General features: G+C 35.8%; 3 protein-coding genes across 7 annotated transcripts; 2 read left to right on the top strand and 1 right to left on the bottom strand.

The window, feature by feature from the left end:
• The first annotated feature begins 2,043 nt into the window (after positions 1-2,043).
• LOC112052889 (gamete and mating-type specific protein A) lies at positions 2,044-3,025 on the top strand. The gene is made up of 2 exons (XM_024092128.2): positions 2,044-2,207; positions 2,593-3,025. The coding sequence occupies exons 1-2, from the start codon at positions 2,159-2,161 to the stop codon at positions 3,006-3,008; spliced, it is 465 nt and encodes a 154-aa protein (XP_023947896.1). The 5' UTR covers positions 2,044-2,158; the 3' UTR covers positions 3,009-3,025.
• A 13,080-nt stretch (positions 3,026-16,105) lies between these two features.
• LOC112051071 (cuticlin-4) lies at positions 16,106-54,066 on the top strand. 3 transcript variants are annotated; one of them, XM_024089547.2, is made up of 4 exons: positions 16,106-16,324; positions 28,053-28,103; positions 41,037-41,109; positions 51,771-54,066. In XM_024089547.2, exons 3-4 carry the CDS (start codon positions 41,062-41,064, stop codon positions 53,469-53,471), a joined length of 1,749 nt encoding a protein of 582 aa, XP_023945315.1. In that variant the 5' UTR covers positions 16,106-16,324; positions 28,053-28,103; positions 41,037-41,061; the 3' UTR covers positions 53,472-54,066. The 3 variants fall into 3 exon arrangements, with proteins under 3 accessions (XP_023945315.1, XP_052737497.1, XP_023945314.1); XM_052881537.1 differs by lacking the exon at positions 16,106-16,324 and adding an exon at positions 16,416-16,438; XM_024089546.2 differs by lacking the exons at positions 16,106-16,324; positions 28,053-28,103 and having other exon boundaries at positions 40,908-41,109.
• Positions 54,067-62,357: 8,291 nt separating this feature from the next.
• LOC112051062 (E3 ubiquitin-protein ligase MSL2) lies at positions 62,358-69,321 on the bottom strand. 3 transcript variants are annotated; one of them, XM_024089523.2, is made up of 5 exons: positions 68,646-69,321; positions 68,461-68,558; positions 68,179-68,388; positions 66,270-66,444; positions 62,358-66,150 (listed from the first exon to the last, which is right to left on the bottom strand). In XM_024089523.2, exons 1-5 carry the CDS (start codon positions 69,190-69,192, stop codon positions 65,768-65,770), a joined length of 1,413 nt encoding a protein of 470 aa, XP_023945291.2. In that variant the 5' UTR covers positions 69,193-69,321; the 3' UTR covers positions 62,358-65,767. The 3 variants fall into 3 exon arrangements, with proteins under 3 accessions (XP_023945291.2, XP_023945292.2, XP_023945290.2); XM_024089524.2 differs by having other exon boundaries at positions 68,730-69,320; XM_024089522.2 differs by having other exon boundaries at positions 68,461-69,320.
• Between the last annotated feature and the right edge of the window lie 2,308 nt (positions 69,322-71,629).

Below are 71,629 nucleotides of genomic sequence, written 5' to 3'. Positions count from 1 at the left end.
ATTTGTTAATTTTATGTTAAAGTTGTCCTGACAAATATTATGAATCCTTTGTTCGTCATTGGTTTTCTTATTTTTTAAATCCACTTTTGAAGCTTCTCCTAAAAATACATATAAATAAAAGTGAAGTGTATGTCTGAGTAATAATAATAAATAACTGTATTTTTTATAACTATACACATATATAACACGATACTAGAACATAGATAAATGTAACAAAAAATTAAAATTTAAAAATTTTGTCTGTCGGTCTGTCTTTCTGTTTGTTCGGACTAATCTCTGGAACCGGTTAACCGATTTAAACTTTCACTGGAAGATAGAGCCTAGAGGAGGTAATGGAACAATATATATTTAACCCGAAAAAATACAATGGTTGCCGAGGGATTTGTGAAAAACAGAAACACACGCGTACGAAGTCTCGGGCGTCTGCTAGTATATTAATAAACGAACAATGTTACTCGTTCGGTAGCAACAACTTTACTATTCTTTTCTTCTCTATATCCGCCTTCGCAACTAAAAGCTGACATGATAAATATGCGCTGTGTTTAGTTAATTTTTTGAAATTCAATTATCTTCTCTACAATCTACATTGTAATATGTACATCAGTATTCAAGCTATTACACTGATATATATGGATCTAAATATTTTCCTTGTTCTAATAGATATAGTTAAAATAAATAGTGTTTATGTAACAATATAACTCGTTTTATCTATGCATTCTAAGAGCTGAGAGATCAAATGGCCGGGTCATAATGTTCCAATTTGTTATCATTTGTTTGCACATGAGGATGCAACGATTTACCTAAATACGTCTTTATATCCCACATGTGAAAATGGACGTAGGTATGTCCGTTGTATACAATATTCTCAAACCTGCCTGTTTTATCCTCATCATCATATCAGACGACAGACGTCCACTGCAGGTCATAGGCCTTTTGTAGGGACTTCCAAACATCACGATACTGAGCCACCTGCATCCAGTGAATCCCTGCGAGTCGCTTGATGTCGTCAGTCCACCTGGTGCCAGTGCGGGGTCGCCATTCCAGCACTTTGGGGCCCCAACGTCCATCGGCTCTTCGAACTATGTGCCCCGTCCATTGCCACTTCAGTTTCGCAACTCGTTGAGCTATGTCGGTGACTTTGGTTCTTCTGCGGATCTCCTCATTTCTGATTCGATCACGCAGAGATACTCCTAACATAGCTCGTTCCATCACGGGCACGGGCATGTCACGGGCCTGTTTTATATGTTTACTTTTTATATAAGGAACTTAAATGTACGTTGGCTGGTGAGATCATACATGTAGTTGGGTATGTAAGTGGAATAAGTAATTATGTATTTAGTATGTACCTACCTATTTATAAGAATCATTCGGCAGTGTAGTTACTAGTTAGGTTCGGTAGGATGAATCATTGAAATACTTAGTAATTGTTTATGGCTTATTTTGTTTTGTTTCTTTTGTTCTTTTTAGGACATTTTTAGGCTAGGTACACACTGATACGTTCACGGTTTACAATCGTGTATAAAAATCATACTTCGTATTCAAAAGTACATAGGTACCTATGTAATCTCGATAAATTATTACCTTACTTGGCCGGACAAAACCCAACGTATCATTTGAAGCTGCTAGCTGGCTGATACATCATCATCATCATTAACAACCGATATTCGGCTCACAGATGAGCACGAGTCTCCTTTAGCAGACATCACATACGTAAAAAAATTCAGGTATGCAGGTTTCCTTTACCGTTTGAGACACGTGATATTTAATTTCTTAAAGTGCACGAAACTGAAAAACTGGAGGTGTATACCCCGGACTGATTTCGAACCTATGCCCTCCGGATCCACTGGGCTATCACGTCTCTCATAAAGCTGATACATTAACGTCATATAATTCATCATTTTATGATCATCATATTTAAAAACGTTAAATAAAAATATCAACAGTTAAACTAAAACGTACCTACCTAAGATTAATCTTAATATACCGAGAAGCTTGCTATCTAGAGGTCAGCTTGGTAAAGGTCAAGTTGGATTGGCATTTCCATCTACGCGCAGTGTTTCGACAACACCGACACGACCTCCAGCAAGTCTCCGGTACCACGGAATATTTAAAAAAATAATTGATAGTAACTAGTAAACAGTGGAATTAGTGGGAAACCATGAAGATCTGTGCGTTTGTTTTGCTCTTTGTCTTTTGTTACGTACAATGTGAGTATTCTTTTGAAATTTAACTTTCATGTTCAGATACCATCTAAAATATGCGCAAATTAATAGTCTGTTTAGAAAATTTCACATCTCACTTCGAGCTTCGTATTGCTAAATAACTTTACTCTGTATTTGAATTTATTTACGAGTGTATAATTTTAAGAAATACTTACAATGAGTTAGACAATTAAATACTTAATTTTTTCTATTAATGTTAAAATGAACTTATGAACTAATACTGTCAACTTAAAATATAAAATAACAGACATAAATGGAAACAGATATAAAGCGATTCACGGCCTTAAGTAATAAATTTGTTTAAAAGAAATAGTGTAAAATTTCTTGTGCCAGTATATTAGATTATACGTTTGATTTCGTCGCCTTACAGGTCGCAAAAGCTATGCGCCGATCGACAAGAATGCTAACGTTGCCTTTATAAATATGGAAGGCGGCGGCATACGACCGGCCCCGCGCAATATCGGCCCCAACCCAGCACCGAAGCTTCCAGAAACACCGAAGCTTCCAGAGACTCCGAAGCTTCCAGAGACACCGAAGCTTCCAGAGACACCGAAACTTCCAGCTCAACCACCAACGCCTGTTAAGCCAGCACCATTGCCAGCACCTATTGCACCGAAAACGCCAAACCAAATAACTCCGAAACCAGTGTATCCAACACCTGCAGTGAAACCAATTTCTACCCCTGGGCCAAGAACCGTTCAACAACTAATAACCTATTACGATAGCCAGGGCAAAGCTAGCGTCATTCGCCCATATTCTTACAGCCAGGCAGTTAAGCAGGGCTAGATCCATATAAATAAAAACCTTTTTTTTTATCATTTAATAGCATAAAAAAAAAAATTATAACTTTAATTTCTCCTGTTCATATGCAACAATGACAACAGAAACAGTACTTCATGAATATTCATACAATAGAGAGATTTAAACAAAAGCGTAGGTATTTTACTTCCAATTAGTAATCCACTCTTTATTTAATTAATTTAATTGAATGTACTCGTAGGTAGGCACTTTCATAAGGTAATTTATACGGTGCGCTATGGAAAAGTCATTGACCGCCCCATCGACCGGATACATCTCTTAACATAAAAGGCATAATATATAGGTAACCGTAAACAATACCTGCAGCCTGCAAACCTGCATTGGATCAGTGAAAGTGACGACGAGCGAATAATGCCAGGATGTACCTAGTACAACCTACCTATATTGTGCATTACTCAGTAGCGAATGACGTATATCTTTTCATTTTAGCCGATCTTTCCCTGATTTTCTACGTTGTTCAAATTCTATAACTCTCTTGGGTGTATGTTTAGTTAGACACATATATAATTTACAACATATAATACTTTGATCTATCTACTATATAACATAATATAACTTAATATTTTATAGAGGAAAGATTTGATTGTTTGATTGTTTATACTATCCCCGAGTGATATTAGCTATAATATTTTATCCCCATATTCCTACGGGAACAGGAACCACGCGACTGAATCCGGCGTCTGGTAGTACACATAATAAATACATAGACATCGAAATCTAAAACGTTTGAAGATATTGCCAAATTTTTTAATTAGCAGATTGTTTTTCCTAAAATATAAATAATGTGATAGGAAGAATTTCCTTTCATATTTTCACAAAACTTTTCCTATGCGTTTGTAAAATTCTCCTTACTTGTAGTTACTAAACCATACAATATATGTAACAACCTCATCTGTCATATCAATCTATACCTAATTTTACTGATCAAACTTTTTAAACGGTAAACTTAAATGTATAATGTTACGTAATCCAGAGAAAGTATCAATGTTATTTTTGGAAAATACATGTAACAGTTTTACTTTCGAAATTCCTCGTACCTACATGTATTTGGTCTAATTTTCGGACGAAAGTGAAATTAATAGTAAACTGTTAGCCCGCTTAACTCTAACACTTGGGTAAGTTACCAATCAGAGAACTATTAATTACATTAATGTAGTAAATTAATGTACGCTTAATTCGAGATTCAAACTAATTTGCCCACAAGTATTAGGGAATATTTTGGCCTTTGCGTTACGAATAGAACCAATTTTTAACCGATTTCAAAAAGGAGGAGGTTTTCAAGTTGATCGGTAATTTTTTTTTATGAATATATAATGCGACTATTATTACTTTAGCCTCCGCAGTGGTATGCGGCTGGGCCGATAGAAGTTTTGGTTCAGGTCTAGCTGGTGGAGTGGCTTCGGCCGTGGCTAGTTAGCACCCTACCGGCAAAGACGTACCGTCAAGCGATTTTGCGTTCCGGTACGATGTCTAGTGAATTTTAATAAGTAGAGAATGAAAAAAACTATCTTCCTGGACCTTTTCCAGCTATAGGTCGCAATGCTGGTTGACGATCGTAATATTTTTGTGCTATTAGTAGAGGTTTACCGCCTACCATTGATGGTTAATATAACATCGTTTTATCAACTTACTCGTATCATCTGCTGTACCTTATCCCACTTAAGTGGGATCGGCAAAAATGTCAATCTCCTACATTATCTGTCAACTCATTATATACTCTTTACTCTTTATATATAATCTTTACTCTTTATCTATACTCTTTATATACATGTCCTCTTTCACACACTCAACCATCTCTTCTTAGGACTTCCTCTCCTCTTGTGTCCTTCCACTTGTAATTTCAATATTCTTCTAGTACTTTCATCCCTCCGCATTACATGTCAATGCCAAGCTAACCTTTTACTCCTCAATTTTTCTTTTTTTTTTTGGCGCCACTTTCAGGCTTCCTCTTATATACTCATTCCGTATTTTATCTTTTCTTGTCACACCACACATCCACCTCAACATACGCATTTCATTCGCATGCATTCTACTATCATCTGCAATTCAAAATATTTTGACGGCCTCCGTGGAGCAGTGGTATGCGCGGTGGATTTACAAGACGGAGGTCCTGGGTTCGATCCCCGGCTGGGCAGATTGAGATTTTCTTAATTTTTCCAGGTCTGGCTGGTGGGAGGCTTCGGCCGTGGCTAGTTACCACCCTACCGGCAAAGACGTACCGCCAAGCGATTTAGCAAAACCGAAAGGAGTGTGGATTTTCATCCTCCTCCTAACAAGTTGGCCCGCTTCCATCTTAGACTGCCTCATCACTTACCATCAGGTGAGATTGTAGTCAAGGGCTAACTTGTAAAGAATAAAAAAAAAAAAAAAATATGTCGAACTACTTACTCGTGTCTACTCTATTATTTACTAGCGGGGACCTATCGATAGCAAATGGCATTCCCATACATTTTTCTAATTTTCGAAGCGTTTGCGATCGTAGAAAGAGAATCGATGTGCCATTTGGCTACAGGACAGTGTTGCCAACTCCAAAATTTCGGAGTCCCTAGAATCTTAATCAAAAGTCGCTAGAAAATCGCTAACTAACTCCACCAGGAGCGGATCCACGATTTTGTGGAAAAAAATACCAATAATTTTATCGGAGACGGAAGGCGGTGTGAAATATTATAATAGGTGAAAAAATGGTACATAATTAGATTATAAAAGTTGTTGTTTTAATTACAATTTGCCAAAATACCTTTAAAAAACATTCTTGATTAATATATTTTTTGAAATATCTAAAGGTAGGTCTGTTTAAATTTGTAAAAACAATTTTTGTCGTCAAAACTTTATTTTAGTCGCTAAGGCATAAGCAAAAGTCGTCAGTTCTAGCGACTAGGTCGCTAAATTGGCAACACAGCTACAGGGGTTGTTTATATTATTAGTATACATACTCGTATAATAAGATGGTTAGAACAGAAATAGGGTTTAGGCGAATGCACTTTCACTGTTTGCCTGAGTCACTCTCGTTACGTCTACAGGACCTTCTACGCTCAATGCACTCCATTTGTATTGTGCAACGTGTTCGCATTTGGACCAAATCAAATAATAAACAATGATTCATTCACAACTTATAGACTAAGAGCCGGTGAACCACAGACCTTCGTCATTTTATAAAAGCTGAGAGTGTTTTTTTTTTTAATCTACAAGATAGCCGTTGACTACAATCTCACCTGATGGTAAGTGATGGTGCAATCTAAGATGGAAGCGGGCTAACTTGTTAAGAGTAGGATGAAATCAACACTCCTTTCGGTTTCTACACGACATCGTACCAGAACGCTAAATCGCGTGGCGGTATGTCTTTGTCGGTAGGATGATAACTAGCCACGGCCAAAGCCCCCCACCAGCCAGTACTGGATCAATTAAGAAATCAATCAGCCCAGCCGGGGATCGAACTCAGGACCTCCGTCTTGTAAATCCACTGCACATACCACTGCGCCTCGGAGGGCGTCAAAAGTGTGTCAGCTTATTGCTTTTAACAAGTTTGGACCGTGGTGGCTTTGGGAGGTAACAGGTTTTAAGGATTCAGACCCTTACCCGTCTAAGTAAAAGATTTTTTTTTAATATTTTTATCGGTATAATATGAGAAATGCTATCCCCTTTTGCCAGACACTTATCTTTATGGCAACCCTTCAAAAACACTATTTATTTTGGAACTTTAAGGGTCTCCCTGCTACCAAAACTCGGCTCCCAAAGTCACCACGGTCCAAACTTCATAATTGGCTACCGTATTTACTCATAGTAGGAGTATGAGCTGACAAACTTTCAGCTTTTATAAAATGGCGAAGGTCTGGGGTTCACAGGCTCTCCGTCTATTATTTTATTACATAACCCGGGTCTTTATGATGATGGACGTAACAGTTCGGTTTTTTGTGGTACTTAAAGAGTCACTTGTTATTTTCTTCTGCCACTTTTTTGTGTGGAACAAATAATAGGTTTCCTTAATTTGAAATGTAATTAGAGAGAACACAGATGGGCGGTATTTTGTCTCAATTCTTTTTTTTCTCAAGTCGTGTGAGATGATAAATAATATTCCAGTGAAAATCAATTGAACTAATAAGTAAACTCGTTATGTATTGTTTGTTGGAAATAGTTTGTTAAAAAGTGTTCTATAGTTACAGTTGTCTTATAACTTTCCACTGACAATTATAGAAATGAATTGGTTCTGTCGGGTAATTAGTAGATTATTATTAGTTAACCTTTAGCAATGATATCGTCGTCATCAACCCATATTCGGCTCACTGCTGAGCTCGAGTCTCCTCTCAGAATGAGAGGGGTTAGGCCAATAGTCCACCACGCTGGCCCAATGCGGATTGGCAGACTTCAGACACGCAGAGAATTAAGATAATTCTCTGGTATGCAGGTTTCCTCACGATGTTTTCCTTCACCGATTGAGACACGTGATATTTAATTTTTTAAAATGCACACAACTGAAAAGTTGGAGGTTTTTGAGACCGGATCCGAACCCACACCCTCCGGAATCGGAGGCAGAGGTCATATCCACTGGGCTATCACGGCTTTATCCACTGGGCTATCACGGCTATAGCAATGATATAAGGATGGCATTTGGTGTAGACAATTGTGCGGTTATCAATGTAGAGCGAGGCAGGATAGTGAGCTCTGAGAATATAGTTATTTCAGAAACTGTCATTCTCAGATCACTCCGTGAAGGCGAGACCTATAAATACCTTGGAATGACATAAGCACTTGGTATTGAGGCTGGGAATATAAAACAGATAGTGAAGAAACGCTTCTATGGCCGCCTGAAAAAGGTCCTAAAAAGTCTTTTATCAGGCGGTAACAAGGTGAGTGCCTTCAATAGCTGGGTACCCTTACTTACTTTTACAAATACACTTTTGGCATTCTAAAGTGGACCCAAACAGAACTGGATTTCCTGGACTGTAAAGTTCGCAAACTGCTGACGTCATACCGGATGCATCACTCCCGTTCATCTGTAATGAGGTTTTACCTCCCTCGCAAGTGTGGAGGACGTGGCTTCTTGAATGCCAAGAACCTATATAATCGTGAGGTGTGCAATCTCAGAGATCATTTTCTCAAGATGAATATGAGTATGTATCAGAATGTCGTAAGTTATTTATTATTTATATATTTTTTTTAATAATTCCCAATATTCTCATTTCTTCCGTTTGAAGTGGAAGAAGAAGTACACACGGATACAAAAATATTTTTCAATATTTTATTTAATGACTTTGTTCACATTTTTAATGCATATACTCATGCTAATTTACAGCTTTCTAGTTGTAATAGTCTCTACGCTAAACCGCGGACGGATGGACATGGCGATACTATAAAGGTTCCTTGTGGACTACGGAACCCTGAAAAGTAGCTTAAGTGCTTTGTTCTTTAGGTGCGACAATATTACAACGGACGGGAATCGATCCGATAACCTTTTGGCACAGAATATTTTTACTGTGCTTTTGGGGTTGAATCCGGCCCCTTAACCCCGGTGCTATTGTGGCCGTTTGTGAAAAATATAGTTAACCTACTATATTTTTTATTAACGATGTTCTTACACCTGTATAAGACTATACTTTGCTTCCTCTAATTTCCAGTTACTGACTACTATAACTTGAAATTAGAGGAAGTAAACATCATGTGGAATTAAATTTGTTTTATAATATGTATATTAAGTGATTTTTATTTGAACTTTCTTTTTCTTTAATGTGCTACATTAAGTAATTATGTAGGTTTGCGATCATTAAAAATATTATATCGTGAAAATATGTGTCCATCAACACCTTTAATTAACATACCGAATTATCTATTTTTAATAAAATATTCTTTTGGAAAATGTAATTAATAAGTAGGTACGTTTTAAAACAATGAATTATCATTTTCTGTATTCTGAGGAAATATCATGAATTCTTAAATATAATGTCGATATTTTAAGAAGAAGATTGGTAGGCGTAGAGATCCGAATCGTACGTATCGGCCGAATCGCATCAAATGAATTTTAGTATTCTTTTAACAGCTTTTAACATATGTTTACTGTGGTATAGCTTAGCTAACATCATAGGTACAAGTTCGTCCACTGAGCCGCATCGTATGGATCGCATCGAACGGATTTTATGTACCGTAATATTAAAAATCCGTGTGATGCCTACGTTTACAAGTCATTTGTATGTCAATGTGTCATATTGAAATATTGTACTCGTATATTTAACATCTATTGAGTATTGAAACTTGACCTCTGCACTCTGCACCACTGAATGTTTTAGACTAACGATTTATCATTCGAACAAGCAAATCCATCGCCGTTTCATATACGAGCTTAGACAATGCGTTAATCCTATAGCACAAGTACATGCTAACTAATCTACACACAATAACGAGATATCATTTTGTGGCTACATGCATTCTTGGGTTGGCGAAAGTGCTTTTACATTCGTAGTTATGTGAGTCTAAGAAATTATTCTCAAGTTTCAATTGCGTTTATTAATAGATACGAAACAAAGCCCGAACGTTTTTGTAAAGAGTATTGTACGATTGTTTTTAAACTCATGTAATAGCATGTATTCCATTCAATATGTACATCATTAACTAATTAATTAATTTCATCAATTTTCTCAAGTTCGTGACTAGATTTATGTAAAAAAATAACAAATTTATTAATACGAGGGTCTCGCCATGACAAACCCTTAATTCTAGACGATTTAAAAAAACGAAGATGGTTATTTCTAACATGAAAAATATTACAACCTGAGAGTCGATTTTGCACAACAGATAAAAAATTAGAAGGAATATTTGTAATCGGATGCACCAAAGTCTGGAAGATGACTTGGAAAGTAATGCCGCACCACCATGGTTCACCACGTTCATTATTTTGTCCGATTTACCATGAAAACCACATACACAAAGTTTGAGTAGCATGGTCATGATTATGTACAAATATTTTCGAAGTATGAGGCCTTCTGGCACAGGCACCATCATGCCCAAAACAAGGTCTCGTCAATGCTATTTATAAAACCTTGTATATTTAAACAACAATTTGTAGATTTCTATATTAAGCCTAAGGACCATAATTTAAAACCAAACTTTAGAAGTGTTTATATTTTAGATGAAAACTAATTATGCATTCTTTGCGACATCAAACAGGTACCATATTTTTAGCAGGTGTATTTATAATACCAAAAACAATGCCAGTACGTAATCGTACATTATAAGTTTCTATTATTAACTCAGTACTTAGTCATGAAATCTTATCTGAAGTTTACGACAAGAACATAAATCTATTCAATCCGTAAACATTAGAATTTCCAACATCCGCTTGGGACTCTCACTTTCCTTTAAGCTCCGGGCACGGGCGTGTTACAAAATACGCAAGATCCGCCCCCATTCTGCATCCGCGTCACCGCACTCGTATTGAATAACATACGCCGTTTGTTTCATTTTAATGGCCCTTTGGCGTACACGTATGAAACAATAATTTTGGTGCGAGGGTCAATGGCATGTTATTACGCTCACGTATTACGTTACTTTAAGGCTTGTCTACGTATGACCGAACTTTATGCATACTATGAAACACATAAAACTTTGCTTTAGTTGTGAAATATTAGAGTTATTCAAAAACTATTATACATAAAATCTTCTTCTTGTCCGCGGGCAAAGTCGCGGGTTTTGCATGAAATGGATTTCCAAAGAAGATTTATCTCGCTCCTATGGTAAGTATAATAATCTTACTAGAAGCAAAAAAAAATCTTTCATTCAGTTTTTCACAAATTCCGTGGAAACCATTTCTTCAAAAAAAAAAAAAAGTTTTTTGAGAGTATAGCTACGACTTATGAGTATGTTTATATGTAAGTTATATACGAGTACGTTTGTATGTTTGTATTTTTTTCTCTGGTTTATTTATTTGTCCTTTTTATTTAAAACAATTGTAATAAAATCACACTAATATTATAAAGGCGAAAGTTTGTGTCTGTGTAAGTGTGAAAATGTGTAAGTGTGTTCCTCTTTTACGCTGCGGCTACTAAAGCGATTTGGCTGAAATTTAGAATGGATTTTACTCTGGATTAACACATAGGTTACTTTTCATTCCGGAAAAATCCATGGTTCCCGCGGGATTTGTGAAAAACTGAATTCCACGCAGACTAAATCGCGGGCATCCGCTAGTACAATATAAAAAAAACTATGAAAAATTATTTTACTGGAAAGAAAATTATGAAATAATTGATAAAACTTTTTCTACATGACTTTGCAGCAGAATAAAATTGCTGTCGCATAATAAAAAGCCACAAAATATATACCAATCTGTTTAACAATGACGTTGATTGTTGCATTGTTTCTTGTAATATTAGGACGGTACTTATGATTATTATAGTAATGCGCAATAAATATATTATGTAAATCGGCACACTTAGTCTGGTGGGTCGGACACGGTGACGAATATAACCCAATTTCGTATGTATTCAATTCCGTTGTGACACACAATCATTGTTATGCAAAGCGGATCTTTGGAAGAACTTAGTTGGTACAACAACTTAAGTGAAAACATATTGTTTATGTTTGTACAAATGTCTTAAAATAACAATCTCTTTAGGAAATATTGTATTTTTTTTCAAAGGCGGCTATTATAATAATATAATACTAATATCATATTTTTTTGAGATTGTTTGTATCATACTAATACAGTGATTAGCGCTGTACCAACCTTGAAGAAATTTCAAGTAGTTCAAGAAGAAGAAGAAGAAATATACCTTATTGTACATTAAAACAAAAATAAACAATAACTTATAATAACACTTAGAAACTAATGTACAAATGGCGGTATTATCGCTAAAAAGCGATCTCTTCCAGACAACCATTGTGGAAGAGAAAAAAACGTTAGCACCGATTCGGGTATACGAAGAACTAAATTGAGTTGCCGAAACTTTGTACTCAGTGACAACAAAGTTTCAAAAACACTGACTTTTTATTTAAATGGCAAAATGAAATAAAAAAAAATGCTTTTATAACAAATGAAAATAAAAAAATATTGCGCCAAGAGCGAGCTGACCTAGCTCGGACACGGCGACGGAAGAGCGTTTTTCTGAGGTCTTGAACCACCACCAGTTCAGTTCACCAGAGTGTGACCACCGAGAAGAGATTAGCATGTACTGTGTACTAGCTGTAGGTGAATAAAATAAAATTAATATTCGCCAATAGGGATGATGACAGTTTTTTAAATTGTATATAAATTAAGAGTACGCTAATAGTAAAGCAATTTTGTAAAAGGAACAGGAACATTACTTTCGGAGCTACAGGGATTTAAAGGGTCAGATTTGCGGCGCTGCCGCGGATCCCTGAAAAACGCTCCATACAAAATGGCACGAACTAATAACGTCGTAGGCAATGTAATGATCGTTAGATTTGTATGTGTGTACAAACAAAATCACTAATATCTTTGTTATTTGTGCGTTTATGTTTATAGTTCATATATTTAAAAATGTCACATTTAATGTAAGCAGCTAAAACTGTATGAATTTTCATCTAATTACGATAAAAGTTTATTAATAGATTTTGTTTTGTAATCTCACTTATTTTGCAAAATATCCAGACAATCTTTGCTTTTTATATATAAATTAGTTAACAATGACCCTATTTACCCGAATGTATCATAAAAATCAATATATTCAAACCTAGTCATCATCCCCATTATCTTCAGATTTGGTTAGTTTTGAAATTCGTAAGCAGGTTGTGCAGACGGCATGTGCCAACCGTAACGCTGGCGCCTGCACAGAAATATGAAATTGTCGGAAAGAGTGAAATCGAATAAATTGCCCATTGTAAGGTGCACGAATTTTGTAAGCATTACTTTCTGTTTTAATCTCGACACGCGGTGGCAGCTATGGGACGATGGTACCAGAGTATGCGCCGCCGTGACGGTGATGCGTTTCTATTTCTTAAGTACAAGTTCTCTGCTGATAAATAAAATAAAAATAATCTTTTATAATTAGGTATCCAGGAATATATGAATTACCCTTTCCGGGGCATTTGAAAGATTTACATTTTTGACAATACGAAAACATCATAATAATTTTACCTATTTTAGCGGACTACTACTAAGATCTACTACCAGATCGTTCTCTTTATAAGGATCTTTTTTTACATTCTTTACAAGTTAACCCTACAATCTCACCTGATGGCAAATGATGATGCAATCTAAGATGGAAGCAGGCTGACTTGTTAGGAGTAGGGTGAAAATCCACACTCTTTATGGCTTTTACACGATATTGTACCGGGATGCTAAATCGCTTGACGGTACGATCTTTGCCGGTAGGGTGGTGCCTACCAACAGCCGAAACCTCCCTCCAGCCAGGACCTGGACCAATTAAACCTCGATCGGCCCAGCCGGGGATTGAACCCAGGACCTCCGTCTTGTAAATCCACCGCACAAACCATTGCGCCACGGAGGTCGTCAGACGTTTAGACCCATCACATGATTGTACACCAGGGACTGAACGGCTTAAATGCTCTTAATGGCATGGATTCCTTTTTTTTAAAGAATATTTGTCATATCTTTTAAGTATGACCAATATTCCCATTCCCCTCCAACTAGTCGGGAAAGACTGTATTAAGAGTGGGTACGACAATAGTCCAACGGGGCGGGGATCGAACCACCACCCTCCGGTGATGAGTCCAACCGCTCCAATTATTGAGCTATTGAGGCTTCGACTTCGATCGTTTAGCTATTGAGTATGGCGATGTAGCACCATCGACTTATTTTACTTTATAGCACGACCCATTACTCGGACCGAGAAACTCGTTATGGAAGCAACATAGACTAACCACTATTAAAGATTATTAAGACAGTTCTTAAATTTATATACATACTTTTATAATAGTTTTGTGGTATACGAGTATAGTCTTTTTTAAACATTAAATCAACCCCTCCGCGACGCAAAACCGAATGTCTGGAACCAGGCTATTTCTCTACTTAACCAAACTAATATAATATTAATATAAATCTAGACTAGAAATAATAATTATTTTTGCTCTTTTTTATGAAAACGGTAGCATAAGTTTCAATTTGTCGCACGACGCCTGTGCGTGGTCATAGTAACTGAAATTATACAGAATTTAATTCAGCACAATATTGTTCAACCAAAATTTCTGAAAATGGTTTCAATACATACTTTTTTATTATACACTTACATAAGTTATGGACAATAACAGCTTTGCTGTATAAAATTACGCGCGTTGATGTCTTTTATATCGAAGTGTCTCTATCAATTAATCATAAAGGCTACATTAAAGTTCAGACCTTATTATACCTGATTTATTCGAATTAAGAATAACTCAACAAATAACGAGGTCTTGGATTCGAGTTTTGAGTCGGCCTATTAAGTAGGTACCTACTGAACTTTTCTTCTAAGAAATTTTCAGAAAAGACTCTCAGCCTGGATTGTGGAAGTCAGTGGAGTTACCCCTTGCTTCGGAGAGCACGTAAAGCCATCGGTGCTAGTCATTATAATTACCACATGATAATTAATAATCATTAACGAACTTAACAATTTACATTATCATCCAAAGCTCACCAACCCGCATTGGAGTAGCGTGGTGGGTCGTCGTTATCAACCCATATTCGGCTCACTGCTGAGCTCGAGTCTCCTCTCAGAATGAGAGGGGTTAGGCCAAGAGTCCACCACGCTGGCCCAATGCGGATTGGCATACTTCACACACGCAAAGAATTAAGAAAATTCTCTGGTATGCAGGTTTCCTCACGATGTTTTCCTACACCGTTTGAGACACGTGATATTAAATTTTTTATATGGTGGTGGTGGTGGCGTGTTGGGTATAAGCTCCAAATATTCTTGTTTGAAGAGAGAAAAAAAAAAATAAAATTGGCTAATGATCATTATTTCTATTCAAATTGCAAGCTTTCATTTTAAAAAATATGATTGACGGGTTGAAAATTATTTGAAAGAGTGATATAGAAGAAAATATTTAAGATGCATTTTAAAGATTGTCCCGTTTGAATTTTTTTGTCTACATAATTTATATAAAACATGATAATTCATGTCTGATGTTGCCGCATTCGCAATTCATCACTTATACAACTATTCAATGAAATACTTGAAAAAGTGAAAACCAATGTTTCACTATCGGCACTTTCAAATGCATTTATGAAATTATAAGTAGGAAAGCTTTGCGACATAGAGACTGCTAAAGTTTCTAAACAATTTGAATCCTTCCTTTAAATATTTGACGACTTCTCTTTTGAGATGATAGTAATTATATTTTTAAATATTTCTAGCTGTTTTCGATTACTCTTAGGAGTATAATTAATATAGGGTGTCTCAAAATGAACACAAAATTTCAATTTAATATAACTTATATTTTTTAGTCTGTAGAATGTTTTATTTTATCATTGAATCACGAAGTACGTAGGCTTATTTATGAAATAGCATATCGTGCATACATTCTTCACAGTTCTGCTGCCACTATTTTGTCGAAATTCTTCATGACTTCTGCATAATTGAAGTATTCTTACAACCCTGAGCGTAAATAAAAAAAAGTTTTATCTCATTTTAGATAATTTTATCGAGAACGTTTCGGTTCGTTACCTATATACGTCACGTAAGGAAGAAAATGTGATCTCAAATACTTATAAAAATAATGAGATTGGAGAAAATTAATAAATATCGCAAAAACGTAACTAAGCTAATTAATATTTTCTTTTGTTAATGTAAATAAGCAACTAAAATAAGTCACGTAGCTACTTATTATATATTTATCAGAAACGTGTGATAAAAAATGAGAGCAACAGCGGATATAGCTTTCGGAAAACTTACAAGAGGTGTGTTGCCGTATTAAAATGAGTCAAAGGAAATTCTTCAATAGGCGCTATTACGAAATTTTGGTTCATTCATGCCAACGCACGTGTTCAGTCATCGAGGTGACATCAATGGCGTCATAATTTCAAAATAAGAATGCGCGCCAAATCGGCTCGATCCGGGATAGAATCTAAGTGGAAACGTCGCAGGTGTAGACGCAACTTTCTCGCGTATAAAACGTAGCGGGCGCCGGCCGCCGCGACCAGTCCGTCTAACATTGCTGCATCCGCGCACGCGCATCCTTCGTCGCGAAAACGAAAGTGACTGACATCCGTGACACCCGTGACATTCGTGCCCTTCGGACTGTGATACTATGATTGTGTGACTGGAACAGTGATCGGTAGCTCGCTCTGTTATCCTGAAACTGTTTCTTCCGACTCTTACAGCATTGAAAGCTCACCTGAAAAGGTACAGATAAGTGTATGAAATTCATGTGTGATAAACAGTGCATGTGTGTAACAACGTCACTTTACGTTGAGGATAGCCTTCGCCGGTTTGGGGTATCCAGGATTTTTTTTTCAGGTTTGCCTTTTTTGAATAATGAAGGCTGAATGGTCGTCGTAACTTTTGGTTAAATAAAATCCAGCATAGATTTAGATTATTGATAGAACTGATAGAGATTATAAATAATATTTCTTATTTACTACCATTAAGATTTAATTAAACACGATTTAATTAAGAGAGAGATTCAATAAAATAAAGTAGCTTTCTTTATGAACCTGTTGGTAGATAGGTATAGATACAGATAAATACAGATAAAAAATAAGTAAGTAAGTAGGCAAAAGCACAAAAACAGATTTATCTCAATAATTTTGATACAGATAATTTTCGAATAAAGTTTATCAACTGCGGTCTATAGTTAATCACCTTTAGAAAGTTGCATAATTTTACTTTCACTTACGACAAAATATTATCTTTTGCGTATCCGCAACGTTTGAAAACCGTATTTGCATGTATTCAACAGTTTTTACCGCCAACAGCCGGCTTCTGTAGTTTGATTATTGAAAAATGGGCTTTATGTGTATATAGTAAGAGTCGAGTGGTACTCTTTAGCAGATTCTCACCAGGCGATGTGTGGAAGCGAGTGTGGAAAGTAGGTCAGTCGTTACAGAGCTCGCGTTTTATAGGTATACTTGTGGGGTTTCTCGTTTAATTTAACATGTGAAATTACTTGTAAGCATTCCAATTGATTCGCCAAAACACAGAATAATTATAATTAAAATGCCCATTTGAGAGCCCACCAGTTGCTTGGGCACTCAAATGTTGTTTTTTTATAAATGTTTAACAGTGTTTTGTTATTTTGTATTTTATTAAAAATTAAAAAAAGGACTAATAAATGAATGAGAGAATAGAAATTAAATATTCATTAACGTATTTAAATCTGGAACAAAATGCCAATGTTTGTTTTAATTGGGTAGCAATCACAAATGTGGTTACGTTATTTTTTTTGGTTTAATTCTAAATAAGGTTTAATTTTTAATGTCACATTGAGGCATATGAAGGAAAAAGTAAACTGTAAAAGTATGCGTATATGTAATGGTAAAACATATTCCTTTTTACCATTACGTAATGTATGTACATGTAAAAACCATTACAATGATCATACTGCCTAAGAACATTTAAAATTGCTAATTGCTTTTAAGTTGCGTATTTCGCTTATCTCCCCAACGGATATGGTACGGTGACTGCTGGTTGTTACGAAATGTTCTGGATTACGAAATGCCTACAGAAGGGAGTCCCATTCTATTGTTTTGATGCTGGTTAGCTTTATAACAATAGCGCGTCACGGTGTTTTCGCGTCTTCAAGGATAATTACTTTAGGACTTAACTATGATTATTATTATATGACTAGCGGACGCCCGAGTCTTCGTCCGCATGAAACTCGATGTGAACTTTTAACCCCTGTTTCACCCCAGTGGTGAGGTGAGGCGACATGTGGTGAAAACTGGAGTCAATTAAACACATGACAATACGTTACGATACATACAATACAATACTAATATGTATGTGTGAGTGCGCTACACTGCACCCCATTCTATTAGTATTTTCGTATGGTTTATGTATAGAGGGTCACTGGAAACGCATAGCGATCCCTTTAAGGGGTGATAGGAAGGATCGTTAGCTATCAAATTGAATTGGGTAAAAATGCAAAAAAAGGGCAAAAATGTACTGTATAACATATAGTCCACAAATTATTTTACAAAAACATAACTCAAAACATGAAAGATTTATATTAACAAAACTTCAACCCGTTTTTAGTCCTTTTAGAGGTAAAACTTTGAAAAATCTTGAATTACATTATTTTTAGCATTTTTCTGGTATTACCTACACATACCAATTTTTACAAATGACTTTCTATACAAATTTTCAACCCCTATTACACCCATTTCTGACTTTAATTTCGCGACAAAAAGTATCCTATAACCTTCTTCGTAGTCTTTGAAACTATTTAATTTTTATCCAATGACAAGTGAGCCCTTGATCTCAATTGATGTTGCAATGATTGTCGATGGTAGCGCACTTAGTTAGAATAGTTTATCTATTGACTTTCATTCTGAGAGGAGGCTCATGCTCAACAGCGAGCCGTTGTTGCTGGTGATGATGAAATTAAATTATAATTGAATAACATAACATAACTTTTGTTTAAAAAAAAGACTCATATACCTGTTAGGAAACAAAAATTTCTGCCGTGTCTATTTGTCTATCAGCTACAAACACTTATATAGTACTGAACGTTTTTTTTCGGTTGAATATAACAATAATTATTGGAAGTGTCGAAAAAGTCTAGCCGACTAGGAGCTTTCGACGAAATTCCTAACTGCGAGATACAATATATGACGGGAATTTCATCTTTTGTAGATTTACAAAAAAGTCCGCGATTGCATATATTTATATTACGGCAGCTATGACCGTAGATTAAAATACTCATTCTATCTTCTAAATAAATGATCATACAGTGAAAGTTATTCAATTCAAAACAAGAGTGAATAGGCACCTTCTAGGCAAGCGTGTCCCATCTTCTATCTAAACTTACCATCAGGTTAGATCATGGTCAAACGCGAGCATATTTGCTTTAAAAAAAAAGTTTACACCGATTTTGTCGCAGACGAAGCCGCGCGCGGGCGCTAAGTAGGTAAGTCTAATTTAAGCCTAGAAACCTCCTCATACTATGAAGTATAACATAATATGATTTGTCACTTTCTCTCTCTGTATAGATTTCATATTTTGCGAGATAAATTCTCGAAAATAACGGTGAAAGCGTTAATGAGTATGTTGAGTTTTAATTCACTTCCAGACGACTCACTTGCTTAAAAGTTGTGCCGCAAATTAGATGCGGTATTCATAATTGATATTGCTTGTTGCTTGCTCGTAAAATGTGTAATTAGTATACATAGCTGCAGTGCAGTGTTACTAAAGATTTCATGTAAATCTACAACATGCTTCCATCCATGTAAACTCGGTCAGAAACAAGTCTTCTTGCAGACATTTTAATTCTAAGACCGCTGCGTTTTTTCTGTCTGTCTGTATGTTCGCCATAAACTTAAAAATCGCTAAATAGATTTTATTTGGTTCTCACTAATAGATATGTGATTAAGAAGATGTTTGTGTAAATTAGTTAAAATATGAAGGTAATTTTTGGAAAGGTATCGGAAAAAACTACCTATAAGATTTAACCTGAAAAGCGTTCATCCCTACAAAGTATAACTAAGCAATGCATGAAGGTATTCCTCCTATAAAAAATCTGGTTTGGCATATATCTACCTTTTAAGAAAGAAGATCGCATTTGTGTAGTCTGTGTGTGTGTCTTTCTATGGTCAGAACAGTACCTAGTTCCTTCAACCTACTGAAGGTGGCGTAGTTGTTTTATCGTGCTTGCCAGTGTGTAGACACTGACATCTTAGCTCATAGTCTTCACCAGGCAGATCTTCCTGCAATGCTGTATGGTTTTCATAATGCTGTAATAAAAAATTTTTCTTTTTTTCTTTCTTTTCCTCTCGGCACATAATATCGGTTTTATTTTTATGTAAAAACCATACAGCATTGAAGACGTGTTTGTTATCTGCTGGTCAAACATAATATAAAAAAGTACCCAACTATCTACGTCAACGTGGACTGAGCGGACTGTCGCGTTTTCCTAAAAATTCATTTAGAAAAAATATGTCGTTAAGGATAGGTATATATCCGCGAACAATAAGTCAATAGACAAATTCATAATAAACTAGCAGACGTCCGCGACTTCGTCCGCGTAGAATACAGTTATTCACGAATTCCGCGGGAACTATCTATTTTTCCAGAGTAAACTCTATTTATATTCCAAATTTCAGCCAAATTGCTTCTGAAGCCGCAGCGGAAAGGAGCAACAAACATACACACTTACACACATTATAATATTAGTGTGATAACAATTACTTATTTTTCTACATTAGAATTGTTTAAAAGTTTAATAAGATATGCACCAAGATCCGAGGCAAGCCGTCCGGCCGCGCGCTAATGGAAAGCGAGTCAGTGTGTCACAGCCAGCTTCCACGCCACTCCTATGCCATCTTTACACCTGATTTGTTCGACTAATACACTTGTTGTTTTACTACTGGCTTGATAAATATAAAGCCCGAGGGCTAAAGGAAAGGTGGTCGGTAATATGTGGCTTAAGACAATGTATGTGCTTCGTAAGTGAAACATTATCTTCTATCAACTTATAAACGCAAAATACCGCTCACTGATTGATTAAGACGTGTCCAAATCCATAAAGTTAGAAAGCCGAAGATCAGCTTTTGCTTGTAACTTCGTCTGAGTGGATCATAAATTATACCTACACCATATATAACTTACTGTATTAAACAATAGTTGGGAAGTTGGTATTGGTTGACGTTACATTCTCATCTCTTGAAGAATTTGTTCTTTGCCTGGCCTGGTGGTTATCATCTATTAGTGAATGGTATAAAGTAAAATAACGTACGTATTATCACTGTAAGGTATGCATTGGACTCCAAACTCCTTCATATATGAGAAACGCCTGGTCTTTCATTGAGACATTAAAATGAAAAAAAAAACACATTTAATAAAATTCGATAAAACAAAGCATGTATTGAAAAACTGTAACAGTTAAATATCGACAGGATCGACAACATATTTTTTCGTACCTAATTCAATTTTGATAAATTTTCATTATAGTATGTAAAGACTCGACTTATAATCTTCATCGAATAAGATATCAATAATTAACGCGGTTGCAGATTACAAATTTAGGTTAGGGCTGGAAAGCTTGCAGTTTTCAACAGCAGAAGCGGGTTAGTTAGTAGGAGCCGGTTCCCCGACATGACAACGTCAAACATAAATACTACTGATTATTTTCCCCATGTCTTGGCTACGTCGAAAAATTATAAAGAATGGTATTTTATACTAAACACTAGTAATTGCTATCTATATATTTATAAAAAATCATAAAGAACTTTCAAGTAAAATTACGCTCGCGGCCAAAATCCTGAGCAATAGCGGAAAAGGCACTGGTAAAAAAAGATAGTTATTTCGGAAAATCTATTTCTATAATTTTTCTCAGTCTGTCTATTTGTTCCGGCTAATATCTGAACAGATTTTGAAGAAAATTTAATTGCTGATGTTGTTAGTAGTAACTTAAGCTAGTTTTTATTCCAATACTAGCGAACCCGGACAAGGTTCACTTTGACATATGTGCACTTCCTTCCTATCCCTTTAAAATTTCACCTCCTCTTCTAAGGGGTTGGGGGTGGATTAAACAAAATGATGTACGGTTTTTTTAGCCACAAATAGTTTGCATATCATGTGACGAAGATCAAGCTTTCCACCTTGAAAATTGCGGAATGCTCCATACAAACTTCCACCCCCTTTATTAAGGGAAGTGGGGGTTAGAAAGAGACAAAAGTAGCCTATGACACTTTGCATCCTTTCAACTATCTTCACTTAAATAATCACGTCAATTCGTCGGTCTGTTTTACCGTGAAAGACGGACTAACAAACAGACAGAGACACACACTTACACATTTATAATGTTAAGTATTCCAATCTATACTAATATTATAAAGCTGAAGAGTTTGTTTGTTTGATTGAACGCGCTATTCTTAGGAACTACTGGTCCGATGTGAAATATTATTTTAGTGTTAGATAGCCCATTTGTCGAGGAAGGCTATAGGCTATATATTATCCCCGTATACGGGAACGGGAACCACGCGAGTGAAACCGCGCGGCGTCAGCTAGTATTTCAAGATTCTTACAGAAATTGTTATAACGCAGGTGAAACCGCTAGGCTACAGCTAGTGTTCAAAAAAAAACTATCTCGTTTTTATATGAACATATTTATATAAACTTCATTAGTTGTATTCAGGCATCAGCTTATCTTAATTACTATACAAATGTAATTGTTGAGGCTTGTATCTAACATAAGTTAAGAAAATGTTAATTGTTCTACGTTGAGCACATCACGCGCGGGAGCCTCTGTTATTGTTGCAAGGCACAGTTTACAAGTGGGGCTCCTTTCTTTTGTCTGGGAAATGAGCCGCTGGCTAGAAACCATACAATATTGATGATCATGATCTTGTTAATACAAATTTAAACTGCCTCTTTTTTTTCTTTTTTCCTGATTGTGTAAGTGCCGTAGGCTCCTTATGGGACCTCAGCGGAGTCACCGGGAGGTTTCGGCGAGCGCAGAAGCATCGCCTGACGGGGCCCGAAGGCAGAAGGGCGGAACCCATCTACTCTGCTCTCTCTAAGGGCGTCGCCTCTGAGATTCGGACCTCAGCTTAGAGGGCCATTTGGGTTTTGGCCTGAGTGTATCAGTCCGGGCGCCCCCGAGATCGTGAGTTAAAAAGCCCACGTCTGGGTGACGTCAGATATCAGGGACCTCGTCTTCGCCGGCGAAGACGGTGTGTAGCTTGTGTTTGTGTTGCCTGGGAAGCACTTTCGTTCGTTATGTCATCGTCAGGATCGTAAAGGACGTTTTTTTGACGACTGCCTCTTTGATCCAGTGGTGCCTATGTGGATTAGGGCTCTCGGGCTGAGAAATACTGAGCTTTTATTTCTTCTAAGAAGTTTCCAGTGTGAATTCTCAAAGTTGGTGATGTTACACTACTGTGCAACGGAGAACAAGTTAAGTCGTGATCATCTGATAGTGATTGTAAAAGAGTCTTCCACACGCATTGGAGAAGTGCATAGGCATATATGGGGGAGGGAGGGGGCAGCAGCAAGAGGAAGGTTTATATGTATAATAACATCTATGGTTCCCGCGGGATTTGTGTAAAGCTGAAATCCACGCGGACGAAGTCGTGGGCGTCCGCTAGTAACTTTTCGTTTTCTTCGTTCGTGAAGGATTACTATAAAAATAAGTTTTGAAGTGTATTGTAACATCTAAAATACTGTAAATTCTGTGTATATGACGGAAACATGCCTATATACACATATTTTTATGTTTATTAGACTTAAATCTTAAAACCAAGAATGTAAGTTTCGAGTATCCTCGTTAGTAATCGAAGTATACTAAACGACTAAAGCTATTTTATTCAAATCTTACCTTGCTTAGGCTTAACAAATTGCTAATTTATTACTTTTAATACAATATAATAACTTTTTAGATAATTCGATTAGATAATGTACATAAACGCTACATTAAAAAATAGCATGTAGACATTTATTTATAATAATAATTAATATTAAAACATACGTACGAGTCATTGAATATGGCAATTATACTTAAATTAGTTTCGACATGTTAGCGGCAATGCTTAATTGAACAAAGAAATACATCATTAGAAGGAGAAAAAATGTAAAATGCGATTGTCAAACACTTTCGTAATGCTGAATCACAGTAGAAAGTACCTCCATAATATGATTTTGAACTGACAATGTATGTAAAAGTATTTTAAACGAGGAGTTTAAAACGTGAACGAGGTACGCCCGTATAATGAAACCCGTAACGAGATGATAGAGCCCCTATATTACTAAATCACTACAGTCAATAGATCCATTTGACTTGGTCGCTAACTATGGGCCTTATTAGAAGGACCAAAGTCACTGACATAGCTCAACGAGTTGCGAAGCTCAAGTGGCAATGGGCAAGCTACATAGTTCGAAGAGCCGACGGACGTTGGGGTCCCAAGGTGTAGGTATGGCGACCCCGCACCGGAAAGCGCAGTGTTGGTCGACCACATAATAGGTGGACTGAAGATATCAAACGGGTTGCAGCTGCTGGATGCTGACGGCTCGAACCGTTGTGCTTGAAAGTTCAGGCAAGAGGCCTAAGAGGCTGATAATGATGATGAATAGATCCACGGTTAAGTGGCCCCGACCCAAGGTCGAGAAGGCTTGGGATGCATCCAATTATTCTTGTACCATTTCAAAATGAGTATTTTGCTTTAGCGCCGAACAATAAATATTGAATTTCAAAAATCATTATCGCATGCTAATGATTAGTTGAAGATGTTTGCGAATTAAGAAAATTTATATTAGTTTCTTTTTATAATGACAAAGTGTGGAATGCCTTTCTGGCGTTTGTGTACACCTACAATCCAAACACCTTCAAGGCAAGAGTGAATAGGCACTTTCTAGGCAAGAGCGTCCCACCCTAAACCTTATTTTCGTTGTTTTGTTATTTCTAAACGTTGTATTGTTCGTTCTAAACGTTGTTTTCCATTAGGCAAAATTGTAGTCAAGCGCAAGCCTATCGACTATTAAAACAAATGAATTACAAGCACCTAAGGTCTTATGTTAAGTGATCAACGTCGCCTATATTGGTCCCTAATTACATACACAACACAACACCTACAGGCTAATTCACTATCTTTGACGTATGCTAGTTGTCATATATGAAATCAAGATTATATGTAACAAATGTCATCCGGTAATGGTGGATATCATACAGTAGATAGATGATATTTCTCAATTGGTTTGATCTTTATTAGGTTGATAATAAAGACTAAAATAGTGAATAGGCCAGCAGAAGTACTGTTAATGCGTATCACAACACTTTTAAATTAATTAAATATCATTACAACATGAAAACTTGTATAATAAGTATCTGAAAAAGAACATAACATAAAATAATTCCGAAATCAAGTTTCTATTGTTCAAAGGGTAATTAAAAGAGAGAGAGAGAGAAACAAAAACTTTCTTACTTAATTTTATAATCGTGCACTTATTGTTATGTTAATAAAAGTTATTCATAAAAACCAGCGGCTCAATTAGAGCAAAATAATCCAAGTCACTTTCTCCCGGTGTTTCTCTTATTAATCTTTCAGAACTCAACCAAATATACCAGCAGCTACAATGAGAATAATTATTTGCATTCTTTTCTCTTTTACGTTTTACTAACCACTGTTATGGTATGTTATGTCTTTTAATTTTAATACTTAAGTAGCTCTACCTTATAACTCAAATGTATTGCAATATTATATTCATTGTATATTACAGTACATGTAAAATGCAAACTACAAAACTCATTGGAAAATTTAAAATACTTGGTTAAAGTTTTGAGTTTTAAAGTTATCACCTGTTTTTTTTTCGTTACTTTAATACTAACAAACTATCAGTTTTTAATATCCATGTTTGTATTATTACAAAATTATGCTGTGTTTGAAGAATTTAAAAAGTTATAAAATGCCCATTAGACACGCAACACAAGCGTTTGTGTTTCAATCATGGTCGACGGTATACAAATTTAAATATAGAGATCGACAATCACTACTTCAAGTTAAGTTATTGAAGTTTCATACACTTTCTTTTTCGCGTAAATATGAATTGAACATTCAGTTATTGAATTGAATTTTATCAAGAGTTAAAATTAAAGGAAAATTATAATACCTCTTTTTTAATCTATAATTAATCTATAACAAGTTAGCCCTTGACTGTGATATCACCAGCACGGCTATTCTCTAACGATGTTTTGTATAACTCGCAAGTACGAGTTTCGAATTCACCGCTGTCTTTCTCATTCTATAGTATTGTGTTAAACAGAGATAGAGTTGAATTCGAAACTCGCACTTGGGAGTTATAAAAATATCGTTACAGAATAGCCTAGTATATTATAATACCCATACTTCTGATATTCGCTGGATGCAGGCGGCTCAAGATCGTGATGCTTGGAAGTCCCTACAGAAGGTTTATGTTTCTGCAGTGGACGTCAAGCTGATATGATTATGATGTGACACCTCTTATGGTTTCTGCGCAACATCGGGGAAAGACTGCGCGGTTGTAAAATCAAGCATGCGGGGAGTGAGGTGTTTCAGTCGTGGGTTTTTCATTCATCGCTACACGCCCCCCGGTCCGCGCGGTCCATCGGGAGTGTTACGAACGAAGTTGCCATCTATAGCTTCGGTCGAAGCCTACCACCAGTCCAGACCTTAGCCAACTTGAAAATATTAATTCCTAAGCTGAGAACACATCATTGCCAACTGCGCCAGAGATGTCAGTTTTATCAGTCAAAATGAAGTATGCTTATTTAGAAAACTAAAGTGCAATAAATCCATTAATTGCAGCGGAATTCTGCTCAAAATGCCTACCGGGCACTTTTCAATGTACACGCCCGCAGTAACTGGTTATGCTAGATGAACTAAGGAAGGGCTGCCTTGACTGAACTAGTGCATTATTTATTATGGTAGCGATTTCTCGAGACTCGTTTGAGATTTCACCACTTTCATCTTGTATTTGTACTAAGAAATTTTATCTATTTCATTTAATCTATTTACGTATAGTACAAAGTATACCTGATGGTAATAAACCCTCCTTAAATTTAAAGAACTTAAAAACTTTAATAGCTAAAGCTTAATCGTATATACAGACGCTAAAACTAACTATCAAATGATTGAAAATAATAATACATAAAATATATACTTTATGTATGGCGGTTTAATTTGAACTATTCCATAATATGCATAATCGAGATTTACTTCTTTTCACATAATCCTCCAAATACATCAAAATATTGAAAACTTTAGCGCATTTATAATATGCTTATACATAATTAAGAAAACATTAAATACGCATTATATAATAATAATTATTATGAGATTTATGAGCTACCACGTAATTCACAACAAAAAAGAGAAGCAGTAAAAGCTCTACGAAAACTTTGTACTTATACCATGCTTGCGTTTACCTAAGTGGTATATATCTTACGATATAATTGGAAGCACTCACAGTATAATTACATAATTACTTCAAAGGGCATTAGAGAAGCTTTATTTGACTACGAGCAAGACTACCATTGTTATAAATTACAATAGTGACACATATCAAAACTTTTACTTTCATTTCCGCAAACACGGGAAGTCGAGTGTTCGCAAATAACTCATTGTGTTTCCACTACGACGTCGAAAGGAGGGTTTCTCTAACTGACAGTGAATCAGATAAAATTATGATTTATATAGATAGTGTGACAACTAACTAGAGTAATTATTGTAATTAAAGTTGGCACTGGACTATAATGTTGTTCTTGTTTGTACCGTATGGGGTGTTTCTGAAACAATCATTTCATATCATACAATAGGCTAGTTGACACTTTTTAAAACATCTTTAGTTTGACGTGTAGAGGTTTACTAATACTATGACGTCACGAAATGGTAGACAGTGTTTCTGGCGTTTGGAAAATGCTAAATTTAATACATAAATACATTATTGAATAACTTCATAGCATGCTTGGCTGAAGTTTGCTGCTACCAGCATGTCTAAAAGAATCACTTTATTGCATATAATACAAAAAATGGCTGGTACTAATTTATTTGATAAGCTGTGATTATTTCGCGTTAGTAAAAATTAAAATATATTATATGGTTTATTGTTTTTATTAATCTATAGTAATATTACTAAGAGGTAAAATGGTATTGTAGGGTTTATCTCTAGATCTACTGAACCGATTTTGAAAATTCTTTTACCACTAATAAACACGATAAAGTTATTGATATTTTTAGTGTCTTAGGCTATATTTTATCGCCGTATTCACACGGGAACTGGAACTACGCGGTTGAAACCGCGGGGCGTCGGCTAGTATTTTATATAGTAAATCAGATGGCATGCCAGTAGTATAGATCTGCAGAAATTAAATCTCAGTATAATTATACTTTATTAAATTTTTTAACTTTATTGCATCGTAATACAGTATAATTTTCTTTTTCAGGTTTTCTCAACTGCAATTGGAGACAAATATATGACACCGAAAATATCTTTTGTACGTATAATTTTCTTTACTTTTGCCATTTCACCCTTAATAGAATAAGCGACTGCCATAAATATTATACTGAATGGATTTTAGAAATATGTACTTTTAATAATTTTATTTATTATTACAATTAATTCGCATATTTACTCGTACTACTCTTAGTCATGACATTTGTAATATAAGAAAAGAAAGTTTCATAGATAGATATTTTTTATGGGGTTTTTGCTATTAAAATACATAGTTTCAAGGATTTTAAATCAGTTTGAAGGCTATTTACATTCAAAAATATGACAGTGCTACTATCTAATGTCAAATTGGAACGTTATTTCTACCGACGAATGTCAGCAAGAAAGTTGTTAGACCTTGATAATAATTAAAAAAAAGTTTTATCTCCAACACAATTTTACTGACAGCCGGATGCTGTTTCATTCTACGCCTCTTTATCATTTATTAAATCATCAACCGTATAATGGGCCGCGCTACTGAGACTGTACAACAAGTTTGTTAATCAAATGTTAGTTTAGATAAACTAGACAAGATACGTTATAACAACATTAAAGGAAGTAAATGAAATATGTAATTAATAAAGTAAATATTTTTTCCAAGAAAACCTTTGAATAATATACTAAAATCCTCCCTCACAATATGAAGATAAATACCGAAACCCCCTTAAAATTCGAAATCGTTCGTTATCAACCCATATTCGGCTCACTGATGAACTCGAGTCTCCTATCAGAATGAGAGGGGTAAGGCCAATAGTCCACCACGCTGGCCCAATGCGGATTGGCAGACTTCACACACACAGAGAATTAAGAAAATTCTCTGGTATGCAGGTTTCCTTTACCGTTTTGAGACATGTGATATTTAATTTCTTAAAATGCACACAACTAAAAAGTTGCATGCCCCAGAGGTCATATCCACTGGGCTATCACAGCTCTACTGGGCTATTACGGCTCTACTTGGGCTATCAAGGCTCTACTATTTAATAGATACTGTGTAATGTAATTTTTTACATACATTTAAGGAGTGGATAACTCCTTTTTTTGTCGTCTAAAATTGGTTTAATTACCTACCTGTACATGTACTCGTAGGTAATTAAACTAACTAAAAATTTCTAAATTAACTCTTTGATATTGATTTGTAAGTACTTTCTACGGAAATACTAAATGAACTATCATATAAAATATACCATATCACTACAACGTTTCGCTGGGTAAAATCGCCTACTCAACGCTTCTAATGACAACCGTGGCTGATTTATTAGCGTGTCGTCTTTTTTCTCACCGTACAACTAAAAAGAGAAGACACATAAATAAAATTGAATTGCGCAACGTTCGTTAATATGCGGAAACAGCTGCTATATTTCATGTTCGCTTGATCATTTCTTTGCCAAAATATTCGACTTTCTCCGTCAGTAATTACCTAAGTGCAAGTGAGGAGTTACGTAACAATCTGGAGGCCATGCGTGCGAGTGAAAGTGCTCTGAAGGATCTCGCGCATTGCGACCAGTTTCACCATTGTTCCGCGTATTTTATAAACATTCGTATAAACTGCACCCTTAGTAATCATTATCGAGTAAATCAACTTCAAATATAAGCTTATTTTAAATAAAATGACAAAAATCACTTAAGCATCAATAATAAATTATGTAGAAATATAAATGAAGTATATATATATATATATATATATATATATATATATATAATTATGAACTACAAATAGATATATGAAGACAACTTCCTGATTAAATTGATAATAAAAATTGTGATTATTTAAAAAATAAATCGAGTTGAGAATCTTAAAACCTGATCAAAAAGAACTTTCAGACTTACAAACATTCAAAAACCATTCTGTTGTGCATAAGCAATACTGTTGTATTATAGTTAAAAGTACCTCAACTATTTGCTATATTATACAGCTCTGCTCGCGTTGAAGTCTTTTGTTTGGAGAACTAAAAGCATATAATTCATAATATATTTCATCAAATTTATTTATTTCTGTTTTTTTATTCTTTATTTAACATGCTAAAAATATAAAACATGCAAAAATAGGCATTTATTTTTTTGCAGATAATCCAAAAATGTAAACTACAACGATATTTAATAATATTTGACAATCAGATATTTTGATCATAGTAAAGAACAACTGCTATTTTATTGCTGTCGCTTCTTGGTTGAATCTGCTTTCCAAGATGGTGATAGAACTACTAACTACTCGTTAACAGACTTGACTTATCAAAAATGCTTTCATAGAAAGTTACACAAAAGAAACGAATATGATTTGTTCAAAAGTATAACACCAAAGATACTATACAAGTATAATCACTAAAGTAGCCTTCTAAAACAGATAAGGTAAGCCCACCTACACTTATTATCGAATAACTATCAAAATGATGCAATAGAATGACGAGTGAAAGCGTTGCCTATTCGGCTACAAAAAAAGTAGCTCGGTGAGCTCATCATCCTTAAATCGGTATCCGCATTGTGATGGCAACACCATTGTTCGGAGGGCTGCGCGTCATTATCTCACGATATTGCGCAACCGAACGTCGCACTCCGCCGGTTCCCCTCGTCCTTGAGACATTTCAGACTTTCTCTTCTCCGGAGGCGCCTGGTCTGACCCCATTCTGTCGACGATATTCCATGTCCGTGCGTATAATTGTGATTACACCTTTTGTTACAGTCTACGTCGGTAAGCGTACCAAAAAAGGGAATAAAAAATATATTACAATCTTCTACAATAATAGTGTACGAAGAAAGAAAAAAAATGTTTCAACGTCTTGAGTAATAAATAGTAGTGACAAAAGATTAAGAGGTCCCAAGTTTATATCTTATTGAAACCTTTAAAGTATGCGACATATAATTAGCTAAAAATGGTAAAAAGCAAGTATATGTTAAGCGTTGAGAACAACTATTTACCCAGTGGGTGGTTTTGGAAAAAGTTAGACATAGAAGTTAAGGCTTTGCAATGACAATATGGCTCCTCGAAAATAACAGTATACTTCTATTAGCTTGCAGCTTGCCATTAGATAAACTAAATAAAAAAACAATCATTCATTCATTCCTTTTTATGAATTACATAATATAGATAAGAGTAAATTTTAAGCGCTTGCTTCTACCGCGAATTTAGAAATATATTAAACTAGCTGATGCCGCGCTGTCTCACCCGCGTGGTTCCCGTTCTCGTAAGAATATGGTGATTATATATAGCCTATAGCCTTCCTCAATAAATGGGCTATCTAACACTAAATGAATTTTACATATCGGACCAGTAGTTCCTGAGATTAGCGCGTTCAATCAAACAAAAAGACAAACTCTTCAGCTTTATAATATTAGTCATGTCTAAGATTTCTTTTCAATATTTTGCTATGTCATCGATGTAAACTTTCTTTACACTATTGCACTACACTTTTTATGATCATGTGAAATTGCTAATTGCAAGCATGTAGATGCTTTCCGATCAAAGGATGTCTGGTTCACTAATCACATCCGAAGTGATATAAATAGTAACGTAGTTTCTATAGTTAGTGACGAGCGGTATCTCCTTCCAGTTGTAATCCGATACTCAGGCGTCGGATGTCGCGAAATGCGCAGTGAGGTAGCGAGTTTTCTCCGCTCGGAAGTTCCGGCTGATCGGGAATGGTGCGAAATATATTAGGAGGGGAAAATGCAGCTCTTCCGCTGATTGTGAATAGTACTATGTAGGTTTCATGTATTATAGATATACAATCATATTATTGTTTCAAGTAGAACCGTGATAGGCTGATAGCCCAGTGGATATAATATGACCTCCGCCTTTGATTCCAGAGGATGTAGGTTGAAATCCGGTCCGGGGCATGGCACCTCCAACTTTTCAGTTGTGTGCATTTTAATTTAAGAAATTAAATATCAAGTGTCTCAAACAGTGAAGGAAAAACATCGTGAGAAAACCTGCACACCTAAGAATTTTCTTAATTCTGTGCGTGTCTGCAAATCCGCATTTGGCCAGCGTGGTGGACTATTTGGCCTATCACCTCTCATTTTTAAAGGAAACTCGAGCTCTGCAGTGAGCCGAATATGGGCTGATAATGATGATTGTTTCAAGTAAGCTACTTACAAGTACTTTTGAAATGTGATGTTAGTTAGTAAAAGTGACTCTACCGCCAAAAAAAGCAGATTCTATAAAGAAGAACCGGCAGGAAAAATTCATTATTTCAAATTTATTTATGTCGTCTTGTATACAAAAGATATATTACTTATCTTTTTTATAGATTTAAAATTCATTTCTTGATTAATCAAACATTAAAAACCTATATACATTTGAAAATCATTTAAAACACTTCACATCTTTATTTGATTAAACCATAACAATCAAATAAAAATATTTAAATCTATATGTTTATATATATATCATTGATATTGAAATGAAAATGCAAATTGATCTATAAGTATAACCGTTTAACTTAATTTGTTTTGACACTATTAACATATAGGCTACGTTTAGCGAACAGGTTATGCAAATGGCGGGGAAACCAGGTCAATTTCCTAGAACTACGGAAACTGCTCTTTATAGGTTTAACATATTTGACATTAGCAAGTGCTACTGTGCAGCTATTCAATTACCCGCGACCTCAGACTAAATACATATGGACTAGTATCGCACCCAAATTCACGAACAAAATTTTCTACCGTTTTTTAAGGAAAACGAGCTTAGATTTCATACATATCTTATACTAAATTAGCAGTTTTTGTTCGTTTTTTACACCATTTAACTACACAAAAAGGTATTTTTACGGAGGTTTTTATCCGACGGCCACGATTGTAAACCATGAAACATCGATTCTATAGAGACAGTGTTTATAATCGCATAAGATCGTTGATCATATGCTTTGACAGAAAAATAATGTCTTGCGAGGCAGGTCTTTATCTAATTAGTCTGAGCCCGCGACTATTGACAAGTGCAGCTTATTTATAAGCACTGCCTTTTACTATGTTCCATATCAGAGATTTCCAATTTAAATGAACGCATATAGGCTACAGTAATTTACTTTGACACGCGAAAGTGTAAAGCAGTATACTGCCCCTGATCATTTTTATAGATAACAAGACTTGGCTTAGATCGAATCTGATAGTAACAAATATTTGGAGTGGATTAATACTTGGTTGACTTTAAGAGATTGATCCAATTTATTGATCCGTTGAATTTAGAATTCTTAGAGACTTTGTACTTAAATGTGAAATTGCTTAGTTTCAGTGCGCTAATATTATCACGATATTTATTATATCAATATGTCGTATCATACATGTCATATATGAGAGTTAGGCAAAAAATAAAATAATTTTTATTTTACATAAGAAAACTAATTTACTTAGATACATTGACATTTAGTTTGTGTCTCAGTTGCCTTAAAATAATTTGATAATAATCAAAATTTCATGTATGAATAATTGATAATTATTCATACATTAAATTGAAGCATTAATATTGTTAAGTAATAATTTGCATGCCTGATTTGATGGACAGTGAACTCATATGTATAAGGAAAGTCTGCTCTATTCGGCAATGTTATGCTATAGTATGCAAATTGCTTATTGAATAATTAAGTAATAGAAAGCGCTATCATACCTACAAATCAGTCACTTATGCAACGATTGACTGTCTGCCAAATGTATAGGTGCGTGGGCGCAAGTAGTAAATACAGATAGTAAGCTCGCAGAACCTACTGTGTCATACCAACGAAAGTAACCGGACTTTACGTTTGCGCTTCTAATGCCAAGTGCGGCGAAGAAAGCGAGCCCGGCCACCGGAGAGACTATCAAACATACAGTCATCTCGCTCTACCAAGTCTAGAGTTTGCTTGCGAGAGAAAGACTACGTGTGCTTAAAAGAGAAAGTGGGCCACGTTACGTTTCTCAGTGCCATTAACATGGGCATTGAACGTAAACCTCAACGAGCACTAAAGCCGCGATGTATTCGTATTGGGCTCTATTGCTCGATTTTTTTGGGTTTAATTTTGCGTGTTCCAAAAAAATTTTCGTTTGCAAGCTTAGGCAGTTTACCATTGATGCAAAATTCGGAGAGCAACGAACTTCGCAGCGGAGAAAGTATTTTGTGTCGTAAGGCGTAACCTTGAGACCGACGTCGATGCGAGTACTCCTTGTCGAATCATATAATTGATCGATACTAATTCCAGATTCGTGCAGGTGTAACGCCTCTGCATAGTTTTAAAGTTCAGTTTGGTAATACAGCAGCAACAAACTTATTCATTTTCAAAATTATCGAATCACTCATGTCAATTTTGTTATTATTTTATCGTAAAAAATAATTGTAATTATTTTCCCGCAAGTAAAAAAAAAAGAAACAATTAACATCTACTTATTAACAAACAAACGTAAGATATATCTGAAAAAATACAACAAATTTAATCTAATATCTTTGATTAAATAAAATTCAGCTTATTGTGACAATGTCTTTAAAACCAATGTAAACAATCTCTGATGAAAAATACTTAGACAATGGAAAATAGGAATTTATAAAAGCCTACCAAAACACAGACATTCTTAAAATATTTTGTTTTATTTAAAATCGACTACTAGGTCAATATAGTTTTAACACCCGCAAATACGTGATCGGAAAGTAAATTTGCACTTTTAGTACAAAAAGTGGCAGCTGCCAACGGATTAACTCGAAAAGCGGTAATTAGGTACCGCATTGACAATCGAAATAAGATATTTGTTTTCATAAACATAGAATGAACATTATTTAGATATATTTAATACATACAATACTAGCAGACGCATCGCGGTTTCACTCGCGTAGTGCATGTTCCCGTGAAATATGGGGAAAATAGCCATTTTTACACGGTAAAGGTATATCTTTTTAATAGATCTTTTTTTCTTATTTTATGATGACAAAAAAAGTACTAGCAGACGCATCGCGGTTTCAGTCGCGTAGTTCATGTTCCCGTGGAATATGGGAAAAATAGCCATTTTTACTCAGTAAATGTATATCTTTTTAATAGATTTTTTTTAAAATTATTAAATAATAAAAAAAAAAAATAAAATCATTAGAGTAGTTTTTGAATGAAATCGTGACAAAAACGAAATAAATCAAATCGTATCTGTTCATACTATTAGTATAGACAATTAGTAGATAAGGCGTTTGCAAATATCGTGATTTTATATCATTAGTAATTTATAGATTTTATTGGTTTTTAAACCAAATATTGACGGAATTAAATTAATTCAGCTTAAAATTAAAATAAATCACTGACATTCAACAGACGCGTGAAAGTATTTTAATCGCTTTTTGAGTTTCTAACCTAATAAAGATGGAAAATAATTATTATGATCGACAAGAGATGGACGTTCATATTATAAGTATCCTAGATACTCGTATGTCATGAAAGTCAAAGTCAAAATTTATTTATTTCAAGTAAACTAAGCCAGTTATGGTGATAAGTAGTGACCATCAACGTGAGCCCATATTTAATGGCCCACCATAGGACACAAACCAATTTGCTCTAAAAGAAAGGAAGCCTTCCATAAGGTCTTCGAGACACCACAACGCCACACAAATCGAGACAAAGTTAATGGCTACATGCTCAGGATAAGCACGTAGCCAGTAACTAATTGATTGATGGACATTCTAATTTTAGGTTTTCTGTGGAAGAAATACTGCTTAATCTCATTTTTTTTATTTTTTTACATGGTGTAATTTTCAAAGCCGACTCCTATTTTATTTTCTTTATTCTTTTTCGAAATTTTAGAAACGAAGTCAGAATTAATAAGTAATTTTTCATAATTTTTAGGAGGACTTAAATTTTTATTAAGGTGAAAAAATCTAAATTGTAAATATGTATAAATTATCTTAGAATTATACGTAACATTACCTTCAATTTTATATTCTTAGTTGATAATAATGTTTGTATTGCTATCAATATGGTATGATAATTATGAACAAGCCCCATATATGGTTATGAGAAACCTATGCCAATGTTTTCGAACGTTGACCTATTAAGTGAAAATATCCCAGTCATGGAACAGCTCGCTGTGCACAATAAAAGTGACGTGAAGTCTGTTTTTCATTAGAAATGAAAGCTGGCAAAACAAATTCAATGGCTTCATATCTTTGTCTTGGAATAATTCAATACTCGTTAGACACAGGCACGTTAGCAAATTATGCCATTCTTGCAACGCTTCAATAGAGCCAGATTATTTTCCTGTTTTTATGTTCTGATGACAAATTCTAGTGAAATCTTCTAGCGTGTGATATTAGTAAGTTAGTAGGAGAATGTCATTTATTAGTTACAGAAAAGTAATCTTGTATCGTAACTAGTATTATAAATGCAATTAACATTAGTCTGTTTATTTGTTGGTTCGTTACTCTATAACGCCTAAACCACTAAAAACGATTTTAATAATTCTTTCACTTATGGAAAGCTACTTTATCAGCGAGTAATATAGGCTATATTTTATCCCCGAATTTCAATGGCAACGGGCACTAAGGAGATGTCTTAGAAGTTTAAAATAAAATACCAACTAAATGTATATGAGAATTTTAGATGGTGCAAAGTCCACAGTAATGGTTTATTTAAATCATATTTTTATATATTAATTAATATTGTTTTATATCTTTAATTATGTTAAGCATAACATTGATTTTTATACTTATAAGGTGACAATTACGTGTATATCTCCCAATCTCATAAAATATCTAATATCTTCAAGTTGAGGAGAATTTTCACGGTAACCAGTAACTAGGTAAAATTTGAAAACTATAATTAAGAATAGGTATTTACTTTAAATTAAGCATAATGACGAACCAGGTGCTATCAGAAATTGAACCTGAGAACTGCGGTTCCATAACGGAACATGTTATTCACTATGTTTGCCGACGCCAAAATGCAAGACTATTTTGCGATCGTCAGATCGCGATTGCGGCTTTTTGGGCCCGTATCCGGAATTCTCGTAATGAAATCCTCAGTGCTCCGAGTGCTCTGAAAACCCAATCTTAAAGTATTGGCTTAGCGTGCATCGCGATAGGAACAAGAAATGAAAAAAATATTTGCTTTCATAGAGAAATAATACATTGTAAATACCTAATTAATTAATATTTATATTATTAGGTACTTTATTATAAATTTATTATTTAATTATTATTTGTATATTATATGTGTATTTTAAATGGGTGTATAACCTGAAATAAAAAAATATTATTATTATTATTATACGAACGCATCAGTTGTGCATACTACACAATCAAAGTTATTTACATGGGAAGTAAGCCAAAAAAGAAAATAACATTACAATTAGGTGTAGCCAAAGTACACATGTCAGCGATGAGGTACAGATTAGGCATTCTTAATTGAGAATGGAAATCATGATGCTGACAAACGCTCAAAGTATTTAAGCCCTACCCACATATTTGAACGTCGCGTACTTTCTAGCGACTTGCTTATAAATAATGTTTGAGAATCAGGTACAATTTTTTATGCATTCCAATATTCACAACTATTATTTATCTCTAGCGGACGCCCGCGACTTCGTCCGCGTAGAAATCGATACAAACTTTCAATCCCAATTTCATCAGCTATTTATATATTTGCATGTTTATATATGTAATGAATAGTCCACTAATCACACTCAAAACGTGAACGATTTATACTAAAAAACTGAACCCCTTTTTTTAGTCCTTTCGGGGTAGAATTTTGAAAAACTTGAATGACATAATGTCTAGTATTTTTTGGTAGTACACATACCAATTTTTACAGATATAACTTGAAGGACTTTCCATATAAGCTTTCAACCCTTCTTTCACCCTCTTCTGATTTAATTTTTGCGACCAAAAGTATCCAAAAGTATACCTTTTCCGTGTTATGATGATAATTATTAGAGAGAGAAAAAAAAACATTTGGAGAAAAAAAAAACTAAAGCAACATTATGATATTTGTAAACTATCTACATGCATTGGTGATTTTTATCAACCAATTTATTAAACGGCTTTCCTTGTATTATATTTTGTATCTTCCTACAATCATATTAATTTCATATGGTTATTTCTCCTTTGGTTTGCACAACTGAGACTGGAAAAGCGAATCTTTAATGTATATTATTAAATTTAATCAGATCATAAATCTATAATTATAAAGCTGAAGAGATTGTTGAACGCGCTAATCTCAGGAACTACTAGTCCGATTTGAAAAATTCTTTCAGTGTTAGATAGCCCATTTATTGAGAAAGGCTATAGTCTATATATTATCCCCGTATTCCTTCGATTCGAGAGCGGGAACCACGCGGGTGAAACCGCGCGGCGTCAGCTAGTTTATTTTAAATGAATATTATGATGATAAAGATAGTACATAAATATTATACGTATGAGTAAAAGTTTCAGCTCGTTACCAGGCAATTAAGAGTCACATCACTCACGCGTCGGTAATCACTGCCGAAAGTGACTTAGCAAAGATGAAGCCTCCAATTATACGAAAAAACACGTTCATAACTAGCATTCCAAACTTCACTATTTTTACTGAAATACTTTTAAATGCATCTGTGATGTCACTTTATGTGTTTCTAAGTCTGACTTCCTCTCAAATTTTCTTTCGTAGTCATAAATAATAATAACCTATATACAATATATTTTTGCAAATATTAAAAAGGTATTTTAAATGACAATAAAACACTTAAGACAAGATTTAAGCATACATAGGGACAGAGAAAGCGACTTTGTTTTATACTATGTAGTGATGACTATAAAGCAATATTTTCTATTAATATTACTTAAATTTATAGAAAACGTAGATGTTCTACGCTTAATAGCTATTCATGTAAGTTATTGTCGATCGTCAGTATATTAAATAGTAATATCAAATTCTGAAAGGAAAAGCTACACAGTTAATCGCCTTCTTTATTTATCCATTGACTTGTAGTTACAAAATAACGCTCCCTTGCTAGAAGTTTTGTTACTATTCAAACTTACAATGTGTCTATAATTATCTAAATAAGGAATTGGTTAGTAGGTACCCAGTGATAGTAGTTTTATACTACATTTTTAAACTACACATCTCAGATATATTAATTGTAGACAATCACCTCAGATATAAAGATAATTTCGGCTGCTTTGTATCGAAAATAAAAATACAATCTCGTGCTTAATAATAAAGTGATCTCTCCAATGAAAGAAGACAAGAGCAGTTTACGCCTCGGGCGTAATTTCTGCTAGACATTGCAATTACCGAGATCATTATAAATGATTCTATTATTATAACCCATTGTTAATTAGATGTTTGCCTCTCTACATAACTGAATAGAACTATTCGTGTTATTGAAACAAATATTTAGCGAACGGCGTCTCACTTTTTGATATATTTCTGCGATGGTTCTGTAAAATACATTGGTTAGATTTTTATCCAATTCAAAAAAGAAAAAGGTTATCAATTTTATACTGTTAAATTTAGATGTATATTCTTTGCTAAACTGAGTTCATTGTGATATATTCTAAACATACACAAAAAATGTCATTAAAATTGTTTGAGTCGTTTCATATCACGTACACCATAACACGAGATTTTTATACAATATATTAAATTTATTAAGGTAAAACTGTTTGTTTTATAAAATAAATGACAAAAAGAACAATGTATGCGAATCAAGTCTTACAGAATTTATTTGCGGTTTGATATCAATCGCGCGAATATCGCCCTACATTCGGAGGGCTGGCGCTTAATTGAAGTCGCCCGCACCTGTCGAGCCATTATTATAATATCTCCCACAGATTATATGAAAATAGAAAATGCCCGAGGGTCTACTTTCTTGCAGCTAGCCTAGTTTCGGTTGGATTGATCGATGGCAAAAAAATAATTGCCTCGTCTAGCGTCACGAAAACGTAAGCTGACTTTAGCCAAAGCTTAATATAATTATATAAATAGCTTATGTCTTTGTGGTTGTTTATTTATTTGGTATTTGTTGTTTATGCATACAAATTATATATCAACAACAAACTAGTATAATTTCCTAAATTTTTTTTTGTATAAATTCTGAAGTTTTGTAACAAAACCAACCTAATCGTGTTTACCATTTTGATAATTAAATTGTATAGATAAAGTCTACGCTTTAGGAAATAAGTAAAAAATGATTAAAATAATTTTGTAAAAAATAAAACTTTTAGGGATGCTACTACTGCTGCGCTACGATATCTACGGTCTACGATTCTAGGGCCTACGAAAAATTTTTGGAGATATGTTTTTTGAACTTTCGACTCCTTTGTACTCTAAAATGTCATATGTACATTATATATACATTTTGTAATTTGTTATTTGTTTTATTAATTATTTAAATATTTTGATAACAATTTATATTTTTTAAAAAATCACGTCGGATAGACTTTATAGATAACAAAACTAATTTTGCTCTGTGAGAGTTACAACCCTATATTCCATTACAAATGCTCCTCTTATTTAACTGTTCAGTTATTTCACAGTTCAATTAATCTTGTATATTTGACTACAATAATTAAAAACGAATCCTTCAAACCACAATGGTGTATGGATAATATCCATCGGAGACAAACAACCAAATAGTAAAGTGACTAAAAACATTGAAAACAGATTGAAAGTTAAACAGTTTAAGTAATAGATACAACACATAGCGACCTTGCACCTTAACGAAGGCCACGCGCGGTTTCCGCTCCATCGCAACGGGAGCGCATCAGTGAAAGATGTAAGCCGGTGCAGTTCCGGCGCACGTTGCACTCGGTCATTGGGTCACCCCGCGCACTAGGGGGGGAGATGGGGGGAGGTTGATAGCGCGCTAGAGGGGGGAAGGGGGGACTGATAGCGCGCACAGTCTCAGAAGCCGCCGCCAGCCAACTATGCACGTAGCGTGCGTGTGTTCCTAGCGCACGCGTCCGCGCTGCGTTGCGTGCGTGCGCCATCTAGTGACCGCTTATGTGTTCCGTTGGTTGCAGGCCGCCGATTGACTGGACTGTGACTATGAAGAGGACCAGGCTCCTGCTGGCGCTGGTGACGCTCCTAATTAAGGTCAGTTTGAACTTTTCTTTTTTTTTAACTTTGTTATTAAAATAATGAATAAACAAAATAAAATGGTGACGTTAAAATGCTGCGATATATATATGCGAGATTAGACAAATTGTTTTTTTTTATTTTTTTTTTAATAATAGTTATAATATTAAATTAAATAAATAATTGATTTTATATTATTAATTTTGAATCGTTAATGAATTATTTTTATATCACTTTACTTAAAAATTATGGTAATAATTAAAATCCGTCCTAAATGCATACCAACTTCATACTCAACCAGATTTTTATTTACACAAGTTACAGAAGAAAATAAAATAATAACATAAATAACTATTTATAAATTTAATTTGTATTGCCAAAGATGTATATCAAATTTCAAAGCCCACTGACTCTACTCTTTTAAGACATATTTATCAAATTTTTAAGTGCCACTGACTCTACTTTTATACTTTTATACTCATATTTAACCGAAATTGGAGGTTTTAATTAACAATTAATAAAGAACCATTAAAATTGCTTAAACGAAGAAGCAAGAATTTTATTCTATGATAATTTTAGTAATAATACTATTAATTGTAATTTCAATTCCTTTTATTTTGTTTCTTAATTTAAAACTTTCGAAAAAATTAAAAAAAAATTAAAAATACATAGTGAACATACATACAGCCGAACGTAGAACCTCCTCCTTTTTGGAAGTCGGTTAAAAAAATAGATAATGTAGTTGATAATGACATTGATTTTAAATCATTATCATTCAGACTTCTGTTAGAACGATACCGTTGTATACCGATACAGCAAGCTAACCGTCCGGCAACATCCGATATAAGTGCATCGTCACTGGATCACTCACTGAACAATGTGCCATTAGATTTCACCGCAACAAAAGATTACAATCATTGAATTTGTATCAACGTGCACAGAACTTTGTTAAAAGAAAACTAAACCGCATCGGAAGTTGTACAGGTAAAAAATCTATTTTGTAGCCTAATTCAAATTTTCTGTTATTGCTTCATCATCATCATCATCATCATCATCATATCAGCCGATGGACGTCCACTGCAGGACATAGGCCTTTTGTAGGGACTTCCAAACATCACGATACTGAGCCATCTGCATCCAGCGAATCCCAGCGACTCGCTTGATGTCGTCAGTCCACCTGGTGGGGGGTCGGCCAACACTGCGCTTACTAATGCGGGGTACTGTTATTGCTTAACGATTAAATTATTTAATTACTATTTTTTTAACTAATTCTGATTTAATAAATAAAAGTAATGAACAGTCTCTTTCTAAAATCTTACCAAAATGACTCTAGCTATCTTATAAGATTATAATAAGACAGAACTACAGAATAATTGTTTGTTTTTTGGTACGCTTTCACTCTAAAATCACTAAAGGGATTTCAAAATTCTTTCACCAATGGAAAGCTACATTATTAGCGAGGCGAAGGCTTTATTTTATTCCCATATTCCTATGGCAACTGTGAGTGAAACCTCGGAGCATCTACTAGTAATATATAAAAAAGCCTAATTAACTCTTTATCAAAAAGCAACATATATTTTTATATTTTGTGAAACTGAAATTTTTACTAATTTTTCCCTTTAATATTTTTTAAATTATAAAAAATAAAAATACCAATACTATTCCAATCAGCTTTCGCCGTATAAAAAATAAACAACCACTAATCAGTTAAAGTTGGGCGGAGAAAACCTTATTCTTCTTCAAGATTCCGAACGCATTTACTCGTAGTCTTTAACGATATAAATACCATAGCAGATATATAAATTAAATCTTTTTAAAAGAAATATAAATCAAATAAATTATAATAATGTTAATTATATTTCCATAATATTATAAATAGCTTCGCCGCATCTGTTTAACATCACATAAATGCAAAATTAATGTAAATGCAGCTGGAATTATTACAATTCAGAATTTAAGAGTGTTTGTGTAACTGTTGAGTTTTCTATATGAATTGTCACAGTTATGAATATAAATGTATGAATTTATGAATGTACAACCTGTTTAATCTATGTATTATATTGATGTTATATGCGGGAAAGTAATTTAATTCGGTTCACTCTAAATTTCGACTTTTATACTTAATGAAGGAGTCTTTCTCTAAAATTCTGTTTTTCACCGTGGGAACCATAGATTTTTCCGGGACAAAAAGTTGTCTTTAGTAGTAAAGTTTAATAAGTGGTTTTTCTCTGCTCCTAGTTCCCATTTGTGACTGTACCAAAATTCATCTAAATCGGTTCAGCGGTTTATCCCATAAAACAGCCAGACATACAGATTTTTTATTTTTTTTTTTTAATTTTTATTCTTTACAAGTTAGCCCTTGACTACAATCTCACCTGATGGTAAGTGATGATGCAGTCTAAGATGGAAGCGGGCTAACTTGTCAAGGAGGAGGATGAAAATCCACACCCCTTTCGGTTTCTACACGGCATCGTACCGGAACGCTAAATCGCTTGGCGGTACGTCTTTGCCGGTAGGGTGGTAACTAGCCACGGCCGAAGCCTCCCACCAGCCAATACAGACTTACTTTCGTATTTATATGATTGGTATGTATTCTTTAAGTCACAGTTGTACACAGCGTTCTACTACTGACCTTGTAAACATTTGATTCGTTGTGTTTTTTTGCAATATACATTATTCAGCTTTTTCCGCTCTTGTTGCCGGCAAGTAGGCTAATGATTCCGTTAGCGCTTACAGAAAACACTGCCATTGGAAATTAACTGCATACAATGATCGCACATGAAAGAACTAAATCTTAATCTAACTTTCAGGGTAACATCGTTAACTGTTATACTGAGTAAAGATTTTCCGAAAATTTTTTTCTATTTTATATTTTTTTAAACTAGATCGAGTATGAAATTCGAATCTTAATGACAAGGTTCTTGATCATTTTAATATTTTTACCATTTGATAGATTTCATTGTTGACAAAATCTTTTCATATATGCAATGTTTGTTGATAAATTATCAAAAATATATAATGACTTCAATAATCGAAAGCTCACACGACGATCTGAAACGAGCCCTAATAGCTTAAAGAATTGGTAGTAAAAATGTGGGCACTATATTCTAAATTGAATATTTGTAACGCAAAACACTAAAACAGGCAATCGTTTAAATAACATATTAGAAAATTTGAAACTAATTTTGTATACCTACGATAAGATAATAGATAAGGGCTTTTCTTTCTTTATTCTCAAAAAGGAAAAATTAACATTGGAAAAATTAAATATAGATATTCTAGTAAAGTTTACCGCTAAGTACTATAACGTAAATGAATATAAAAGGTTGTAATACCTTACCCAAATACAATAAATTATAATTATAAAATAATTATACTAAATACAGTTTTATAAAAAGTAAATATCGATCAACGATTAATAACTATCGTCGCATTACGTTACATTACATAAATTTTGTTAGATCGCGTCAAAACGAATTTCCTGGCAAACCTACAAATTTTCCTCAATTCTAAAGTGAAAATTACACAAAATTAAACCGGTGTCACAGTTACGCTGCAGTAATAATTTGCATAACACTTTTATGTTTCAAATTACGAGTGTCACGTGGAGTCAATGAACGCTGAAATGCCAAGCGGCTGGCACTTTCACTTGCGCTTTGTCGCTCAAATGATGCAAGCGTTTCGTGCGCCATTTCATTTTCAGTCATGGCCACCATTGTTGCGTACTGATGAATCAATAACACTCAATACACTATCAGTGATTTTTGATGCTATAAGTTCAATAGGTATTACGTAAGTCTAGACCACTTAGACAGCATGGACAAGCGTAACTATTACTGAACCATTTATTAATGGTCACTAATGTACTAACTTGAGCTTTGTCGCTCAAATGATGCAAGCGTTTCGTGCGCCATTTCATTTTCAGTCATAGTCACCATTGTTGCATACACTGATGAATCAATAACACTGAAGTCACTATCAGTGATCTTTGATGCTATAAGCTCAATAGGTATTACGTAATTCTAGACCAGTGAGACAGCTAGTAACTAGTATACTAACTTGCGCTTTGTCTCTCAAATTATGTAAGCATTTCGTGCGCCATTTCATTTTGAGTCATGGCCATCATTGTTTCGTACATTTATGAATCAATAACACTCAAGTCTCTATCAGTGATCTTTAATACTAAACAGACAAAACTAGACCACTTAGACAGCATGGACAAGCGTAATTATTAATGAAACGGTTTTTTAGTGGTCACCAATTAAGTAATACGTGTATTTATTTTTGTTAGACTGATAAATATTTCTACATCATCTTTCTGTTACGTTTAATACATTGATACTGTGCATCCATTATTCTATAGTAACAAAAAGCAATATTAAGTTAGTCTTACTATAACTCATAACTAACTTAATGATCATCGTGGTCAAACTTTGAATATATGTTATCAGGGACAGGTTTAATTGGTGCTGTTCTTAACTGGTGTATTTTATCATCATCATTATCATCATCATCATATCAGCCGATGGTCGTCCACTTTAGGCCATTTGTACGGACTTTCAAACATCACGATCCTGAGCCGCCGCGAATCCCGAGTCGTGTAATTTACATTATGTCATATTATGTCAATAGCTGCATTAAAAGTAATATAACAGAGAGTATAAGACTGCGTAAAATATAAAATGAACGGTTAATTGCCTAGGTGTGAGAAACGCAATAGTACCTTTGCTTTCTACGCACATTATATTATTTACAATTGTAGCTACAAGGTATAACTATTGTTTTACAGAATAGTCTTCGCTACATCGTGTTAGAAAGCAATTTGTCGTAGAAAGTCTAAATGATTACCGATCACTTTCGTTTATTGGGCAGCTTTAAAGCAAACTACTTATTACATTATAAAGTTCGTGTAATGCTGAGATTATAAATGTAATCTCTGACTATGAAATGCAAACACGAACAAGATTATTCGATTAGGATGACCAGTGGTGGTTAGATCAATTTTGATAAAATTAATTTTGTTAATTCCAAACTTTACTAAGTTTAGTTGTGTCTACCTATCAAATAACATTTCGTTTACATATCAAAGCTTTAACACTTTAATAAAGTTAAATTATCCGTCTGTGATTTAAAAATAACTGTTTCCTCAAAGAAATTTATTTCAATTAGGCTTAATTTACAAGCACTTTTGAAACGTCAAGTTATGTCGTTACGAGGGTTCCAAACGCGCCTTGGTCCGAGAAGAGTCCACAACGAACTCAGCCAAGCTTTATTTTTTTTGTTTTTTTTTTTATTTTCAAATTATTAACTGTCTGTCAGATTGTCCGGGCTATACCCTGGAACGGGGATATGATGGGACATAGAAAAGGAGGTTATTGAGCAATAATAGGTTCCCGCGGAATTTGTTTTTGATTTGAGAAACACTTAATTTCGCGAGACGCGGAAGAAGTCACTGGCCTCCGCTAGAAGATGTTAAAATTAACTGTATTATTCAATTCAACCAACCGATCACGCTAAGGATTTTCCCTGTTTAATATTTTTAATTTTAATCGAATACAGTCCATGCAAATTCAGTTTAACAACTTGGCATAATTTTTTTTACGATTTAAGTTATTTTCTTATTTTTGAACAGTTTTTTAAATCCATTTGGGAGTCATAAACAATGAGAAAGAGTCAAACAAAAATCCAGTTGCGTTTTACGTAAACAACAACTTTCATCTCTGTTGTACTAAATATGTGAATGTCGCCTCGACCTTTGCCTACAAAATAACATTTTAAACATTTTATTTACGAAAAGAAAAGTCGACGCCTGCGGCTCTTTTTGCGTGAAATTCTGTTTTTTTCTTACATCAGATCTTAATGGAACAGGACTTATTTTGCACTTCAGACTTTTAAGTAATAATAGAGCTTTTTGTGGCAAAACTCATCACGGGAAGTATTACTGCTATACCTTTTTCTAAAGGGCTTTTTATGTCAGGATACTTTTCCCATCCCAACCCAGTCTATCTGTTAACGTTCATCTACGAATTTACCTCATCATCATCATCATCATCATCATTAACAACCCCGATTCGGAGTATCTCTGCGTGATCGAATCAGAAATGAGGAGATCGGTAGACGAACTAAAGACATAACTCAACGAGTCGCGAAGCTCTAGTGGTAATGGGCGGGGCAAATAGTTCGAAGAACCGACGGACGCTGGGGTCCCAAGGTACTGGAATGGCAGAAAGCGTGATGTTGGTCTACTCTATAACAGATGGACTGACAATATCAAGCGAGTCGCAGGGATTTGCTGGATGCAGGCGGCTCAGGATCATGAAGTTTGGAAGTCCCTACAAAAGGCCTGTGTCCTGCAGTAGACGTCCATCGGCTGATATAATGATGATGAGGATGATGATGATAAGGAGGGAGGCCTGGCCCTGTAGTTGCCTGTTAAAGTAGGGCCTATTTAATTGAATAGACTGATACCTAATGACGAAGTGACGTCACTCTAAAAGCTTGTTTTTTGCAAACACAACAACAGATCATGTTCGGTGGAAACGGATGTGGGCTAAGCCGGATGCTTTCCCCTGCGCGCCTCGCACCACATGGCGGATTAGCAGACAGTAGCCTGACTAACTTATGATGCAGAAGCTACAAGTACTTTCAAACATTTCTGTTTTAAATTTACTTTTTTTCTAATCTAGCCCCAGTTCGTTATTGTAATTCAATGACAAGTTATCTCTTGACTATGTTCTTACTTGATGTTAAGTGACGATGAGTCTAAAATTATTGCTTGGGTATTGAGTTTACTCGGTACATGTTTGTTCCTATACCTACATGTCGGTATCTATTGGTTTGCGGTACGTCTTTGCCAATAAGGCGGTAAACTGACGATGCCTACCACTAAACCAAACTCAATTTAGAAAGTATAAAGTCCTAAATTGACCTAAGCTTGGACTCAAACCCAGGATCCCCAGAAGTTGAAAATCACAGCATTCACAGGATTATAAACTGTGTCAGAGAAGTCATCAAACTACGGTTCATTTTTCACCGGCATCATTGATGATTATAAACAGTCAGAGGGTCACTATCAAGAGCAAAAGCGTTAAGCGTTTCATATAAATAGTTTAAAAAAACGTACGAGTATAATATATTAGCTGACGCCCGAGACTGGCCCAGCGTGGAGATTCTACGAAAGCAGAATGCAATAAATAAATAATATATATATTTGTGTCTCATAATGAGAGGGATAGGCAACGTTTTCGATAAAATCTCCCAGACGGCTTAACTTTTTTCGGCACTTCCAACAATTATCGTCATATTTTAATCAATTTACACAAAATATTGGCAAGTTCGACGTGAATCACTCTATTTATTGATGAAAATAGTGGTTTTCAAGTTTATCGCGAAAAGACAGACAGACAGGTGCAGCGGAGAACTGTTTTATGATATAAATAGACTATAGATAATTCTCATTTTTTGTGACAGGGTTTTCCCTGTTTAAGTGTTGTTGTAACAATGTTGCAACAACAATTAATGCTGTACCTAAACGAATTTTACTTTTCATTTTTCTATAAGCAGGTGTTTTAACCGATATATATTTAAGGATCTAAAAAAACATTAATAAATTATATTACCTCCGAAACTCAGTGATCACAATGTACTCATTTACCAAGGCAGTAGGCTATATAAAATGATTATTTAACTTATTTCTTAACGTTATGTAAATTGCAGACTTCTAATTATTCTTGTATTATTGAGAGAGAATGGCGAAACGGTAAGTATCAAGCTTTCAGCATACTTGTATCAGTGGAATAACGTTTTAGTATTAAATACAGATACACGCGATCGCACGTCGTATCGTGAAGATGGACAGTTAGCTGCTCTAGCGGTATCTATATGATTTACGGCCAAATACAAAAACAATAATGACCATTTTAACTGTTAAAATCCTTAATTTCAAATAAGTTAGCATGACAGTTGCCCACCCTTAACTTTAATATTCTTACAAGCATTAATTAACTGTAATGGCGGGGGAACAGAAAGAGGTAAGGTTACGAAAAATGCGGTTGTTATTGATTTGATGTTTATTCAATTAGACCCAGCTACCCCAGGGGCCCAAAGCTCAGAGGGACCTCAAATCCTTACCAGAAAATCGCGATCGAATTATTTTTTACTAGATAAAACCTAACCAGAGTAGATAGTAGGGAGGCCTTTTTTTATTTGCACCAGGGCCCTTCGTTACCTAGCTACGCCACTGGTCGAAGTTAATGAATTGACTGGTAGAAGCTAAATCTGAGAAAGTCTCGGATTCGTTTCCCGACCGTTGCACTATTATCATGCCCACAAGCAGACACAGCACAAGCTTTTGCTTCGTTGGAGAGGACAGTGGAATTTTTCATGTTCATACGTTATCTTAATCATCATCAACTTATTTTAACGGTCCTTTGGGTACTTAGCCAGGCCCTTGGAGATGGGACATGAAGCTTACACTCACCACTCCACCAACGGGTGTTGGGCGAAAGAAAAATTGTAATGGGTGTAATACCAGCACTACAACAAGAAAAAATCTAAATTGCATAGCCCAGCCCAGGCCTCGGATTCAGGCTCGTGATCCGAAACACCATGGGTTATAATGTTAGTATTGAAAATCGTATAAACACTTTCGACGTGTTAAAAAGTTATGTTGGAATGATACACGCGTAACGATGTTATGCTTTCACATCTTTACGATGTGTCCGTAAAGAAAGGTAGCGTTTGTGAATATCATTCCGCTTTTCGACTTTCGTTAACAACGACCGTAACGAAATATGTTAAATCCATACCTATCCTTATTTGTAGTTGCAGAAAGCTATTTTTGTGTTGCGCATACCTATTGGTATACAAGTGGCAGGTCTGCTGATTTTCTCGCTATCTCGAGCAGTGGGTAATTTCTAACCGGTTTAGAAAATACGACAGCGAGCGAGGCCCCGGGTTTACGCAGATGTCGACGATCGTTCGTAGAGGCAATCGTCTGCGAAGTGATTTGGAATGTTCTTACTCTCAGACTGAATCGATTTTTGCGTATACGTAGGCAGATACGTATAGACAGATATCTCTCATTTTTATTAACCGACTTCCAAAAAGGAGGAGATTCTACGTTCGGCTGTTAAGGTAATTTGTTAGTTCATGCTCTCTCGAAGGCATGTTAGTACCGTAGGCAACTATGGAATTTTGTTTGTAACGGTTTTGGTAATAGCACGTTACAAAGGATCAAACCCTTAATAGTCCAAGTATAACTTGAAAAAAACATATTTCATCATCCCTAGTAGTCACATAGCTTTCGAAAAATGCCGTTTAAAACGTCAACTTTTAAGGGCTTCAAGCAGAGGTTTTCTAATAAATATTTATAGCAATCTACCTACCATATAAATATTAAGAGATTCTCTACTTGTCTAATAAAAATACTAAATATCAATAGCTCCACGGTCAAGAAACCGTACTTAACAACTTAATCATGGGTTCTTTATTTTTTAAACAACATTATTAATATTTTTTCAAACTAAGCCAAAACTTCTTCTAAAAATGCATCGATTGGAGATCGAACTTAACACCTTTTCGATTACGGTTTACCCTCCTAACTGAAGCTATTAAGGTTTTTTAATTATCTAGTCAACTACCATTCCCCTGTCTCTCCAACTTATCAAAAACCTTAATCCAAGTGTGGTTATAACAATCATCATCATCATCATCATATCAGCTGATGGACGTCCTTTTGTAAGGACTAAACATCACGATCCCAAGCAGGCAGGTATCAATCATGATACCGTCAGTCCACCTGTGGGGGGTAGACCAACACTGCGCTTTCTACTGCTAGGTCGTCATTCCTAAGCCAACAAGAGCCGAAACAAACCTTAAACTTCACAGATTAGAGTTCGACCCCGTAACCGTGAAACTATTCAGGCTTTTATCTGCTAATAACTTACATAAGCGATTATAAAAGCCGGTACAGGTGAAACAGCGTGAAAGCCGGCGGATCTCATCTCGCTGCGGTTGCGCTGATTAATATTATAATTGATCTTGCGCTATCCATCTTGTAGAAAGTCGGAAAGAATGAGCGAGTGAGATGCGAACGCGTGCCGGCAACTAGACTGCGACGTCCGCGCACCAGGAATGCGCGCCCAGCGATGCATTCATTATAAACGTTTCGATGCAACCGTGTTTAGGAATCGTTGAATGCCAATATACTACGATTATTAGGGTGATCGCTAGTATACCTTCCAAATTTTCGGGTCACGTTTTTCCGCGATAAACTTCTAAACTAATGAACGATTTTAATGAAATTTGTGACTGTGACGGAATAGGTGACCTACTTTAAGTTATAATATAATATTATCCACAGCACGATCAATCATTAGTCGTGCCATTTAGTATAGGTATATACCAAAATACTATCGTCGGATATCATGGTAATAGCCACTAAGCATATCTACTTGTAGCATACCTTGGAAGTTACCGTAAAATACCGCCACTACTGCCACTATTCTAAGCTTACTTTAGACAGTAGTTCCTACTGCAAAATGGGATTATTTGTGTTAAAGCCAAAATTAATACGTAGATGTAGGTTATCCATAATTAGAAATATTTTTTGTATTCTAATTAACGTTAGATGAAAGTCTGTCACTACTTAACTAATTTGATTATTTTCTTCTTTCCAGGATGCAACATGCGAACCCCCCGTAGACTCAGCGTCGCTGCCGCTGGAGCACAGAGGCGGCGCGTACGGCCCGCCGCTGCCCGCCGCGCACTCAGACGACCCCTGGCCCCTCGCTACTCCGGACAGCCCAAAAATAAAACATCTTCAAGTACAATGTGAAAAGACCCACATGCGCGTCAATATAGAATTCGACCGGCCGTTCTACGGGATGATATTCTCGAAGGGTTTCTACAGTGACCCCCACTGTATGCATCTAAAACCTGGCACTGGACACTTGAGTGCCACCTTCGAAATATTCCTCAACAGCTGCGGCATGACGAGCTCGGGTAATCACAATGTCGCAGCGTACGGCAGCCCCACACCGAGCGGTTCCTATGTTGAAAACACAATCATAGTCCAATACGACCCTTACGTGCAAGAGGTATGGGATCAGGCACGAAAACTGAGATGCACGTGGTACGACTTCTACGAAAAAGCAGTAACGTTCAGACCGTTCCAAGTAGATATGCTACATGCAGTTACGGCCAACTTTCTCGGGGACAACCTGCAATGCTGGATGCAAATACAAGTGGGCAAAGGACCGTGGGCATCAGAAGTGTCGGGTATAGTGAAAATAGGACAGACTATGACAATGGTACTCGCAATTAAAGACGACGAAAACAAATTCGATATGCTTGTCAGGAACTGCGTAGCGCACGATGGCAAACGAGCTCCTATTCAACTGGTCGATCAATACGGATGCGTTGTCAGACCTAAGATTATGAGTAAGTTCCAGAAAATTAAGAACTTTGGTCAATCAGCCTCTGTGGTATCGTTCGCCTACTTCCAAGCGTTCAAATTCCCTGACTCGATGAACGTCCATTTCCAATGTGTAATTCAAGTCTGTCGATACAACTGCCCCGAACCTAAATGTGGTGGTTTAGGCGGAGAGTATGGAGTTCCATTATTGGGTGGTAACGCTCTGAGTGCAGGAGAATACGGATTACCCAACACAGTCCACGGAGAATACGGTCCACCACCGCCGGCGCCTCATGCAGAGTACGGCGTGCCACCAGCTTACCCAGATCCACGTCACCCCGCCGATTCCGCAGGAGCTTATTCAGAAAAACGAGACGACGCAGTGCCTCCACCACAGGCGCAGGTTTCCTCAACACCCAACGCCCCCAACCCCTCATCGCCTGCTCCCGCTCGCGATTCCGACGATGTGAACCTACCTCCTCCGCCTCCACCTGGCCGTCGTGGAGTCTACAATACGGTAAAAAGAAAAGACGAAGGACACGGCAATTTAGCAACATTGGGAGGACGTCCACGGTCCGTAGAAGATTTACCAGAAAGTTTGGTGGGAATACGAAGACGACGAGAAACGTCTCCCACGCGTATATACAAACGTGACGCGCAAGAAATGACCGACGTAAACACGAGTCGGATTATTCAAGTAGTAGCGCCGGGAGACGTCAACTTCGCGCTCAACAACGCAGCACAAAACGAAACAGTAGTTATTCAATCGCCCGCAAGTGATCCAGAAACGATATGTATGTCGGTGCCGTCGTTCGTGGCGGGTCTCGTGATGTTGTTGCTAGTGTTGGTGGTCGCGTCGCTGGTGGCCGCGTTTCTTTTCGTGCGCGTTCGTGCGCTCGATAGGAAGGGCGCGCACGGCGCCACCGCCTATTACGAGACAGATTACGTGAAACATACGAATTAGCGACAGCGAGTTCGCGAATGTGTCGCGTGGACATTCATAAACTGTTTTCGGATCCAAAGAGCGCGCGTGCGTCGGCCCCGGCCGGGCGGCGCGGGCGACGTCGGCTGTCGCGGCCGCGATCGAAGCTCGTGTGACTTATTTATTTAGGGTGATTACAGACTAGCGTATTTTTTTGCGCGTATATGGTCGTTTCAGCATACGCTCTTCAAAAAACCCGACTCGCGCAAACGGGCATATTTCTCGAACCGGTGGTGTCGTGTCAGTACCATCATAACACATACGACCTTAGAAGCACATCAACGCTCCTATTAAACGAGCGTGTGCCAAAAGGCGCGCCTATACGCGTCTACATGCGCTTCCAAAAACGATCTCATACGCGCGAATAAAACGTTAGTCTGAAACCGCCCTTAGTTATTTAATACGTGTGATGTATATGTTTGACTGCTTTTTTGTAAATTATTTTGTTCGTGTGGAAACACTCACTGTACTGCCCTTATAATTATAGTCGATATGTCTGTTGTAATTTTGTAAAGAGTCGTAAGATAGAAAAATAGGAGATAAGTTGTATACCAATAAAAGTGTCGTGTGCGAGTAATATAGTACTTTACTTATTCCTTGTCTCAAATCACAAAAAATAACGAAATAACTTCTGTTTTTCCTGCAAGATATTATCGATAATTGAGTCAGATATAGTTCGACACTTAAAAATCTATTTAATGTTTTTCTACCCGTCGTAAAGAAGTTCTATATTAATCTTCGTGAAAGCTAATAGTCTAGACATTGTTATGCATGTAGCAAAGAATACAACAATGAAGCTCTCACGTTTTAGTTAACAAATACTCGTCACATACAAAGACAGGCAGCACCTACTTATCCACTTTACTAACATCAACCTACCCACTCTATTTATTCGACATGTTTCGTTGTATGCGATGTAAATTAAATAAAATATTTTTTATTAGGCAATAAATAAAACCTTTTTCACAAATAAATTGAACTGACTTCAAAGATGCATTAGGTATAAAGCAAAAAATAACATCGTACCTATGTCCTTTCTATTGATGGGTTTGAAGGCGGTGCTATGCCATTATTTTGTTTTTTTTGACACGACCGATAACGCCACAGTATGAGCAATTTCGTTCACTCATTTCAGCTTTTTTAACTACTGAACCGATGATGATGATGATGATGATGATGATGATGATGATAATGAAAATTAAATGGGACCAATCTGGAAGTACACTCTTTTAAACAAAAAAAGAATTTTCAAAATTGGTTATTAAATGACGAATTTATAAAGTAACAAACATAAAAACATACTTGTCAAATCGGTTAAAAAGACCATGTTTCTATATTAATTTGTATTTATTATATACCTAATTACCAATTAAACAAATTGCTAAACATTACAATAATTGGGTACCTTCGAGATACAAAGTTGTCTAATACAGTAAAAGCTCATTATTCGCGGGGGATACGTTCTCTAAATGTGTCGCGAGTACAGAATACGTGAATATAGAATGGTATTTTATATGGGATTATAAAGGATACATTCTTGGATGACAAAATATATAACAAATATATAATGAAAAAACCAGTCTTAGACGATGGTTTAAAGTATTTTGTAATTTTTTCTTGCTTGACAGTTTTTAAAAGCTTCTTTTTTCAGAGTGATTTTAAGCTGTGGCATTCTTAAACCATCCATTCGCAATTTCGGCAATAGGTATTTGCATGTTAAAAGTTTAAATTTGCAGCTTTTACGTCAGTTTCGTCAGTCAGATCCGCGAATAACGAAATATTTAGCCGCGAATATAGGAATCGAGTCGCAATTTTTTAATCCGCGAATAGTGAAAACGCGAATAAAGGAAGCGTGAATATGGAGCTTTTACTGTATGTTGGTTTTAAACATCACTTAGAATAATTTATGTTTCATCCACTGGCCTTATAATCCTAACATGTAAACTGTAATTTAAGAAAACAACGACAATTTTCTTTTTGAAAAATCACATTTTCCCCATCCCTGGCAATCTTTGTCTTTCATCTCCATGGACTGTCTTTCTTAGGCCCAGGATTTTTTTTTCCAGATTTACTCGTATGAATTGAAAAAAGATTTAACATTGAAGCATAGCCAGTATTATTATGACTCTTGTTATTTTCTCTCAATCTTTCCTCGTGTTTTTGTTCAATAATATCTATGAGGTCCTGAAAAATAAAATTGACATATTATTCAAACACTAGCAAACACTACGCTTTATCACCCTTGTAGTTAAAATATAGCCTATAGCACCTATAGTGTATCTTCCCAACAGTGAAAGAATTTTTCAAATCGGATCGTTAGTTTCGGAGCATATTCAATGCAAACAAACAAACAATCGAAATCGGAAACTACACAGGTGAAAACGCAGAGCGTCTGCGGTATATAAATGAAAGGACAAGATTTACTGAACCGATTTGGCTGATAATTGGTAGGGAGGTGGCTTAGGGGTAGCGTAGACCAATGCGGATCGGCAGACTTCACACACGCAGAAAATTAAGAAAATTCTCTGGTATGCAGATTTCCTCACGATGTTTTTCCTTCACCGTTGGAGACACGTGATATTTAATTTCTTAAAATGCACACAACTGAAAAGTTTGAGGTGCAAGCCCCCGACCGGATTCGAACCCACACTATTTACTATGTGGTGAGTAAGGATGGATTTATAGATATTTTACTCTACTCATATCATGCGTTAACTAACAGACGGAATTAAGTGAAATGAAAACAATATCTATCATGAAACTAATATTACGGTAAATAGGTAGGTATGTGAAAATTATTTACATTTTTAAATAAAGGAGGAACCTCTGTATCTTGAATATTATCATTTACTATATTTCTCTTGTTTATGAAAGGTAAGTATGCATATGTTGAGGGTTGTTTTCTTATCTGGTGTCCAGATCGAGTGTTATTTCTCCGAATGGGAGGTACTGAGGCTTTCACTAAATCTTCAGTCTGAGTGGACGCGTCCTTCAGTTGTGGCTTACTGTTCGATAGAGCGATCTACAAGTAAAATGTACCCTGCTGACATACCAACAACACTACCTAATCTATACTAATGTTATAAAGCTGAAGAGTACCTATGTTTGTTTATTTAATTGATTAAACACGCTAATCCAGGAACTACTGGTCCGATTTGAAAAACTATTTCAGTGTTAGATATTCCATTTATCGAGGAAGGCTATACCCCACTCGAGTATATTTGCAGACTTTTGTTATTTTTCCCCATTTTCACCCCCACAACTTTCATCAAACATGTCTAAGATACACGCATATAAGTCACCTTCAATAAAAAAAAACTAAATTGTAATCGCTTCATCCGTTCGGGAGCTATGGTGCCCCAGACAGACACTTCAAACTTATAAAACCCCACTTTTATAAAAACCTGCCTATTATTTCGGGGGCCTATTATTAAATAACCCCCGAAAAAATATGCAGGAGCAGGAACCTAACCTAACCATCTTAATTTGGTCATGAACTGATCACCGCCATTTCATTGAACCAATCATACTAAAGTTCAACATAATGTTATAATATAACAAGCGGACGCCCGCGACTTTGTCCGCGTGGAATTTAGTTTTTCACAAATCCCTTGGGAACAATGGATTTTTCAGGGATGAAAGTAACCTATGTGTTAATCCAGAGTAAAATCTATTTCCATTCCAAATTTCAGAAAAATCGGTTCAGTAGTTGCGGCGTTAAAGAGTAACAAACATCCATACAAACTTTCGCGTTGACAATATTAGTAGGATAATAATCTTTACCCAAGTATGCCCATTTACGAGCATGTTACTCCGATGATGCAATTTGTTCACTGTCGTTAATGCTGATTTAGGAGGTTCCATTTTCTGACGAAGCCTTGAGTGGGAAGTCTGCGTTGGTTGTTTTTTCTTACAAATCCTTCTTTTCAGACTTCTTAAATTAACTTCTTCGTTAAAGTTGTGGCACTGAGTCTAAAAATTATATAGTAATTTACTTAGCTACGTCAATATTCAAAAAACGGTAACATTGAAGTTCTTTTGTTATGAACCAGATATTCGTATAACAATGATGCCCAGTGCTTGAATAAGAATGAAATAAATGAAATACCTGAATTTTATAACCGGTCAAAGATTGGCACTGTTATACCTAATAGGAGATATCTCTTCATGGTGTTTGTGCAAATCAAACACCGCATTAGACCTACTACGTAAGCTTGTTACGCTAAACACATTAAATTGATTGAAAACATAATGATGATAACTACTCTTACTGCTTTATTTAAGCCTCATATATCTGACGGCCTCCGTGGCGCAGTGGTATAGGCGGTGGATTTACAAAACGGGGGTCTTGGGTTCGATCCACGGCTGAGCCAATTGAAGTTTTCTTAATTGGTCCAGGTCTGGATGGTGGGAGGCTTTAGCCGTGGCTAGTTACCACCCAATCGGTAAAGACGTACAGTCAAGCGATTTAGCGTTCCGGTACGATGTCATTTAGAAACCGAAAGGGGTGTGGATTTTCATCCTCCTCCTCCTAACAAGTTAGCCTGCTTCCATCTTAGATTGAAAGAAAGAAACCATCACTTGCCATCAGGTGAGATTGTAGTCAAGGGCTAACTTGTAAATAATAAAAAAAGGCTTAATAGCTCAAGGGGCCGGACTCATCACCGAGAGGTAGTGGTTCGATCCCCGCCCGCTCGTCTATTGTCGTACCCAATAATAACACAGTTTCTCCTGACTGATTGGAGGGTTGTTAAAAAAATCTCGTTGGTTCAGTGGTTAGCCTATGTGGCTTTGAATCTTGAGGTCCTGGGATCGAATCCTAAGTTGGGCTGTGAAATACTGACATACGACGTAGGGACAGACTCAGACTGTATTCGCTGTAGTCTAGCATAAGTTGTTTAAGACATTAGTAACAGTTATTCGTAGTAGGTACATTTTATAGGTTTGTAGGTATGTGTGTCATTATCATCAGCTAATAGACGTTCACTGCTGGACGTAGTCCTCTTACATAGGCTTCCTGCAACTGCGCTTTCCGGTGCGGGGTCGCCATTCCAACTTGAAACCCCAATGTTTATCAGCGCTTTGAACTATGTGCCCCGCCCATTGGCACTTCAGCTTCACGACTCGTTGTGCTATGTCAGTGACCTTGGTTCTTCTGCGGATCTCCTTATTTCTGATTAGTAACTTTGAGCCTTTTTATGAGTGCCAGAGTTAGCGACCAAGTCTCTGTATACGTGTGAAAGAGTGAAAATGCTTCGACTACTTTACAAGTAGTTTCAATTTTCCAGGTTATTGAAGCATCAGCCACTACAATAGTTGCTTAATTAGGCATTGTGGTGTATGGCACAATTTTTAAATAAACATTTTTCTTTCTTTCTTTCTTCAAAACGAAGTTAACCTACCCGTGTTGATCGTTTCTTTGAGCGAGACGACGGAGGCACTGGCTGCCTGCGACACTGCGCTCTCGATGCTGTTGGCGGCGGTGAGTAGCAGCCGGCACAGCTCGCAGCGAGACGCTGTCGACGCTGCCGATCATAAATAATTGTTAATACATTATAAAAATATTTTTTAAAAATACGACAGATTCAAAAATTTAAAAAAAAAAAAAAGATTCAAAAACGAAATTAAAAAGCAAAAAATAACATTATATAGCTTGGCAAGTTCGTTCGTAACACTCCCGATGGTCTGCGCGACGGGAGGGGGATAGCGATGCCCCGCGCCCACGACTTCATACCCGCGCAGAACTTCGCCCCCCAATGCCTGCATATCATCAACGAACTTGCCAAGCTAGAATATCCTACTTACTAAACAGTTTGATGTCGGTGCCAAGCCCGTATCGTGTACTTATGAAAAAAATATACGCGTTGAATTGATATGATAACCTTCTCTCCGTGTTTTCGTTGGTTGAAAATTAAAATAGGTAGGTGTCTGAGATTTCAAAAATAACTGCGTTATAATCAAGTGTTTATAGTTATATAAACCACGGACATCGCTTGCGATGTTCCGAACATCCGGGTGTACGCAGGCCACGCCGTAATTTTAGCGTTGTCTGTTCTGTGGTCCACGTCATCGAATAAAACGGATGTCAGAGCTATATGGGGCCCGTACATGAGATCTACCTGGATGCAGATGGTCGCAGTCGGCCGCGTCGTCACAGCGCTCGCCGTCGCCGTCGCCTTTGCCAGCATCGTGAACATGCACCTTGATGTTGTTGCGTTCTAGATAAGGCTTGATATCCTCAAACCAGACATCGCACAACTGAAATGTAAAGATTCATCAACAAACCATATACGGCTCACTGTTGAGCACGAGTCTCCTCTCAGAATGACAGGGATTAATCTAATAGTAACCTGAGGAATTTCTTAATTCTATGAGCATGGGAAGTCTGCCAATCCGCATTGGGCCAGCGTGGTGGACTGGACTATAAGCTTAATCCCTAATCATTCTGAGAGGAGACTCGTGCTCAACAGTGAGACGAATATAGGTTGTTAATGACGATGAATGATGACACTGTATAGGTACTGAAGTACCTACTTGAATTGTTGAGAGTCTGGACCCTTGAGACCCTTGCTACCTAAGGCCACCACAGACATAACTCTATAATAGCCTACCGCACCTACTTTGCTTTCAGTTCACTTCAAGGGCTTTCAACTTTCAGATCTAAAAGCTCAAGACAGAAAGAGGAAGACCTGACTAACACAAACCCATATTCTACCAAGGCATGTGAAAATAGTATATCTTCCTAATCGAACAATATATTATTTGCAAACAATTAACTTCCGTCATTGCTAATGTAATTTTACAGGCGTTAGTTAGTTTTAGCTCGTGTACTTTGGAAGAGATACAAGGTATTTTCTACCCGTACCTCTGACCGATTCTACGTAGCATCGTAACAAAAAGCTTAATCGCTAAAGTACTTACCAGGATGGATGAAATTTTGATGAAGGTAAGCCGTTCAAAGAAAATAGCGCTTGATACAAACTCCGGTTTCTTATACATCCACACATAATATATGCGATTTCAGTTGGGTTACATTTTAAAAATCCATACATATATAATATATATGCATGGATTTTTAAAATGTAACCCAACTGAAATCGGCCTGTATGGACTCTTCGTCGCTGGTACTTACCCCAACCAGAGCGTTTTCCAAATCGTAACGTAAGGTTTTTGGTAGCACGTTTTTGCTTTTTGGCTTAGTAGTAACCTTGCCAGTAACCTTTTCACCAGCTGATTTCATTTTTGATCGTTGTACATCTCTATCGTGCTTTTTTCGAGATTGTTGTTCTGCCATCACGCTAAACTCATGTTAAGACGACAGAATTATCTAAAAGAATTGCTGGAAATATTGAAATACGTTGCCTAGTAGGTATAAACTTCAAAACAATACAAAATACAAGAATGTCAAAACTATAAAACAAATTAAAAATGTCATATAATATAACACCTACTTATTGATATTTGACGTGAAATACGACAGCACCTACCATTTATTTTCATCAGATTTCTAAAATGGTGAAGGTTTTATTAATAAACATTAAAAAGGTATGCCGTATCGTATCGTCGTCATCAACCCATATTCGGCTCACTGCTGAGCTCGAGTCTCCTCTAAGAATGAGAGGGATAAGGCCAATAGTCCACCACGCTGGCCCAATGCGGATTGGCAGACTTCACACACGCAGAGAATTATGAAATTCTCCGGTGCGCAGGTTTCCTCACGATGTTTTCCTTCACCGATTGAGACACGTGATATTTAATTTCTTAAAATGCACACAACTGAAAAGTTGGAGGTGCATGCCCCGGACCGGATTCGAACCCACACCCTCCGAAATCGGAGGCAGAGGTCATATCCACTGGGCTGTCACGGCCGTATCGTATAGGTACTCGTATTACAAGATACCTGCATCTGTATGAAAATCTTAATATAAAGTTGTTAAGTTACTTCTTCTAACATCAGCTCTGCCAGCGAGCCGTGTTAAAATCGTTCCAGCCTTTACTAAGAATAGACAGAACAAACAGACGGAAGTTGTTGTTGTAGTTGTAGTCTATTTAGTTGAAATAGGTTGGTATGTAATGTTTAGCAATCATTTTTTAAATTGACAAATCAATGACGGTAGAACGAAATATTTTCATAAATTCGGTCGTTTTAGTTACTTTCAGATCTACTGCGTCGATTTATTGAATTGCTTACCATAATGAATCCTACTTGGAATAATATGAAAATGGAAAAATTGATTTATTTGGCTGGTGTCTCACTTATTAGTGGAATAGCTGTGAAAATATCACGGCTATTAACGGCTAACAAACGAAGTGTCGCAGTAAATGAAGTTTTATTGTATGGTGAGGGTGAAGAGAACAGAAGAAAGGAATTGGGTTTAAATAATCTCTTCTGCATATATTACGTTTTAACTCATGCCAGTTCAACTGTCGACGTGTGTATCCCCAGTTTAGATAGCGACACAATTTCCAAGTGCCTAATCAAGATTCATCAAATCAACAAAATCAAAGTGAGAATTGTTGTACACAAGAATCCAGTTTCAAATGTAAAGGCGTTACTAGATTGTGGAATTGAAGTGAAAGTGATGAACAAATCTGAAGTGCTTTTAGAACATGAGTTTATATTGGTCGACGCTGTAGGTGATTGTGAAGAAGCTTTAGTCATTATCGGATCATTAGATTACGAAGTGAAACGTGTTAATTGCAATAGCGATAGTACAATACTGACTTCAGAAAATGAAATCGTTTACACGTTTAAGAGAGAATTCGATAGAATCTGGAACTCCGACGTCCAATAACACAATTAATAGTGTTATCGTATTGCTGCTGGAAAAAAGAATATAAATCAATAAAAACTAAAACTCGATATGGTATCTCTTTAAGAACATTTATTACAATTTTTAACATGTATAACTGGTAAAAGAAATTAAAATCTGAATATAACAAATATATTTTGATTTCACTTTATTCACCTAATAAGATAATAATGGCATTAATCATTCATAATAATAGAATTATTTTTCAAAAAAAAAAATGATATTATCGTTCTATACAATTTTCAATTTGTACTCAAGTGCTTTAATTTGTTAATGCCAAACTTATTTACAATTAATATACCGAAGAAAGTCTAGTAAATGATATCCTTTTTAACCGGTGATGCAATATTACAGATTCTCTTATGTAGACTTATATTTATCTACTATTCATATAGTAATTTTAATACAGGGCCCACTCCAAGCCACGCTACGGCACTGGACTAGGTTTGAATATATCAATTTTTAAGAGACGTTCGGGAAAATAAAGTCAATGTCAATGCTTTTTACGTACAAATTAGTTAAATTTATACGTAAAGAGAAAAGACTATCTGATAGGATTATAAAATTTCAAAATCTATTAAATACCTTCTAACGTAATGAGATGAAAATTCATATAATTTTAGCTTCCTTACATTAAAAGGGAGATTTTTAATATATGAACTATATTAAAAACTATATTAATATATTTGTAATTTTGTTTGAACGCCCATACAAATCTAATAATCATTATGATCTACGACGTCCTTGATTCGTGTCATTTTGTATTTTTTGTATGGGGCGTTTTTAATAGATCCGTGATAGTGCCGCAAATATGACCCTTTAAATCTCTGTAGCTCCGAAAGTAATGATCGCAGATATCCTGTTACTTTTACAAAATTACTTTACTATTAATAAACACCTAATTTATATACAATTTAAAAGTCTGACATATTATTTTTCACTAAAGTTAATAAAATCCATACAATTATATTGTTTTAGACTATACCCAGGAGCGGCTTTTGGGTAGGGAGCGGTTGGGCGAACGCCCAGGGGCACCAAGAACCAGGGGCGCCAGGAAGATATAACAGGGCGATGGAACGATCTATGCTCGGAGCATCTCTGCGTGATCGAATCAAAAATAAGGATATTCGCAGAAGAACCAAACCAAAAGTTCAAGTGGCAGTGGGCATTAGGCAGGGCACATACGAGTAGTTCGAAGAGTCGATGGACGTTGGGGTCGCTAGGTGCTGGAATGGCGACGCCCCACTAAATGGACTGAGAACATCGAGCGAGTTGCAGGGGGCCACTGGATGCTAGCAACATATAAGCGATTTTTTATCAAAGAGAAATATGGTTTTTTTAGTTCATAGCGCCCGTGGAATTTGGGAAAATTGAATTTTACACTGATGAAGTCATGGGCGTCTGCTAGTAATAAATAAATCCATTTTTGTTCGTATGGGTTTCAATGGAAGAGAGACGCCGTAAATATCTTGCCCAGGGGCCCTGGTAGTCCTTAATCCGGCACTGACTGTACTGACGAAAGAGAGAGGGTGATATTTTTGATTCCGCCGCTATTGGTCGATGTCCTTCTCTCGCCACGAATTAAGTCGTTGACAGATAATGTGCCTTCTATTGTTCTTATGTTTATAACGTTATCTTTAAGTTAATAAGGTGTGTATTTTATTAGTGTTTAAATTGATTTCATATTTCATTAATTACAAACTAGTTTGACACTAAACTCTATTTACATTTTACAATAATGGATAAGAAAATTCTATAACCTATATAAAACATATATTTAAACAAAATCTACATCTACTAAAACATGGAAATTGAGACATATAATAAATAAGACATATATATTCACATACACATACAAATAATTTACTGATGATATCATATATGTACACACAAGGGCGCCAGTTCATGTAACCAATTGCATATGTGACTCGTAACTCTACAATGAGCCATTTTCATATAAAGGTTTAAAAAAAAATCGCTACGAAAAGCACGGGGGGGAGGTACAAATCGTATGACCGTCAAATTATAGTAAGCGACACCTATATCGATGTGTTAATTTTAATACAAGTAACATTTTCAAAGGGTAAAATGTTAATTTTAGCTTTACTAACGATAGCGAACCTATAATATACCCGAGTGTATTGTTGGTACTGTAACATCGTAAGTGTAAAAGGATTTTATATTTTTTTGCGCAATCGACAATAGTTAATACGGGAAAGATTTGAGAAAGATCCGTAGACAGCTGACATATTTTGAATTATCTATTGACAACAACGGCAAACGTCTATAAAATAAACAAATATTGTGAAGAAATAAAATGGAATTAACGGAAGACGATGTACCTATCCCTAATAATAATATAATCTATCCCTCCTTCTTTTTCAATGCTAATATTTAGCATTATATTACTACCAGTCCTATTGATCCTTTTTAGGGTTCTGTAGTCCTTAAAGTCTCGTCATGTCCGTCGGTCTGTTCGTCTATTACTCCATTTGTAATTTCGGCAAAATATGCAAGTTACAATATGCAGTCAGATTTATTTATTAATTTAACTTACCTATAAGTTCTATTATTCAAAAATTATGTATTAATAACGATATCTTTAGCCGCCAATAAAATAATTCGGCCGCAATATTTTATTCCACAAGTAGTGAAAACGCAAGTAAAGGAAGAGCTAATAACAAGATTTAATTTGTATTTATGTTTAATAACTGTATGAGTTAAATCGTAACAAATGAAGAAAAAATCTAATTTTACCTCTTTGTAATTGTTACTAGCAGACGCCACACGGTTCACGTTCCCGTGGGAATACGGGGATACGATGTAGCCTACGTTTATCAGAGATAACATAGGATTCTATTGGTGAAAGAATTTTTCAAATTCTTCCGTCCATTCTATTCAATACAAACAATCAAATCTTTTCTCTTTCAAATATTAGTATAAATTATTTTTTATTGTTAATAAACATACTCTGAATACATAATTATTTATAATAAAATAATATAAAATTAACTTACTATTGTTATAAATATATTTACATTTTACATCTATACTAAAATCTACAATTACTATGTACAATATACAATGAATTAAGAGCAAAATTGTTGTAATAAAATTATCACCACGGTCAAATAATAAAATTATCAAATTCCTAATTCAACATAAACCACAAATAAAATCCTGTAAAATTTTGTTCTTGTCGGTTACCATAGTCTAGCGGTTAGCGGTCGACTTCAAACGTAACAAAACATATATAATAATTATAATAGATTTTACGGAATATGATGTACCCCGTAGCAATTCCCCCCTCCCCCTTCTGATGCTGCACCTAGCGGTTCTTTTTAATACCTGCAGAGGAAGATGGCTCATACAAAACCTAAATGAAGGATAAGTAAGGCAGAATTTCCCAAAGTTACAAACTATTACTAGGAGGTGGTCCTAGTCACCTGCAATGGAGAGGTGTTGTCATACGTCCACTTCAACGTCACTGTTGACATCGTGCGAACCGGAGTGTGGTGACGCCGTGTCAATGTCGTTGCATTCCCGGGGGGAACACTGCGTGTAGTCGCGGGGCGAGCTCAGGTCATCCGCGTCAGCGTCAGCATCAATGTCGGCGTCATCGTCAGCGTCGGCGTCAAGATCTCCGTCAGCATCTAGGTCGAGGTCAGCATCCGCGTCAGCGTCAACTTCCGTGTCAGCGTCAGCGTCGGCGTAGGCGTCGGCTTCAGCGTCGGCGTCGGCGTCCGCGTCGGCGTCCGCATCTGCATCAGGTGAGCCGGGCATATCCTCGTCCATCATTATAGTGGCGGGCAGTGATGGTGACACTTCGTGTAATTGAGTTGTGTAGACTGGAACAAGAAAAACATTATGAGAAAGTTATGAACCGCTATCTGACGCCCCGCAGAGGCTTTCTATAATAATTGGCCCAGGAAAGAAGAAAAAAGATGACATGACAGTTGACACTTACCTTTAATGTTAGATGATTTCAATTCTGTGCCAAATGATAGACTTTCCTCCATAGCTTCCATGGTGAGTGTGTCAGTGTCCAGGCTGTCCATTGAGCCAGAGCATGACGGGGAGGTGTCAGAGTTTGTGTTCAAATTTAACTGCAGAGTATCCAGTTGAGGAATGTGTGGTCGAACCTGCAAAATTATAAATCATATCTAAGACTATGTTTATTAGTTTAGTTATGAACCCATATTCGACTCACAGCTGAGCTCGAGTCTTCTCTGGCCCAATGGGGATTGGCAGACTTCACTCGCACAGAGAATCAAGAAAATTCTCTGGTATGCAGGTTTCCTCACGATGTTTTTCCTTAACCGTTTGAGACATGTAATGTTTAATTTCTTAAAATGCACACAATTGAAAAGTTGGAGGTGCATGCCCCGGAACAAATTTGAAACCACACCCTCTGGAATCGGAGGCAGAGGTCATATCCACTGGGTCATATCACAGCTCTTATCTAAGACTAGCTGTGCCAATAAAGAAGAAGATCCTACAATATATCACTTGGTTATATCTCAGAGGTCAGTGATTTGATAAAAGGTCACATTTAATTTTCCAATACTTCCAACAACTTAGTCATATTTCAACCAATTTACTCTTCCTACTTAATCAGACTTTATTTTATAATATAACAATAGGTTTGATAGTATTAACACTTTTAAAAATTTTAGGCATTTAAAAAATACTTCTATTTTTTGGGTTTGTAACATTATACTGATACTATTATTAAGTCAGTTAAATATATAGCAACTTAATACAGATAAAACTTAAAATCAGACTATAAATTATTTATTAAGTTATTATTAGAATATCTACCTATATCTAACAAGAATCTATACTAATATTATAAAGCTGAAGAGTTTGTTTGTTTGTTTGATTGAACGCGCTAATCTCAGGAACTACTGATCCGATTTGAAAAATTCTTTCAGTGTTTTATAGCCCATTTATCGAGGAAGGCTATAGGCTATATATTATCCCCATATTCCTACGGGAACGTGAACCACGCGAGTGAAACCGCGCGGTGGCAGCTAGTTTCTAATAAATTTACATTAGAACATTTAAAACTGTTTAAAACTGTTCACTGTGAAACTGCTAAAAGATATTGTGATTTTTACAGGTCATTAAACCTCAGTACAAAAAATATATGCTAAACCTATATGCTTTGGTATACAAGGCAATTGGATTTAGGATAATAATTATTTACTAGCGGATTGCTTGTGAAATGTCTATGTGGAATTCACTTTTCACAAATCCCGCTGGAACTATGGATTTTTCTGGCATGAAAACTAGCCTTTGTGTTAATCCATGGTATCATATATCTTCTTTTTAAATTTCATTCAAATTGGTTAAATAGTTGCAGCCTTGAAGAGTAACAAACATCCAAACATCCATACAAACTTTTGCATTTATAATATCAGTGGAAAGTAGGATTTCTAGCATTTCTTACCATTACTCATCCTGCATGTGCAATAATAATATAATAAACATTTAACAAAAGTATATTTTAGATACCAATAGAAAGCAAGATCTTCATTTATAAGTTTTGCCACAGCACATAACTCAAAACTATATATAATAGATTAGCACCACTAATCTATTATTATTGTATCCACCACTTGAGCAGTAGAAGCACCAATACAAAGTGTGGTGTAACCTAGAAAAAGATAACGAGAATTAACTAATCTTACAGAGCTCGCCACAGATCTTTGTGTTTGTGAAGTTAGCTGCGGAATGAGTATAAATTCGCAGTTGTGTCTAGCCGGCTCCCAGCCCGCGTTGTTTGTACCAGTATTGATTCATTGTGCAGTCATTAATTGCAAATTTCACAAACAAAATATCTCATGGCGGGCACTGTAAGGTCTTTTACTTACCTTCATTCCATCTGGCCTGTGAGGATTTCTGCAGCCCTTACACTTGCATTCAGTACATGGCTTGCTCTCAACATAGCACGGACATCTCTGGCCGCAACACGTCAGTTTCCCCGGTGTGGCTGTAGCATTACCGCATCTACAACCTTTTCTTTTACTACTAGTGGAGCTACGGGAACGGTTTGAAGGTTTCTTAAAACCTAATTGACTGGACTGGAATTAAACATTAAATGAATTTACTTATACAATTTAAGTTAATAACAAAACAAAGTAATAAATAATTACTTTTTTCTTCACTTTGCTTTCTCTTGTACTTGTTTCGGCAGGAGGAGAATCAGTTTCGTCGACAGCTTTCCTTTTAATAGTGATTTTATTTCCCGAACCTGCGTACATAACAGAGTAAAGTGGGGACCCGTTTGAAATAGCTCTAGAATTTGGAGAATCTTTACTAGATCTCGAATCAGAATTACTTGATGTTGATGCCACTTGGGTTTGTGTTGAAGTTGAATTGGTGTATACACAAGGTAATATGCTATATGCAGACTTGGATAGACCTGGCGGGCTCTTGTAATCGTCGATAAATCCAGCTCCTTCTTGTATCAAATCTATCAGCCCCGAACTCGCCACTGTGCCGCCGTTCACACTAGCGGCGACTTCGTCTTCTTCTAATAAACTCTTGTATACATCGGTGCCCATAAAATATTCACAAAGTTTTTTGTAACACTGGAGGAGAATGCGTAACTGTATGTTTTCGGTATAGTTCTCGTAGTCCTTACACCAACTGCAAGACGGTTTCAGTTTTTTCCTACCACCTATGCAATTTTTGCACACATGGTGTTGGCACCCAGAGCTCGTTGGTGTATAGGGCTCCTTCAATAAGTTTCCACACACGGTACAAGATAATGATTGCCGTAAATATGGAACTAAGCGAAACAAATCTGTCCACGAACTTTTATCAGCCGCATCAGCTAATATTATTAATCGACAAGTTGAAACATACAAACTGGTAGCGTTCATTTTAATTTTAAAATGTTTTTAGCATGAATTGCTTTGGCGAAATTGTTTACACCAAAATATTATTATTATACACCCTGGCAAAAAGCCGCAAACGCTTACTTATGAACTGTCAGCTGTCATATTTATTTGACACAATATCAATAAATGAGGTAATGTCAATTGGACAAATAGTGATGTGCTACTGCTACTACTACTACTACTACTACTACTACCATAGAGTAGGATGTATTATATATTACAACTATTTTTATAATAATGGTGCAATACACCACATGACATGCTATAGATTAAAATTTATAAAAAAGATTAAATAATTAATTCAAACAGGCCTAAAATACAAGCACTTTTGAACTGTTTTTAAAGAGCCTAAAATGTCTACAGTCTAAAATGATCACTATTTTTGTAAAACTTTGATTTAAGTGTGGTTCAGAGAAACTCATAAAAAATGTGGAAATAGTCATAGATGTCATAATTAAAATCTTGATCTAAATTATTTGATCTTTATGGACTAGTATTCACAGCTGTAAAATATGTTACAAAAAAATCTTGGTTTCCACCATAGACAATAAAGGATTAAAAAATAAAAAGCTTGGCACCCATTTATTTTTGTCGTTGCCACTTTAAAACTGATAGGCCCTTAGATACATAATAGGTGTCAAAGGATAGGCCGTACTGACTACTTTAGTATTTTAGTCGAGTACGCACAAAATTGGGGATAAATCTAAAAATTGTTCGTACTCGACTAAAAAACTAAAGTAGTCCGAACTAGGCCTGAAGGCCTACAACCAAGTTTTTTATTCTTTGCCTAAAACTGTAAATTTTCTATAATCTCTGCAGATAATATAATACCTATATTTAAACACAAAATTAAAAAACAGAGCTGTAAGGCCTATAACGGACCACTTTCATATTTTAGTCGTGTACGAACTCAGACCAATTATTGTATAGGACCTGCCTCGCTAGACGTTACTTTTCTGTCAAAGTATATGATCAACGATCTAATGCGATTATAAAAACTGTCTCTATAGAATCGATGCTAAATAGTTGTAATCGTGTTCGTCGGTTAAAGAGGTCCGTAAAAATACCTTTTTGTGTAATTTAATAGTGTAAAAACGGGCAAAAACTTCTAGTTGAGTATAAGATATACACAAAATCTAAGCTCGTTTTCCTCAGAAAATGACAAACAATTTTGTTCGTTACTATGAGTTGATACAGGTCCTTCTATAATTGGTCTGAGTGTACGAATGATTTTTGGGCTTCTTCTTCTTCTTCTTCTTAAGGTGCCTCTCCGACTAGCGAAGGTTGGCAGTCAGATTCTTGAACTCGTCTCTATCCTTCGCGAGGCGAAATAATTGTGCGGCGCTCGCGATCCCGGATTTTTGGGCAGTAAATCCAAAAATTGTTCGTACTCGACTAAAATACTAAAGTAGTCTGTACGGCCTCTTAGTATTTTAGTCGAGTACGAACGATTTATAAGCGGTAAATCCAAAATTAGATTTAAAAAAAAACACCAGGATAGTCGAAAGGTTTTGTTTAAACTATAAATATATATTATAGCCTTAGATAAATAGTGTTTTACTGTATTCTAAAATTATAGCTATAATATAAATATAATATATTAAAGCGGACGTCCGCGTCTCCGCGTGAAAACCTTTCCCCTACATTCTGAGTCCGACTCATGCTTTGACAATACTTTATGAGTATCTATGGTCTCCTGGTTCTAAGCTTGTCAGCCAAATCGATCCAGCGGTTCTTGTTCTTGAGATACAAAATAATAATGTAAATACTAAATATCACGATTTTTTTTCTTAAAGATAGGCACAGATTAAAAAATAATAGGCAGATTGAGCGCACGGAACACGACGGTGTCGTAGCCGCTCCGAATACAATATTCAAAAAGAATACATTCTCCAGTCAGTACGACACAAAGCGTCGCATCAGTAATTTTCACTATTATTGAAGAAAAATGGCGTCTTGTGTTTTTAAATATTTTAAAATGTGTTCACAAAAACTGAAAAAAATAAGATGGAGTTTTATTTTGTATCTATACGTATACATATATTGATTTTAGTCTAATAATAAATAAATTTAAGCGGATGTCAAGGAGACGCGTGTCTTTTTTATAGGTTTCACCGCGCTGCTTGTATAGGCTCATTCTGTATCATTCTTTATTCTGTGTATAAAGGGATAAAAAGAGGTTGAAGTTTTGTAAAATAATTATTACATGGACGTCCAAGCACAACGGTCTCAAGCTGCCAGCAGCCCGCTTGATATCCTCGGTCCACATAATGGGGGGTCGACCAACACTGCGCTTTCCTGTGCGGGGTCCCATTCCAACACCTCGGGACCCCAACGTCCATCGGCTCTTCGAAGTACGTTTTACGTAATTGACCCATGACCAATATTCCCGTTCCCCTCCAATTAGGGTTCATTTACA

Source organism: Bicyclus anynana, chromosome 1, assembly GCF_947172395.1.
Source record: "Bicyclus anynana chromosome 1, ilBicAnyn1.1, whole genome shotgun sequence".
NCBI classification, from domain to species: Eukaryota; Metazoa; Arthropoda; class Insecta; order Lepidoptera; family Nymphalidae; genus Bicyclus; species Bicyclus anynana.
The sequence above is the reverse complement of the archived record's forward strand: the minus strand, read 5'-3'. Positions and strand labels throughout refer to the sequence as shown.

Bases quoted from the DNA above. Each gene is read 5' to 3' on its own strand.
- LOC112052889 (XM_024092128.2), top strand. From the start codon at position 2,159: ATGAAGATCTGTGCGTTTGTTTTGCTCTTTGTCTTTTGTTACGTACAA. The intron at 2,208-2,592 runs GTGAGTATTCTT...GTCGCCTTACAG, and splicing joins TGTCTTTTGTTACGTACAAT to GTCGCAAAAGCTATGCGCCG.
- LOC112051071 (XM_024089546.2), top strand. From the start codon at position 41,017: ATGTGTTCCGTTGGTTGCAGGCCGCCGATTGACTGGACTGTGACTATG. The intron at 41,110-51,770 runs GTCAGTTTGAAC...TCTTCTTTCCAG, and splicing joins TGGTGACGCTCCTAATTAAG to GATGCAACATGCGAACCCCC.
- LOC112051062 (XM_024089522.2), bottom strand. From the start codon at position 69,192: ATGAACGCTACCAGTTTGTATGTTTCAACTTGTCGATTAATAATATTA. The intron at 68,389-68,460 runs GTAATTATTTAT...GTTTAATTCCAG, and splicing joins AAAGCAAAGTGAAGAAAAAA to TCCAGTCAATTAGGTTTTAA. The intron at 66,151-66,269 runs GTAAGTGTCAAC...TTCTTGTTCCAG, and splicing joins GAAATCATCTAACATTAAAG to TCTACACAACTCAATTACAC.